Source organism: Triticum urartu, chromosome 6 (genome assembly GCF_003073215.2).
Source record: "Triticum urartu cultivar G1812 chromosome 6, Tu2.1, whole genome shotgun sequence".
In the NCBI taxonomy this organism is placed as follows: domain Eukaryota; kingdom Viridiplantae; phylum Streptophyta; class Magnoliopsida; order Poales; family Poaceae; genus Triticum; species Triticum urartu.
The window spans coordinates 39,716,897-39,788,985 of record NC_053027.1 but is presented as its reverse complement, the minus strand read 5'-3'; the positions used below and the strand labels follow the sequence as shown (position 1 = coordinate 39,788,985).

Below are 72,089 nucleotides of genomic sequence, written 5' to 3'. Positions count from 1 at the left end.
GCACGGTCCTCAGCAACATTCTCAGCAGCAGCCTCCCCCTCACCAGCAGCCCTCCTAGCAGAAGAGGCCTCAGCACGGGTAGTGGTGTTGGCCCAGTTGGGCTTGACGTCGAGGCTGATGGACTCATGGCGAATCCAGTCTGGAGCAAGGAACTCATCACCCGGGTACATCTTCTCCCAAGTGGTGGAGAGCAGCAGAAACAGGTACGGTCCATAGAGAGGTACCTTGCGAGTGAACACCGCAAACCGAAGCTCACACCACATGATGTGTGAGACATCAAGTGGCTGAGTCTGAGAAGAACGTGCCTCTACACACAAGAGCAACATGTCCACTAGATATGCATGTACCTTGTCCTTGTCACCAATGCGTGGGAACAGAGTGTTGCGGAAGATGCGATGCATGATATCCAGAAAGGAGTTTAACACCCAAGATGACTTGCCATTGGGGAGTACCTACTCAACAAGGAAGGGCTGAAGCAGGTTCTTGTTGGCAGACTCAGAGTTGGCATGGGGGCGAACGCCAACGGGGGTGTGAAGCCCGTCATCAGGAATGTGCAGCAGATCCATGAACTCTTTCCATGTAGCAGACAGCTGACGGCCATTGGTCATCCAGGTCATCCTCCGCTCCTCCCCGGGATGAAAGTACACTGAGGCAAAGAACTAACAAATGAGCTCAGGGTCATAGTCAAGGTGAAAAGAGATCACCGGCTCAATAGCAAACTGCTCCACCAAGTCCAGAGCCTCTCCAAAATAGTCACGAAACTTGTCCTTCCGCATGTGATGCATGTCTATCCACTTGACCTCCACGAATGTATTCTGCTTGCTCTTGATTACATCCAGATAGATGAGAACCTGTTGCTTGTTCCAGAACATCTCAGTGCCTCTGAGCACAGCCCGAGTAGTCACATAGGGATTGACCTTCCGGCGTTCGACATACTCAGTGACAGAAATCTCGTCCATGCCCTTAGCAGGTTCCTTTTGCTTGCTGGCAGTGGTCTTGACATTGCGCTTGGGGGCATTGGAGCCCTCTGGGGCTTCATCTTGGGGGTTGCGCAGACGCTTGGAGCCAGTGTCACGACTGGGATTGGAACAGCGAGAGCCACCACCTGAGACACAGAACGCAAAAACACCCACAATAGCCAAGAGAGATTAATGCAAAGACCACAACAAAGCAAGTGAAACAAGCAGAAAGCACACATGATAAATGCCTAGAGAGAGATTTGATCCCTACGGTAGTACTGCCAAGTGCTGCAGAGCTAAGATAGTAGTACGGCTCTTAGACGCGGTAGTACCGTGCAAGATCACGGTAGTACCGGGTGTAGGAGCGGTAGTACGACCTTAGCGCCACGGCTGGCACGGTAGTACCGCGTCTGCAGAGCGGTAGTACCGCACCGTATGGTAGTACCGCACCTGACGGGCGGTAGTACCGCAAGAGCGGTAGTACCACACATTAGGCATGGTAGTACCGCACCGCGTCAGATCTGAACAGGTTCAAATCTGAAAAAGCCCACGAAACCACGGCGGTACTACGGTTGGACAAAGCTACCACAAGACAGTATACCAAGTATGTTTCCTACGCATCACGACTCTCCTGCATCCTACTCTTGAACAGATTTGGCCTAAAACCTCAAGAACGACAAGTTTCTCCCCAAAAACCTAGAAGCAAGAGAACAGCCAAGAAAAAGAGGGATTTGGGGAAAAACCTTGGTCCATGGCAAGAGGAAGTGGTGGGGAACGATCCCACTGGTCAGAATCCGAGGAGAGTGGCCGGAGACGGAGATCCGGCGAGGGCCTCCGGCGCCGTTCTTGAGAGAGAGAGACGTGGAGAGAGAGACAAAAGGATGGGTATGGGGAGTTGGAACTCCCCTGCCCGAGTCATTGAAGGAAATATGCCCTAGAGGCAATAATAAAGTTATTGTTTATTTCCTTATTTCATGATAAATGTTTATTATTCATGCTAGAATTGTATTAACCGGAAACATAATACATGTGTGAATACATAGACAAACAGAGTGTCACTAGTATGCCTCTACTTGACTAGCTCGTTAATCAAAGATGGTTATGTTTCCTAACCATGGATAAAGAGTTGTTATTTGATTAACGGGATCACATCATTAGATGAATGATCTGATTGACATGACCCATTCCATTAGCTTAGCACCCGATCGTTTAGTATGTTGCTATTGCTTTCTTCATGACTTATACATGTTCCTATGACTATGAGATTATGCAACTCCCGTTTGCCGGAGGAACACTTTGTGTGCTACCAAACGTCACAATGTAACTGGTGATTATAAAGGAGCTCTACAGGTGTCTCCAAAGGTACATGTTGGGTTGGCGTATTTCGAGATTAGGATTTGTCACTCCGAATGTCGGAGAGGTATCTCTGGGCCCTCTCAGTAATGCACATCACATAAGCCTTGCAAGCATTGCAACTAATGAGTTAGTTGCGGGATGATGTATTACGGAATGAGTAAAGAGACTTGCCGGTAACGAGATTGAACTAGGTATTGGATACCGACGATCGAATCTCGGGCAAGTAACATACCGATGACAAAGGGAACAACGTATGTTGTTATGCGGTCTGACCGATAAAGATCTTCGTAGAATATGTAGGAACCAATATGGGCATCCAGGTCCCGCTATTGGTTATTGACCGGAGATGTGTCTCAGTCATGTCTACATTATTCTCGAACCGTAGGGTCCGCACGCTTAACGTTACGATGACAGTTATTATGAGTTTATGCATTTTGATGTACCGAAGTTAGTTCGGAGTCCCGGATGTGATCACGGACATGACGAGGAGTCTCGAAATGGTCGAGACATAAAGATTGATATATTGGAAGCCTATATTTGGACATCGGAAGTGTTCCGGGTGAAATCGGGATTTTACCGGAGTACCGGGAGGTTACCGGAACCCCCCGGGAGCCATATGGGCCTTTATGGGCTTTAGTGGAAAGGAAAAAGGGACAGCCCAAGGTGGCCGTGCGCCTCCCCCCTCCCCTAGTCCTATTAGGACTAGGAGAGGTGGCCGGCCCCCCTCTCTCTCTTTCCCCCTCGGGGAATCCTAGTCCAACTAGGATTGGGGGGGGAGTCCTACTCCCGGTAGGAGTAGGACTCCTCCTGCGCGCTCCTCCTGGCCGGCGGCCCCCTCCCCCTTGGCTCCTTTATATACGGAGGCAGGGGGCACCTCTAGACACACAAGTTGATCCTTGAGATCGTTCCTTAGCCGTGTGCGGTGCCCCCTGCCACCATATTCCACCTCGATCATATTGTAGCGGTGCTTAGGCGAAGCCCTGCGACGGCAGAACATCAAGATCGTCACCACGCCGTCGTGCTGACGGAACTCCTCCCCGACGCTTTGCTGGATCGGAGCCCGGGGATTATCATCGAGTTGTACGTGTGCTAAGAACTCGGAGGTGCCGGAGTAACGGTGCTTGGATCGGTCGGATCGAGAAGACGTACGACTACTTCCTCTATGTTGTGTCAACGCTTCCGCAGTCAGTCAGCGTGAGTACGTAGACAACACTCTCCCCTCTCGTTGCTGTGCATCACCATGATCTTGCGTGTGCGTAGGAAATTTTTTGAAATTACTACGCTCCCCAACAGTCATAACCCCCACGCGCCCTCGACGGCGCGGTAGTACCGTGCCCAGACACGGTAGTACCGCCCGGCGTGGTACTTCAGAAGTATCGCACCAGAGAGAGCGGTAGTACCGTGCTGTGGCGCGGTAGTACCGTGCCTCCCAAAGCGGTAGTACCGCGGTCAGACGCGGTAGTACCGTGAGCTCAAGAAGATGCACGTTTAGAGCACACGAAAAACTGGATCTTTGCACAAAACACTCCGAGCCAACACGACACCACAAGATCACCCAACCCACAAAACCAGAAAGGCACACGACAAACGAACCAACCACTAGACACCACCTCTCCAAAAGAGAGGGCGGTGGCCGTAGCCACCTATGTTTGAGTCAATTGGTATGGCACCGCGAAGAATTATCCTTGGGTCCATGACCAAAACTCGTCTTTGAAGCACAAGTACCATCAAACATGGCTAATGTGAAAGACTTGATTGATTTATGCATAATGGGGGGAGGGAGAATTCATTGAGAGAACATCACTCCCCCTATGTCCATGCCTACATCTAAATAGGACAACACATTGAGTATGGTGGGGTGTGCAAGGGTTCAAGCAACGTTGCTCGAATCGATGATATTTAGCTCATGCCTTAACTCGTGAAATCTTGCTTCATCCAAGGGCTTCGTGAAGATATCTGCAAGGTTATCATGAGTGTTGACGTAGTTGAGCTCGATCTCTCCTCACCTAATGTGATCCCGGATGAAGTGATATCGAATCTCAATATGCTTCGTCTTGAAGTGTTGCACCGGGTTGAGAGAGATCTTGATGGCACTTTCATTGTCACACCAAAGAGGCACTTTGTCACAAGTGACACCGTAATCCTTTAAAGTTTGCCTCATCCATAGGAGTTGAGCACAACAACTACCGGTGGCAACATACTCCGCCTCAGTGGACGAGAGAGACACACGGCTTTGCTTTTTAGAAGACCAACTTACCAAAGAGCAACCAAGGAATTGGCACCCTCCGGAAGTGGACTTCCTATCCACTTTGTCTCCGCCCAATCGGAATCGAGTACCCTACAAGCTTGAAGTTGATCCTCTTGGGTACCATAAGCCAAAGTTTGGGGTATGAGCCAATATGAAAGCATTCGTTTGACCGCCACATAGTGACTTTCCTTAGGTGCGGCTTGAACCATACAAATTCCCACACTCACATGATGTCCGGTCTAGATGCACAAAGGTAAAGCAAGGATCCAATCATTGGGACTGATATACCTTTTGATCCACCGCTTTAACCATTGGGATCTATGTCAAGTTGGCACTTGGTGGGCATTGGAAGTGGAAGCCGTCTTGACGTCATTTAGCTTGAATCTCTTGAGCATGTCTTGAGTGTATTTGGATTGATTGATGAAGGTTCCTTCTCTTCTTTGCTTCACTTCGAACCCTAGAAAGAACTTCAACTCTCCCATGGAGGACATCTCGAACTTTGAGGTCATGAGAGCGGCAAATTCCTCATTGAAAGCTTTGTTAGGAGAACCAAAGATAATATCATCAACATATAATTGGCACACAAACAACTCCCCTTTGACCTTCTTAGTAAAAAGAGTGGGGTCGATTAGCCCAACTTCAAAACCACGGTCTTGTAACAACTCGGTAAGGTGGTCATACCACGCACGTGGGGCTTGTTTAAGGCCATAGAGTGCCTTATCGAGTTGATACACATGATCGGGAAAGTAGGGATCCTCGAACCCGGGGGGTTTCTTGACGTAAACCAATTCATTAATGGGACCATTAAGAAAAGCACTCTTCACATCCATTTGTTGTAACTTAAAGTTATGATGAGAAGCATATGCAATCAACCCGTAGTCGATACCCTCGACTTGGGAGTAGCCTTGTGCTACCAAACGAGCCTTGTTGCGAATGATAATCCCATGGGCATCTTGCTTATTCTTAAATATCCACTTGGTTCCTATGACATTGTGATTCCCAATCGGTCTTGGCACCAATCTCCACACTTTGTTGCGCTCGAAGTTATTGAGTTATTCATGCATGGCATTGAGCCAATCCGGATCTTCTAGCGCTTCATATACCTTGTGGGGTTCCACACAAGAGACAAACGCGTGATGCTCACAATAATTTGCTAATTGTCTACGAGTGCTTACCCCCTTTCTTAAGCTTCCAAGCACATTCGTCATGAGATGATCCTTGGTGGAGAGCTTGGAAGCAAACTTGGCGGCACGACGCTCTAATTCCTCCTCGGTGGTGAGTTGAGGAGCGGTCACTTGATCATCTTGAGCGTTATCTTGGGCTTGTTCTTGTTCTTGAACTTGCTCGGAGGAAAGAACTTGACCTTGGGCATCACTTGATGTGTCAACACCGTCTTGAGCGTGATCTTGACCTTGGTCATGTTCTTGAGGATGAGGGCCTTCATGTTGTTCTTCGGAAGCGTGTGAGCCTTGGGTTGGTGATGGCTCCACTTGAGTGGAGCTTTGTCCTTCTCCTTCGGCCATAAGGGATTCCTCAATGGGTAGGATAAAGCCAACACCCATTCTTCTTATGGCTTGGGGAGAAATTTCATCACCTACATCACAAGTGCCACTTTGCTCCACTTGGGAGCCGTTATTCTCATCAAACTCCACGTTACATGTCTCCTCAATAAGTCCCGTGGATTTATTGAGGACACGGTAAGCATGAGAGTTTGTAGCATAGCCAACAAATATGCCCTCATAAGCTCTAGCCTCAAATTTAGACAACCGAACACCTTTCTTGAGAATGAAACACTCACACCCGAATACCCGGAAGTACTTGAGATTGGGCTTGTTACCGGTGAGTATCTCATATGGAGTCTTGTTCAAGCCCTTGCGGAGGTAGAGCCGATTGGATGCATGACACGCGGTGTTGATGGCTTCGGCCCAAAAGTTGTACGGAGACTTGAACTCCGCCATCATGATCCTTGCCGCATCCATCAACGTCCGATTCTTCCTCTCCACAACACCGTTTTGTTGAGGGGTGTAGGGTGCGGAATATTGATTCTTGATTCCCTCATCGCTAAGAAATTCATCCAAGGTGTAGTTCTTGAACTCGGTGCCGTTGTCACTTCTTATTGTCAAGATTTTTGCATTGTGTTGACGTTGTGCTTCATTTGCAAAGTCAATGACGGTTTATTGGGTCTCGCTCTTCCTCTTGAAGAAATACACTCAGGTGTACCTTGAGTAGTCATCCACAATCACCAAGCAATACTTCCTACCTTCAAGACTATCGAAAGATGGAGGCCCAAAGAGATCCATGTGAAGGAGCTCCAAAGGCCTCTTCGAATAAATGATCGTCGTGGGAGGATGAGCCTTCTCATGTAGCTTTCCTTCGATACAGGCACTGTAAGCACAATGTTTAGCAAAACTAACATTCATTAGTCCATGGACATGGTCCCCCTTGAGGAGACTTTTCAAAGATCTCATATTGACACGGGCTAAACGGCGATGCCAAAGTCATCCCACATCAACTTTAGCCATTAGGCATGTCGCGGTCTTAGTGGGTCGCTCCGAAAAGTTAATCACATATAGACCGTTCTCGACATGCCCAACAAAGGCTACTTTAAGAGTCTTGCTCCACAAGAGGGCCACGGTATTGATATCAAAGAAAGTGGCAAAGCCCATGATTGCAAGTTGACGAACGGAAAGTAAATTGTATGCAAGGGACTCAACAAGCATGACCTTCTCAATCGTGAGATCATAAGAGATGACCACCTTGCCAAGTCCCAATACCTTAGAAGATGAGGCGTCACCCCACTCGACATTGGTGGGCATAGATGGAACCTTGTGCATGTCCACCACCAAGTCCTTGCTTCCGGTCATATGATTTGTAGCTCCGCTATCGAGCAACCATGATCCACCACAGAAAGCAAACACCTACAAAAAATCAATACTTGATTTTAGGTACCCATTTTGTAATGGGTCCTTTGATGTTAGTAACAAGGATCTTTGGAACCCAAGTAGACCATTCAATGTATTCATGAAGAGAACCAACAAATTTGGCATAAACATGCCCATCACTAGCACGACATAACACATAAGAAGGATTAAAGTCGCCGGCTTTGTTGGGAGGGGTGACATTGCCCTTCTTGACATTGTTCTTCTTCTCCTCGGAGGCACTCTCTCCCTCCTTCACAAAGGTTTGCATGAGAGGAGGAGGTCGTTTGGTCTTGTCATTCTTCTTCTTGTTCTTGGAGTCGGGCACGTACCCAACCCCTTCCTTGGCCACAACCCCCTTTTGGTTGATCAAGAGATCGTTGAGGTTCTTCTTGCCTTGTATGCAAGTCGTAAGACCTCTCTCAAGTTGTCCCTTTAGCTTAGCATTTTTCTCAACGAGATGCACATGCTCACAACACGGGTTAGTAGCATTTGCATTATCAATTAACATCATACGAGGGAAAGTGGCTTTTTCCTTGGTTAGCTTTACTTGAAGTTGATCATGAGACTCTTTGAGACTAGCATGAGCACCCTTCAAGACCTTGTGAGCCTTGTCAAGTAGATCAAACTCCTCCTTGAGTCTAGCAAGATCAACCTCAAGTTCGACCTTCTTGGAGTTTAGCACATGAGAAACTATGAGGACATGATCATAATCTTTCTTTAACTTAGCATGATCAACGTTGTGTGACTCCTCAAGAGCCAAACGAAGACCACGCTCTTCCTCAAGAGCATTGGAAAGATCCGAAATCTCATCGGCATAGTCACGACTATGCCCTTCCATCTTGGTGATGGTGTCTTCGTGAGCCTCGATCATGTCATTGGCTTCACCAAGTTGTTCCAAGAGAGCAACAAAGTGCTTCTTGGATTTTCCCTTGAGTTTGCCCATAAAGGCCTCAAACTCGTTAGCCTCCACATTAGCTCCCTCAAGTTCATTAAAGCTATCCGTCGGGGAAGGATGATTAATGATGGTAGTTTTGATGTTGGAGGTTACCTTGTTGGTGGCTTTAGCCATGAGGCACTTGGCGGTGATGCTCTCGTTGGGTGAGTCGAAGAGAGACACCCGTGACGTTGTTGCAATGGCAACGGAGGCCATGGCAACCGACTCACCATCTTCATCATCGTCATCATCCTCATTGTACTCTTCTTGCACAACCAAAGCCTTGGGAGGAGTCTTCTTGGTGAAGTTGTTCTTGTTGGGGAACGACTTGGCCTTGTCCTTTCGGATGAGCTTGCCACCATTGTCTTCCCTCTTCTCATACGGGCATTCCGCAACGAAATGACTCACGTTGCCGCAATTGTAGCAAGTCCTTACACGTTGCTTGCCCCTTGTGCCACTCGAGTTGCTTTTGCTAAAGTTTGGCCTCGAGTTTTTCTTGCTCCAAAATTGCCTTGAAGCAAGTGCCATGTGTTCATGATATGCATACTTCATATCTTCGGTGTTGCTCTCCTCTTCTTCCTCTTCTTCTTCTTCCACGATGAGCTTGGCCTTCAATGCAAGGTTAGGCTTCTTTGCCCGTTGAGAATGGAGCACCGCATTGTCGGCGGTCTTGTCCAAAATGTTCATGGCCACAAACTCATCCAACACTTTGCTTGAGGTCAAAGTGTGGAAGTCCGGTCTTTGACGAATGACGGAGGACATGGCCTTGTGATAGGGCATCATTTCCTTGAGGAATTTGCGCTTGATTCAATTGTCATCCATGTCCTTGCTCCCGTGATCTCATAGTGAGACCGCGAGTTTGGTTACTCTCCGATAAAGCTCACGAGGTTCTTCATCTTCTTTCATTGCAAACTCATCGGCCTCATCTTGTACCACTTCATAATTGGAGCGTTGAATGCTTGCGCTTCCCCGGTAGAGAGAGACAACACAATGCCATGCATCTTTGGCCAAGGCGAAGGGACGAAGATGAGGTAGGTCTTCGGGTGGAATTGCATCTTGAATGATGAAGAGAGCATTCTCATTGAATTGATTATCCGCGGCTTCTCGAGGAGTGAAGTTGCTTGGATCATGCGGATAAAAACCTTCTTCAATGATTCTCCAAAGGTTAGTGTTCAAATGATTTAAATGACGTTTAAAGCGGTAAACCCAAGAATCAAAGTCCTCATTTTTCACAATCTTAGGAGGAGGACCGGCATGATTCAAATGAGTGGAAGGAATCGGTCCACCATAAACAAGTGGTGGTTCCACATGGGCAAAGATGTCGGTGCCATTCTTACCACTAGAAGAAGGAGCCTTTTCACTGCTAGCTTCCCCCTTGTCGGGGATAGCATCCGTCACCTTGTTGGCGGGATCACCCACTTTCAACGGTGCGGTGGATAGTTTAAGCCCCTCAAGAAATTTAGTAAACATGCTCTCAACTTCGGTCGTCATGGAGGTCTTCAATGTCTCCAAGGCCACATTGAACTCCTCACGAGAGACCGAGGTTCCCCCATCGCACATAGACGAGATAGGATTCACACCGGAGTGTTCCTCCACACCGTCTACGGTATCAACCATACTCTTTGGATGGTAAAGTCCTTAATAAAGAGATGAGGCTATGATACCAATTGAAAGGATCGATATGGTTGACTAGAGGGGGGTGAATAGGCAACTAACATTTTTTAGCTTTTCTTTAGCAATTTAAACTTTGCATCAAAGTAGGTTGTCTAGATATGCAACTAGGTGAGCAACCTATATGATGCAACACGGATAGGAACACAAGCAAGCAAGATATATGAAACAAATAAGCTTCCACATGTAAAGGCATGAGATAACCAAGAGTGGAGACGGTGGAGACAAGGGTGTGTTGCCGAAGTTCCTTCCCTTTGAGAGGAAGTACGTCTCCGTTGGAGCGGTGTGGAAGCACAATGCTCCCCAAGAAGCCACTAGGGCCACCGTAATCTCCTCACGCCCTCACACAATGCGAGATGCCGTCATTCCACTATTGGTGCCCTTGGAGGCGGCGACCGAACCTTTACAAACAAGGTTGGGGCAATCTCCACAACTCAATTGGAGGCTCCCAACGACACCACGAAGCTTCACCACAATGGACTATGGCTTCGCGGTGACCTCTACCGTCTAGGATGCTCAAACACCCAAGAGTAACAAGATCCGCAAGGGATTAGTGGGGGAATCAAATATCTCTTGGTGGAAGTGTAGATCAGGGCCTTCTCAACCACTCCCGAGCAAATCAACAAGTTTGGTTGGCTAGGGAGTGAGATCGGGCGAAAAATGGAGCTTGGAGAAATAATGGAGCTTAGTGGTGGAAGAGGTGAGTCAACGGGGAAGAAGGGGACCCCTTATATAGTGTGTGGAAAAGATCCAACCGTTACCCACCAACCAGCCCGCGGCCAGCGGTACTACCGCGCCTGGCCAGCGGTACTACCGCAAGGCCGCGCGGTACTACTTCTTGCAACCAAGCGGTACTACCGCACAGCTGTCCGGTACTACCGTACCGACCCACGGTACTTCCGCAACCCCAGCACAGAACCGATAAACAGACGCACAGGAGCTGGGGGCGGTACTTCCAGATGCGCGGTACTACCGCGCCCCCCCATGCGGTACTAATGCGAGGCAAAAATCCCAGCCAGGGGAGAAGGGAAACTTCCGTGCCTACTTCCGCAAAGAAACGGAAGTAGCAAAAACCCGACACAGTAGTACTGCCGAGGGGCGGTACTACTGCCTGACTGCATAGCGCGGTACTACCGCTCGGTGAAAACGGTACTACCGTGGTAGGTGCAGATGTAAAAAATTACATCCGCTCCTACTACCGCAAAGGGGCGGCACTAGCCTGGTGGGCAGCGGTAGTGCGGCTCTAGGGGAGCAGTACTACCATGGGCACCTGCGGTACTACCGCGCCATCGCACGGTACTACCGCGGATGCCTACGGTACTACCGTTGACCTGGGAGCAGTACTACCGCAACCAACAATGGCAGCCAGACAAGGGAGGCAAGAAAACGGAGGAAGCTCCAAGGAAGAGGGAGGGGAGAAGAAGGAGACGTGTACGTGATGATTCCACCCAAACCTTTCCAACGCGGACCCCCTCTTAATAGTACGGCTTTCCTACGACTCAAATCCACCAAAAAGAAACATAGAAAAGACGCCATCTTCGTCAGTCTTCGAGGGGCACCCAATCGTCTTGTGCCTAGCAAAGAAGTGCCTGGAATACTGATGGCACACGATTAGTCCGCAAATGCGTTGTCATCAATCACCAAAACACTTAGGGATAAATGTGTCCTTACACTATATAAATCATATATTTGAATTATATCATGCCATCATGTTTACATAGTACACACACATCATATATTCATAAATTATGGCATGGCAACCCATTTAATAAAGACATCATATAGCTATATCATCTCATCTTGTTTAGTGTTTATAGTCATCATATTTTGAATTATGCATTCTATCCGTGAATGTATGTGAATTATGGCATGCCAACGTATTTAATAAACACATTATATAGTTATGTCATGTCATCCTGTTTACATAGTCTCATATTTTGAACTATGTCTTTCCATCTTTTTTAGTTAGCCATCATAATGTGAAATTGTGTCATGCTATCCTATTTAGTTAGCCATCATATATGTGAAATTGTGTCATGCTATCCTCTTTGGTTAGACAACATAAATATGAATTATTTCATGCCCTCTTTTATTCCCCACTATCCATTGCACCTGTCTATCATACAATGTCTATACTTTCAATTACTTTTCTTGTTTATCAGCCATTTGAATTGGAGAGCGTGATGGCAGTATCTAAGGGAGTAACAACACGGTCTTCAGAAAAGATAGTGCTACCAGTTGATGCAGATAGAACCACAGTTGTACTTGCCCAAGGACTAGATCCACCACACATAACCCAGACTCTCGCAGATTGTACCCCTACCCAGTTGGACAGAGAACCAGCTACACCCCTTCTAACCCCAACCCCGGCAGATAGTAACCCAGTTCCAGTTGACACAGCATCGTCTCCACCACAGAGCACCCAAACACGAGCATTTAGTAAGGGAACTGCAGTGCCCAAAGCACGAGGACCACCACTCCGAATCCCAACTCAATGCTTAAAGGAGAAGAAGATTTGTTCTCAGGTCAGGTTCTGTAGCTATGGTTCATACTCCTTTGCTCTTGCATTACTGTATTTACTCATACCAACTATTTTCAAATTTGAAGGATGGAATTGAAACTCCAATGGCGCAACAGGTATGTTTTAAACCCGTTTCTTTAGCTGGTTTGCTGTTGTAACCTGCTCTATGTTGATTTTAGTTTCAATTGAATAAACAGTTATGTTCTCGTGTCATGCACATTACATGTGTTGTTATTGCTCTATAGTTACCCACACTTATATTCTGTCTATTCTGCTTTGTCTTGAACAAATATTATTTGAACTGTGTCTCTATCTTGATTTAGCAACAAAAACTAGAATGATATAGACCATAAAGTGACCATGGTACATAGATATATGTTTGTTTCATGCTGTTATCCTGTCCACTTTACTACTGAACTCATTTACCAAAATGAGTTTCATATACAACATGGTAAACATGTGATGTGTCTGCTTGTTTCTCTTTTAGAATGCGGATAAAATATTGGAGAATAGTACCGCGTTATCCAATGGTAAAGGAAGTAATGCAGATAAGGTTCAAGATAGTGAGACATCCCTGTTGGTCTCCAAGAAATCTGATAAAAACTATCTTGACGACAGTGAGGGAACCCAAAAGTCATGTCTTGATGTAGTGTTCGAGTTACTGGCCACTACTGCTGGCACAAGCTCTTCGAACGCGCTGCATGAATCAGTTCGTCTTCTTGAGTCTCAACTTCAAGTTGAAAGACATCGATCAGATGTGCTGCGACAGGAAGCTGAAGGACTGAGGAAGTCCCTGCAGAATTCAGATGCATATTTTCTGGTGCAACAGCAAGCGCTGGAGGATTTAAGCGCCAAACAAGAGAAAGTTAATAAGCTTGCTAAGCATCTTGCCAGCATTATGGGTACCCAGGATATTGTTTCTTGAGATCTTCTAAAGTGGTTTCAGTTCTGGATTTGTTTTGCTGCGGCGTTTATTTGCGCTGGTCGCCAACTTTGACAACCAGTGTATATGATATGCTGCTTTGTTCCCTATATTTGCACAGGTGGCAAACTTTGATGCCCAGTGGATGTAATATGTGTAATAGCCGTGATAGCCTAGTGTTAGTTGCTTTCTTATTTATTTCCTTGTTGTCTTGTTTATTTGTTTGCTTGTAGTCACTGCAGTTCTTTTTCCGCGGTTAGCTAGTGGCTGCAATAACCTATTTTTTAAAACTAGGCCACAATAACCATGGGCTAATATTTACTGTAGTGACACGGGGCCTCCTACTGGCCGTAGAAACAGTGGGCCTTCTACGGGCCGTAGAAACAATGGGCCTTCTACGGGTCGTAGAAACAATGGGCCTTTTGCGGGACGTATCATCAATGGGCCTTATACGGGCCGTATGATCAATTGGCCAAACATGGGCCAAACAGACCGCATTATGGCCGTAAACAGGCTAGAGTTGGAATCATCCATTCATGGGCCGACCATAACGGGCCATCGTTAATAGGCCGTATTTGATGACGCTATGAAAACGGCCCAACGTATTAACACACCACAAATGGGCCGACTGTAACCACGGGCTGAATTTGGCCCACAAGCAGAAAATGATAGTAATGGGTCATATGTAACGAATGCTGGAAATGAGCCCAAGAATAAATGGGCTCTCAAACGTCTGAAAGATAACATGGGCTGGAAATGGCCCAACGGAATAACGGGCCGTTAATGGGTATAAAGTGATACACTATTCATTACGGGCCAGTTTCACCACGGGCCGTTAATGGGTGTAAAGTGATACACTGTTCATTACGGGCCAGTTTCACCACGGGCCGTTGATAGACCAAGAGTTACATAGGGCCTCATATGGGCCGAAAGACGTCATAGGCCATACATGGGCCAGAAGTGAAAATGGGCTGGAATCATATAGGGTGGCCCAGATGATGCTACTGGGCCTAATTCGGATAGAGCGTAATGGGCCTTGGGTTAGCGGGTTGTAAATGGGCTATATGCGAACAGGTCGTTAACAAGCTTTACATGGGCTGGCCCGCCACCTTTTGACCAAGTCAAATGGGCCGACCTTTTCACAGGAATGGGCCTCTGTTGGGCCGTGCCACGTGTCGACATTTCATAGGCGCCTTCTGTCCAATGAGTGGATGACATCTGTCCCAACGATGAGCCGACACGTGTTTCCTCCAGCCAATGATGATTTTACACGTGGAAAATCCTCATTGGTCGGGGCTGTTTATGGGTTATCGGATACAAAACCAGACCCGATAGCTTAACGGCGTTCCGTTACGGTGGATGCCACGTTTCGGTCACCCTTGACGAAAGCACTTCTGTGAAGCGGGATTTATCGTCACGGAAGTGGACACTTCCGTGATGATAATTTTGGTAATGTCATGGAACACTTCTACGACAGCACAGGTATGACTATCTTGATTCTGTCATAAAATCGTCATGGATGTACATGCATGACAGAAAATGCGACCTACTGTGACAAACACGTATCATCACGGAAGTGTATTTTTTTGGTAGTGCAAGTAGGAGAAGAAGGGAAGGAGGAAAGGAAGAGAAGGAAGGAGGGGGGCGCCGCCCCCTCCCCTTGTCCAATGCGGACTGGGCAAGGGGGGCGCCACCTCTGGTCGGCCCTCTCTCTTCTCCACTAAGGCCCATGATGGCCCATTAACTTCCCGGAGGGGGGTGGGGGTTTCCGGTAATCCCCGGTACTCCGAAACTTATCCGAAACGACCCGAACCATTCCGGTGTCCGAATGTAGCCTTCCAATATAAGAATCTTTATGTCTCGTCCATTTTGAGACTCCCCATCATGTTCGTGATCTCATCCGGGACTCCGAACAAACTTTGGTTCATCAAAACACGAAACTCATAATACAAATTGTCATCGAACGTTAAGCGTGCGGACCCTACGGGTTCGAGAACTATGTAGACATGACCGAGACATATCTCCAGTCAATAACCAATAGCAGAACCTAGATGCTCATATTGGCTCCTACATATTCTACGAAGATCTTTATCGGTCAAACCGCATAACAACATACGTTGTTCCCTTTGTCATCCGTATGTTACTTGCCCGAGATTCGATCATCGGTATCATCATACCTAGTTCAATCTCGTCACCGGTAAGTCTCTTTACTCGTTCCGTAATGCATCATCTCGTGGCTAACTCATTAGAAACATTGCTTGCAAGGTTCATAGTGACGTGCATTACCGAGAGGGCCCAAAGATACCTCTCTGATACACGGAGTGACAAATCCTAATCTCAATCTATGCCAACTCAACAGACACCATCGGAGACACCTGTAGAGCATATTTATAATCACCCAGTTACGTTGTGACGTTTGATAGCACACAAGGTGTTCCTCCGGTATTCGGGAGTTGCATAATATCATAGTCTGAGGAATATGTATAAGTTATGAAGAAAGCAATAGCAGAAAAACTAAACGATCATTATGCTAAGCTAACAGATGGGTCTTGTCCATCACATCATTCTCTAATGATGTGATCCCGTTCATCAAATGACAACACATGTCTATGGCTAGGAAACTTAACCATCTTTGATTAACGAGCTAGTCAAGTAGAGGCATACTAGGGACACTCTATTTGTCTATGTATTCACACATGTACTAAGTTTCTGGTTAATACAATTCTTGCATGAATAATAAACATTTATCATGATATAAGGAAATGTAAATAACAACTTTATTATTGCCTCTAGGGCAGATTTCCTTCAGTCTCCCACTTGCACTAGAGTTAATAATCTAGATTACATAGTAATGATTCTAACACCCATGGAGTCTTGGTGATGATCATGTTTTGCTCGTGAGAGAGGCTTAGTCAACGGGTCTGCAACATTCAGATCCGTATGTATCTTGCAAATCTCTATGTCTTCCTCCTTGACTTGATCGCGGATGGAATTGAAGCGTCTCTTGATGTGCTTGGTTCTCTTGTGAAATCTGGATTCCTTTGCCAAGGCAATTGCACCAGTATTGTCACAAAAAAGATTCTCATAGGACCCTATGCACTAGGTATTACACCTAGATCAGATATGAACTCCTTCATTTGCTGCTTCCGAAGCAGCTATGTACTCCGCTTCACACGTAGATCCTGCCACGACGCTCTGCTTAGAACTGCACCAACTGATAGCTCCACCATTCAATAAAAATACATATCCCGTTTGTGACTTAGCGTCATCTGGATCAGTGTCAAAGCTTGCATCGACGTAACCGTTTACGACGAGCTCTTTGTCACCTCCATAAACAAGAAACATATCCTTAGTCCTTTTCAGGTGTTTCAGGATGTTCTTGACCACTGTCCAGTGATCCACTCTTGGATTACTTCGGTACCTCCATGCTAAACTAATAGCAAGGCACACATCAGGTCTGGTACACAGCATTGCATACATGATAGAACCTATGGCTGAGACATAAGGAATGACTTTCATTTTCTCTCTATCTTCTGTAGTGGCCGAGCATTGAGTCTGACTCAACTTCACACCTTGCAACACAGGCAAGAACCCTTTCTTTAACTGATCCATTTTGAACTTCTTCAAAACTTTATCAAGGTATGTGCTTTGTGAAAGTCCAATTAGGCATCTTGATCTGTCTCTCTAGATCTTGATGCCTAATATATAAGCAGCTCATCGAGGTCTTTCATTGAAAAATTCTTATTCAAGTATCCTTTTATGCTATTCAGAAATTCAATATCATTTCCGATCAACAATATGTCATCCACATATAATATCAGAAATGCTACAGAGCTCCCACTCACTTTATTGTAAATACATGCTTCTCCAAAATTCTATATAAAACCATATGCTTTGATCACACTATCAAAGCGTATATTCCAACTCCGAGAGGCTTGCACCAGTCCATAAATGGATCGCCAAAGCTTGCACTCTTTGTTAGCACCTTTTGGATTGACAAAATCTTATGGTTGCATCATATACAACTCTTTTTTAAGATATCCATTAAGGAATGCAGTTTTGACATCCATTTGCCAAATTTCATAAACATAAAATGCGGCAATTGCTAACATGATTCGGACAGACTTAAGCATCGCTACGGGTGAGAAGGTCTCATCGTAGTCAACTCCTTGAACTTGTCAAAAACCTTTCGCAACAAGTCGAGCTTTGTAGATAGTAACATTACCGTCAGCGTAAGTCTTCTTCTTGAAGATCCATTTACTCTCTATTGCTTGCCGATCATCGTACAAGTCAACCAAAGTCCACACTTTGTTCTCATACATGGATCCCATCTCAGATTTCATGGCTTCAAGCCATTTCACGGAATCTGGGCTCATCATCGCTTCCTCGTAGTTCATAGGTTCATTATGGTCAAGTAACATGACCTCCAGAACAGGATTACCGTACCACTCTGGTGCGGATCTTACTCTGGTTGACCTAAGAGGTTCTGTAGTAACTTGATCAGAAGTTTCATGATCATCATCATTAGCTACCTCACTAATTGGTGTAGGAATCACTGGAACTAATTTTTGTGATGAAATACTTTCCAATAAGGGAGAAGGTACAGTTACCTCTTCAAGTTCTACTTTCCTCCCACTCACTTCTTTCAAGAGAAACTCCTTCTCTAGAAAGGATCCATTCTTAGCAACGAATATCTTGCCTTCGGATCTGTGATAGAAGGTGTATCCAATAGTCTCCTTTGGGTATCCTATGAAGACACATTTCTCCGATTTGGGTTCGAACTTATCAGGTTGAAGATTTTTCACATAAGCATCGCAGCCCCAAACTTTAAGAAACGACAACTTGGGTTTCTTGCCAAACCACAGTTCATATGGTGTCGTCTCAATGGATTTCGATGGTGCCCTATTTAATGTGAATGCAGCCGTCTCTAAAGCATAACCCCAAAACGATAACGGTAAATCAGTAAGAGACATCATAGATCACACCATATCTAATAAAGTGCGGTTACAATGTTCAGACACACCATTACGCTATGGTGTTCCAGGTGGCGTGAGTTGCGAAACTAATTCCACATTATTTCAAATGAAGACCAAACTCATAACTCAAATATTCACCTCCACGATCAGATCGTAGAAATTTTATTTTTCTTGTTACGATGATTTTCCACTTCACTCTGAAATTCTTTGAACTTTTCAAATGTTTCAGACTTATGTTTCAATAAGTAGATATACCCATATCTGCTCAAATCATCTGTGAAGGTCAAAAAATAACGATACCTGCCGCGAGCATCAACACTCATCGGACCACATACATCAGTATGTATTATTTCCAATAAGTTTGTTGGCCGCTCCATTGTTCCGGAGAACGGAGTCTTAGTCATCTTGCCCATGAGGCATGGTTTGCAAGCATCAATTGATTCATAATCAAGTGATTCCAAAAGCCCATCAGCATGGAGTTTCTTCATGCGCTTTACACCAATATGACCTAAACGGAAGTGCCACAAATAAGTTGCACTATCATTATTAAACTTATATCTTTTGGCTTCAATACTATGAATATGTGTATCACTACTATCGAGATTCAATAAAAATAGACCACTCATCAAGGGTGCATGACCATAAAAGATATTACTCATATAAATAGAACAACCATTATTCTCCGATTTAAATGAATAACCGTCTCGCATCAAACAAGATCCAGATATAACATTCATGCTTAACGCTGGCACCAAATAACAATTATTCAGGTCTAATACTAATCCCAAAGGTAGATGTAGAGGTAGCGTGCCGACGGTGATCACATCGACTTTGGAACTATTTTCCATGCGCATCGTCACCTCGTCCTTAGTCAATCTTCGTTTAATCTGTAGCCCCTGTTTCGAGTTGCAAATATGAGCAACAGAACCAGTATCAAATACCCAGGAGCTACTACGAGCATTAGTAAGGTATACATCAATAACATGTATATCAAATATACCTTTCACTTTGCCATCCTTCTTATCCGCCAAATACTTGGGGCAGTTCCGCGCCTAGTGACCAGTCCCTTTGCAGTAGAAGCACTCAGTGTCAGGCTTAGGTCCAGACTTGGGCTTCTTCACTTGAGCAGCAACTTGCTTGCCGTTCTTCTTGAAGTTCCCCTTCTTCCCTTTGCCCTTCTTCTTGAAACTAGTGGTCTTGCTGACCATCAACACTTGATGCGCCTTCTTGATTTCTACCTCCGCAACATTTAGCATTGCGAAGAGCTCGGGAATTGCCTTATCCATCCCTTGCATATTATAGTTCATCACGAAGCTTTGTAGATTGGTGGCAGTGATTGAAGAACTCTATCAATGACACTATCATCAGGAAGATTAACTCCCAGTTGAGTCAAGTGGTTGTGGTACACAGACATTCTGAGTATATGTTCACTGACAGAACTATTCTCCTCCATCTTGCAACTATGGAACTTATTGGAGACTTCATATCTCTCAATTCAGGTATTTGCTTGAAATATTAACTTCAACTCCTGGAACATATCATATGCTCCATGACGTTCAAAACATCGTTGAAGTCCCGATTCTAAGCCGTAAAGCATGGCACACTGAACTATCGAGTAGTCATCAGCTTTGCTCTGCCAGACGTTCATAACATTTGGTGTTGCTCCTGCAACGGGCTTTGCACCTAGCGGCGCTTCCAGGACGTAATTCTTCTATGCAGCAATGATGATAATCCTCAAGTTATGGACCCAGTCTGTGTAGTTGCTACCATCATCTTTCACTTAGCTTTCTCTAGGAACGCATTAAAATTCAAAGGAACAGTAGCACAGGCCATTTATCTACAGCAACATAGACATGCAAAATACTATCAGGTACTAAGTTCATGATAAATTAAATTTCAATTAATCATATTACTTAAGAACTCCCACTTAGATAGACATCTCTCTAGTCATCTAAATGATCACGTGATCCATATCAACTAAACCATGTCCGATCATCACATGAGATGGAGTAGTTTTCAATGGTGAACATCACTATGTTGATCATATCTACTATATGATTCACGCTCTACCTTTCGGTCTCAGTGTTCCGAGGCCATATCTGCATATGCTAGGCTAGTCAAGTTTAACCTGGTTATTCTGCGTGTGCAAAACTACTTGCATATGTTGTATGTGAACATAGAGCTTATCTCACCCGATCATCACGTGGTGTCTCCGCACGATGAACTGTAGCAACGGTGCACACTCAGGGAGAACACTTATACCTTGAAATTTAGTGAGAGATCATCTTATAATGCTACCACCAAGCAAAATAAGATGCATAAAGGATAAACATCACATGCAATCAAAATAAGTGATATGATACGGCCATCATCATCTTGTGCCTTCAGTCTCCATCTCCAAAGCACCGTCATGATCACCATCGTCATCGGCTTGAGACCTTCATCTCTCCATCGCAGCATCGTTGTCGTCTCGCCAACTATTGCTTCTACGACTATCGCTACCGCTTAGTGGTAAAGTAAAGCAATTACATGGCGATTGCATTTCATACAATAAAGCGACAACCATATGTCTCCTGCCAGTTGCCGATAACTTTTACAAACATGATCATCTCATACAACAATTTATATATCGTCACGTCTTGACCATATCACATCACAACATGCCCTGCAAAAACAAGTTAGACGTCCTCTACTTTGTTGTTGCAAGTTTTACGTGGCTGCTACGGGCTTCTAGCAAGAACCGTTCTTACCTACGCATCAAAACCACAATGATTTTTCGTCAAGTGTGCTGTTTTAACCTTCAGCAAGGACCGGGCGTAGTCAAACTTGATTCAACTAAAGCTGGAGAAACAGACACCCACTAGCCACTTGTGTGTGAAGCACGTCGGTAGAACCAATCTCATGAATGCGGTCATGTAATGTCAGTCTGGGCCGCTTCATCCAACAATATCGCCGAATCAAAGTAAGACATTGCTGGTAAGAAGTATGACTATTATCGCCCACAACTCTTTGTGTTGTACTTGTGCATATAACATCTACGCATAGACCTGGCTCTGATGCCACTATTGGGGAACGCAGTATTTCAATTTTTTTTCCTATGATCACGCAAAATCTATCTAGAACATGCATAACAACGAGAGGGGAGAGTGTGTCTACGTACCCTCGTAGACCGAAAGTGGAAGCGTTTAATAACGCGGTTGAAGTAGTCGAACGTCTTCACGATCCAACCGATCCAAGCACTGAACGTACGGCACCTCCGCGTTCATCTCGGTGACGTCCCTCGAACTCTTGATCCAGTTGAGGCCGAGGGAGAGTTCCGTCAACACGACGGCATGGCGATGGTGATGATGAAGTTTACCAGCACAGGGCTTCGCCTAAGCACTACGACGATATGACCGAGGTGTGTAACTGTGGAGGGGGCACTGCACATGGCTAAGGGAAACTTTGGTGTGTCTTTGTGGTGCCCTCCTCCCACATATATAAAGGGGGGAGGAGAGGTGGCCGGCCCTAGAGGGGGGTGCGCCATGGGGGGAGTCCTACTTGGACTCCCGGTCCAAGTAGGATTCGGTCCCCCCTTTCCTAGTCCAAGTTGGAGAAGAAGGGAAGGAGGAAAGGAAGAGAAGGAAGGAGGGGGCGCCGCCCCTTCCCCTTGTCCGATTCAGACTGGGCAGGGGGCGCGCGCCACCTCTGGTCGGCCCTCTCTCTTCTCCACTAAAGCCCATGATGGCCCATTAACTTCCAGGAGGGGGGAGGGTCCGGTAACCCCCGGTACTCCGAAACTTATCTGAAACAAACCAAACCATTCCGGTGTCCGAATGTAGCCTTCCAATATATGAATCTTTATGTCTCGACCATTTTGAGACTCCTCGTCATGTCCGTGATCTCACCTAGGACTCCGAACAAACTTCGGTTCATCAAAACACGAAACTCATAATACAAATCATCATCGAACGTTAAACGTGCGGACCCTACAGGTTCGAGAACTATGTAGACATGACTGAGACATATCTCCGGTCAAGAACCAATAGCGAAACCTGGATGCTCATATTGGCTCCTACATATTCTATGAAGATCTTTATCGGTCAAACCGCATAACAACATACGTTGTTCCCTTTGTCATCGGTATGTTACTTGCCCGAGATTCGATCATCGGTATCATCATACCTAGTTCAATCTCGTCACCGGCAAGTCTCTTTACTCGTTTCGTAATGCATCATCCCGTGGCTAACTCATTAGACACATTGCTTGCAAGGCTCATAGTGATGTGCATTACCGAGAGGGCACAGAGATACCTCTTCGATACACGGAGTGACAAATTCTAATCTCGATCTATGCCAACTCAACAAACACCATCGGAGACACCTGTAGAGCATCTTTATAATCACCCAGTTACGTTGTGACGTTTGATAGCACACAAGGTGTTCCTCCGGTATTCGGAAGTTGCATAATCTCATAGTCTGAGGAACATGTATAAGTTATGAAGAAAGCAATAGTAGAAAAACTAAACGATCATTATGCTAAGCTAATGAATGGGTCTTGTCCATCACATCATTCTCTAATGGTGTGATCCCGTTCATCAAATGACAACATGTGTCTATGGCTAAGAAACTTAACCATTTTTGATTAACGAGCTAGTCAAGTAGAGGCATACTAGGGACACTTTGTTTGTCTATGTATTCACACATGTACTAAGTTTCTGGTTAATACAATTCTAGCATGAATAATAAACATTTATCATGATATAAGAAAATATAAATAACAACTTTATTATTGCCTCTAGCGCATATTTCCTTCATGGGGCTCACCAGAGGGCCACTTAGGGCCGGCTCGGGAAGCCTCGCTGCGAGGTTGGGCCGGCGGAAGGAGGTGGCCCGCGGCCACGGGCAGGCGGCTGACGGTCAATGAAGCGGAGCGGGAAGGGGAGGCGACATATCCTAGTTCTTCCGGCGCCCTCCGACTCGGGGACGCAGGCACTCTAGCGGAAGCTCCTCTGCCGAGTGCCTGGCGGCGGATGGGCTCGGGCGGGGGAGGCGTTGGGCGACGGCGTCGGCGCGATGTCATCTCTGCCTGTGTATGTTTGCGAAGGGCGGCTACGCGGGAGGGAGGATTTTCTACCATGCACGTGACCTCCCGTGCATGCATGCACATTATTTTATTCTTGTCTTGTCTCTGGTCACTACGTTTCATTCAAACAAATAGATGTCTGATAAAATTTTGAAATAAATTTTGTTTTTACTTTCTGTTTACACAAATTTGCTTTTTCTGGCCAGATCTTTAAAACAAAACCAATATTAAATTTACATTTTGAAATTAATTTTTTGATGACTAAATCACCAGGTTCCAAACTTGGTTCATCGAAATTCATTAATTGCATGCAAAAAGAAATCAATAATGTTCCTGGTGACGAGGCCTTTGAAACCAAAACATTCTTGAATATATGTAGACAAGATTTAGAAAACGAAATCTTCAAACATGGTGAAACATAAACTATAACCCACAAAAAGAAAAATTATGAAACTATAAAAAATGTTATGATGTGAAACATTATGCAACTATCTAACAACTTGTTTTATTGTGAGTGACTGTTTCATATGACCACATTGATGGAGTATGGCTGATGGATTGAGCAATACTAATAAAATATGCGTGCATGAATGTGAATCTCCAACAAAATCAAGGGCGAACACATGCATGGGAGATCCCGTGCATGGTATGATTTTCTCGGCTGCGCGGTTGCGATGGGTGCGGAACTTTTCATCCACAGGCGAGGCGTTCCACCTGGTTATATTTGCTATATTTTTTATTTTTTTTGCTATTTGCTAATTGCACACTGATGGTGGATTATACTATCCATCTTAGCGGTAGATTTTATTAAGTGAAGCTGATTATGTGATGCTGATTTGTCAGGTGGGCTTTTGTGGAAGTGATTGCGTGACGTATGGTAACATTAATTATTGTAATTTTGGTTACGCATACTTAATTTGATTGAATGACTTATGGTAAGGCTGATTAATTTAAATCTAGTCTTTAGAGATTAATTAGAGATTGACCGTCATTGATTATTTCGTCAGGACCATCTCCAGAAATTTGGGGCCCCGGTGTGAAATGCTAAATAAGGTCCTAAAAATTCTAAAACAGAGGTTTTCTTATAAAAAGAAATATGAATGAATCCAAACACTGCACAAATTATAGGCCTACCAAGATAAAGAAAACACTGAACCTTGGATTTTAAACGAGTAACTAGCATGGAAATCTTGGTGTTTGACAACTTGGTCAACTAGCCTAGTACTATATATCTTCTCCAAAAAAGGATTGGTAAACTGATGCGTATCCGCACAACATACTAGCTAATGTATTCATTCAACAGGACAAAATACTAAATTAAATAGGAAATCAGTTTGAGCACACCTTGTAGACAGATCAGGGATGCCGTCACCTAGGCCTCGGACACCGGCGCCGACATAATTGTGGAAGGAATTCTTCGTGCCGGCAGAGCAGCGGGTTGTTTCTCTGGGCAGGAAACAAGGCCACAACGACGCTAGTTTCCGTCTCCGTGCGCCGCGGCCGCACTTCTTCAGTTCATCTCCGTGAACCATTTTTTCTCTTCCGAGCAGACTGCGCGGGGCTAGTCTAGATCGATAGATCTCGATCGGCAGGCTGTGTCGATCCGGGGCAGGCACAGTTTGACGGCATTTCCTAAACGGCGTCCGTAGCGCCTGTTACAGACTTAACCGTACAGGGCGCACACCCCCTTTCACCGCGCTGGGCCGGCCCACGTTACTTTCTTTTTCCTGTTTATAAAGAAACAAAAACACAGCGAGTACGGTGTATCCGCATGGAAATCTTGGTGTTTGACAACTTGGTCAACTAGCCTAGTACTATATATCTTCTCCAAAAAAGGATTGGTAAACTGATGCGTATCCGCACAACATACTAGCTAATGTATTCATTCAACAGGACAAAATACTAAATTAAATAGGAAATCAGTTTGAGCACACCTTGTAGACAGATCAGGGATGCCGTCACCTAGGCCTCGGACACCGGCGCCGACATAATTGTGGAAGGAATTCTTCGTGCCGGCAGAGCAGCGGGTTGTTTCTCTGGGCAGGAAACAAGGCCACAACGACGCTAGTTTCCGTCTCCGTGCGCCGCGGCCGCACTTCTTCAGTTCATCTCCGTGAACCATTTTTTCTCTTCCGAGCAGACTGCGCGGGGCTAGTCTAGATCGATAGATCTCGATCGGCAGGCTGTGTCGATCCGGGGCAGGCACAGTTTGACGGCATTTCCTAAACGGCGTCCGTAGCGCCTGTTACAGACTTAACCGTACAGGGCGCACACCCCCTTTCACCGCGCTGGGCCGGCCCACGTTACTTTCTTTTTCCTGTTTATAAAGAAACAAAAACACAGCGAGTACGGTGTATCGAACACGCGATCTCTTGGCTCAAAGTTCGTTAACACAACCAACCACCCAACCGACTTCACGTGTCTACTTTTAGCGTTTCTCTTCTCATAATCTTTTTTGTTTTCTGGAATACTTTTGTTTGGTTTTTTGTTCTTTCTTTTTTTTGGAATGGTTTTTTTGCTAAACTTTTTTTAAATACATGAATTTCCTTCTCAAAATCGTGAATGTTTTTTGAATTCGATGAACTTTTTAAAAGTTTAATGAACTTTTTCAAATTTGATGAACTATTTTTCGAATTCGATGAACTTTTTACAACTTTGATGAAGTATTTTTCAAAACCGATGAACTTTTTTCAAATTCAATGAAATTTTTTCCAAAATCAGTGAACTTTTTTTAAAAATTGTGGAACTTTTTTTTAAAATCGATGATCTTTTTACAAAGTTAGTGAACTTTTTTTCAAAACCTATGAACTATTTTCAAATTTGTGAACCTTTTTGAAAATCGATGAACTCTTTTTCAAATTCGATAAACTTTTTACAACTTTGATGACATTTTTTTCAAAATCAGTGAACTTTTTTCCAAAATCAGTGAACTTTTTTTAAAAGTGAACTTTTTTTAAATCGATAAACATTTTACGAAGTCAGTGAACTTTTTTTCAAAATCTATGAACTATTTTCAAATTTGTGAACCTTTTTGAAAATTGATGAACTCTTTTTCATTTTTTATGAACTTTTTTGAATGCATGAACTTTTTTCTATTTCGTGATGTTTTCTGAAATCTGTGGACATTTATTAAAAAAATCAAAAGGAATCACATTTTTCTATATAGCGCGGATAGGGTTCAGTTCTTAAAAGTTTCGCGTTACAATCTTTCACGTGGGCATAGTTGGTCTAGTGGTTAGGCTAGCATGCACTACAACTAGTTGGCTCGGCTCGAATCCTCCCAAGAGTGAGTTTCGGGTTGAATTTTTTGCGCCGTAAATCTATTTTTGACAGTACGCTGCGTGTTCAGGGGCCGGCCCACTAATATGCTCCAGTGGGCGTCTGGATCCTCAACCGGCGCATAAAGCGCCCGTTAGGAGCTCCCATTTGAGACAGGCTTATTTTGGGAGATCGAGAGCAGGCGCAGTTTGAGACAGGCCAGGCCCACGTCTGTTGTGATAAAATGGTCCAAAACGAAAGTACACTACACATTGGCCCAAAATCAGGGCCCCGTGGAATTTGGGGGGGGGCTGTGCAGTGGCACAACCCGCACAATAAGTGGCGCTAGCTGCAATCTGTCGGGATATTTCAGGCGCATTCCAAGGGGCTTCGGCGGTCGTTTTTGCAAATATGGATGATCCAGAAGTGTTGGAAGCCCTAGCGATTCGAGAAGCTATGTCTCTTTCGGAAGATATATACGTGCAGAAGATAGCAATCACATCGGATTGCAAGAAGGTGATGGAAGCTATCAAGACAGGCACCTCGGCAACGTATGGGGCAATTGTTCATGAAATAAAAGAGTGTTTTGGTTATTTTTCTTCTTGTCAGATTAGTCATGAATTTAGGACCTCTAATGTAGAGGCTCACAAACTTGCAAAGCACGCGTTAACTTTGGGTATTGGCCGTCATGCTTGGTTAGGTCAACCCGGAAACCTTGTGTTCGTCCCTGTAAACATTGTGACGGATGAATAAAAAGCTTTGTGGGTTTGCCTAAAAAAAAGTAGCGGTTGTCGTAATAATAATTATTGCAGATGGTGCTTCGTAGATGTCCTAAAACAATAGGCGATTTTAGGTGATATTTGCCATATTGTTAATTGACTTATTCATAATTAGCTCGGAAATACCAAGATATTATATGCATTTGATACAATATTTATTATTATTTTCCTGCAGTGCTGAACTTTTCTACAAAATTTGAACGAGAAACTAAAACATTAAGTTTACCTCAAAGTGTTTGACTTTTATCTAAGATTTAACCAAATCAGTCAGTGGACTGTTCTTGATTTACTCGAATGCTTTTAATTTTTCTATCACGTTTGAATTTTGAACCAAAATTTGAACTTAAAATAAAATAGCAAGTATCTCTCATACTGTAAGTAAATTTAATCTTAAACTTTACCAAACTGGCCAATGAATTGAATGATTTGCTGGAATGTTTTTCAAAATTTCTAGCTTTGAGAGCATTCTAACAATATAATTTTCTAGGTTTTTGGAATTGTCACAATGATGAATGATCACATTGCATTGTAGTAATCCACAAGAATACAGAACCAGAACTTTGACATACTAAATCACAAATGCAACATAGTCAATAGCCAACGATTTGAAATAGCACAACTACCAATTGTGGATCATGTACACCTATAAAATCTTCCCGAGCCTTCCGTAGTTTTGTTTTTCTTCCTTTTCTATAGCACGGTTTGTTGCAAGCCGCAGCAATATTAGATGACACATTCACGGTAATACTTGAACACGCTTGAGACCCGCACACACATGCACATTCAAAGTATTTCTAGGGGCTCGGATATTGGTGCCCTTGATGCGGTAGGGCGTGAAGAGTCGGGGGTGGGGCACAATTACGAGGTTTCCACCATGACCCGTTGGAGGTGAGTGGAGACAAAGCCAATTGGTCCTCCCTCTTCTACACCACTCACGACATCACCGGTTGCGATTCTCAACCTCACTACCTCCTTGTTGCCACCTTCATGTCATCCGCCTTACCCCTCAACCCTAACGGAGGTGTACTCGACGACCTTGTTGCCCTAAAAAGCGGTGTTGTAGTTTTCTGCAAAAGTGCGAGGAGTGAAAATCATGCATTTCATACAAGGCACATGGTAATTTTGACTCGCATAATTGGGAAATAATGTTACTATGGTACTCCCTCTGGTCTTTTTTAGTTCGCATATAAGATTTGTCTAAAGTCAAGCCTCATAAAGTTTGACCAACTTAATAGAAAAAAAATATCAATATTCACAATGTAAAATTAATGTCAGTAGATGTGTCATGACTTAAATTTTCATATTGTATAACTTTAGCATGGCAGATGTTGATATTTTTTCATATAAATATGATCAAACTTGATAAAGTTTGACTTCAGATAATTTTTATATGCAGAGCAAAAAAGACCGGAGGAAGTACATACGTATCGTACGTACACATGGCTACCATGCATGGACGGGTTTCGATCGAGAGTCAGGGGACAATGACCGTACGCACGTACTGGTCTAGCAAAGGTACGCACGTACTGAATGAATTTGATGCGTGCATTCATGGTGTTCATAGGTGGTGACAAATTAGCACTGCAGCGGGCGTACCTTTCACTAGCACTGTGTACGCAGCATCCAATGCATTTCGCAGTTTACTAGTACTTCTTTCGGTCTTTTTTAATTCGTATACAAGATTTGTCTAAAGTCAAGCTTCATAAAGTTTGACCAATTTAATAAAAAAAAATATCAACATTCACAATGTAAAATTAATGTCAGTAGATGGGTCATGACTTAAACTTTCATATTGTATAACTTTAGCATGACAAATGTTGATATTTTTTTATATAAATATGGTCAAACTTGATGAAGTTTGACTTCAGACAATTCTTATATGCAGAGTAAAAAGGACCCAAGGGAGTACTACTTCTCGGCCGTCCACGTATGTGCAGTCGACAGTACAGTACATCCTCCGTCTCACAATGTAATGCGCTCACGCTTTTCAAGATCCAACTTTGCCCGTAAATTAACAAACAAGACCGACTGTGACGGGGACAAAAATTATATCACTAAATTCATATCAAAAATACGAATTCAGTGGTATAATTTTTGCTCCCGCCGCAGTCAGTCTCGGTAGTTAAATTTACAATCAAACTTGAATCTCGAGAAGCGCGGACGCACTATATTATGAAATGAAGAAAATACATATTTGAAAGCACTTCATCAGACCAGATCTATCTATATGCATGATGTCAGACACATACACGACTGGGGCCAGACATAGGCCACGTAGCCACGTATAGAACCAATCATGCATACATCACGCAAGAACCTGTCGCAACCAAGCAGTCTTGCTTCTCCCTTCATATCCACTAGATCGGAACCGCGCCTTGGCGTGAGGGTGCCGGTCCCAACATTTGGTCAAGTAGGTAATGCTAAGTCAGTAGGAATCCAAATTTAACATATACATTCATACATGCTAACAAGAAATGAAGAAGAAATATTCAAATGTGATAGAAGCAAGACATAGTGGTGCAGTGGTGCTCAAAATCGGCATGACACTATAAGGCAGAATCAATTTCAGTGCGTTCATAAGAACACAAAAGATAGCCGCTGGACATGAAGTTCGAAACCAAAAACGTAGCCACTCGACATGAAGTTCGATACGAAAGGCGCTATAATAGAAGAGGGAGTAATAAGAGCAGGAACATAATAAAGGAGAGACAACTACCAAGCCATAGCTACTAAGCATACTAATAGGTGTCTTCATTCAACTGCCTTGTTGATAAACTTCATAGGCGCCACTTCACACGATCCCGATGCAAACTGATCCAAGAAATCAATGCCCTGCCATGGCCTGCCTGCTTCCAAATCCATCTATCAGAAAATTAAGCTACTTGAACATGTAAAGAATCTATAACAAAAATACCGACTGTGAATTTCCAAGCAATGCAACTACACATGAATGTTACAAAATAAACAAAAGAAGATCACATCAATGTAGCCAGATGAGCATTTTCTTAATTTTATTTGAAGCATAAATTAGGTGAGAACCTTTCAGACATATAATGCAAGTATTAATTATGCATTTTAGAAATAATTGATCTAAGCTTTCAGCTAGAGCTACCACCATAACTCGGATTTGACCGAGCAAAAAAGCTCTCTATATGAATCGGTTTCTAAACACAAAGTAAATAACACATTAATGAGTTAACCAAGCCATGGCACCCCATGCAACATTTATCTTATTGTGCAAGGTGTGCTTCCAGAGTGGAACTAACAAAATTTAGAAATAATGGACATTGCATATTCATGGTGATAGTCAAACAGAACATTTCCTAGCTCCAATAGATCCTAGCCAGCATCAAGTCAAGTAACTATTCATTTAACAGAAATGGGAGATAAAGAGAGTATTTTCACCTCGGGTTGGACCATTAATGTGGTTATGGTGATGTCGTCCATATCGCTGCCATGGCAGGGTCACTGGTGCAGTTGCTGCTCCACGACTATGATCTAATGTCGCCCCGGGTGCTGTTGAAGATAGACCATGATGATGTTGATGTCGTCGTAGACATGGTGCCTTATCATCTTCAGGTCATGTACACTGATCTCTCTCTTCTTTGTGGCTCTCTTCAAGGCAGCCGACACTAATCGATTTTCTATACCCCGCACAAATTATTTCGCACAACCTCAGTGTCATTTCATATGTCCAATGGATCATTCATACAAGGTGGAACGATTCAATGTTGCTGATGTTAATCATAACCTGCCATTTCTTAGGTTTTTGAAGATGATTTGCACAGCAGCATCATCGCTGAGATGCTCCCAAAGACCATCTGAGGCAAATATCAGAAACAAATCTCTTGGTTTCAGCCAGATGAAAGCTGAGTGGTTTCCATTGACTAAAGTGTTTTGTAATAATATTTGGCAAGTCGTCCCAAGGCTTGATTCAGCAAAGTAGTTGATGCGATAAAGGGTACATCTAGTTGGTACATGCATAAGTGATCTACAACACGTAATGATAGTTTGCACTCGACGCAGAATTACAAAGTTGTTGTTAATCTTCTTAGACATGAGATGTTGATCCTCTAGCAGGGTTTGTTTCTGTGATGTAGTGCTAAAGAAATAAATAGTTTTTCTACTCTTATCCTTGGTGGTATGTTCCATGTCATCTCTGCTACACGTGGTCACCTGGGCTAGACATGCTGTTGATTTCTTACAGATTTCTTAGCTGATTTATCCAAGAAAATTAAGGTGACTGATCTCCGTGGATGAGTGCGAGAGTGCCCGATGAACGGATTGGTCTTAGGTATTCTCAAGGAGTTGCCTTCCTTGTGGCCTAGTTTGGGCATGGGCCCATCCGACAATAAAAGATAGTTTGAATTATCTTTTTTAAAATAAAATTGGCTATTTGCAACTTTCAATACGGTGCTTTACCCAATTGACACTGTTAAGATTGGCTTCGTAAAAATACCACCCAGTTCATGTGCACTTTTATACAATGCCATTTCTCCTTTTTCCATTGCTTTTCTTGTTCTTTTCCATTTTATTGCAACTGAAAAGACCAAAGTGCCCTTGATGCTATCTATCCTTATCTGATGCGTGTGGAGTGGTTGGATAGGATTGCTCAGGCTAGCTCATTCTTGTCGTCACTGGTGGCTCCTCGCCGTACCTCACTGCTGCCTGCGCAAGCCACCGCAGCGCTCCGCCGTAGCTTGCCCATGCTAGTGCGAGCAACCGTAGCTCCCGCGCCGGTGCTCACACACGCCCTGCTGATGCCCACCGCGGCTCGTCGCCCGTGCTTGTGCACTTCCGCATGCGTCGGCGCAGTTCGTCCTCGCCTCACGGATGCCTACTCGAGCTCACCGCGTGTTTTCCCCCACGCCTGCGCGCGACACCGCAGCTCTCTGCAGGTGCTTGCCCTCCCCTGCGCGTATTGGCGCAGCTCGCCCTCCCCTGTTGGAGAAGCGTTCTAGTGGCGAAGGTGGTGCTGAAGAGGGGATGGATGCCTTGTGCAGGTCCTGAGCAAGTGCCGTGATGGCAGAAGCGGCCGGAGGAGATGCATGCGTTTGAAGGTCGTGAAGATGTTGAATGCAAGCAACATGTAAGTCATGTTTGTTGTAATATTTTGATTGATTATGGATTATAATTTGGAAATTACATCAAGAATAGAATGTCACCTTTTGTTTCATAGCCTGGCTTCTATCTTCAATCTGTAATACCTTTTTAGTTGGTGCAAATTGATCCGAATTGTGATGCAAAGTTCTTAGTACAAGTTACCTATAATCCTCCAGTGCTGCTTATATAAGTTTTTGACAGAGAATAGATATAATACTTCTGTCTGGAAAAGAAGCAATAAAGAAAATTAATTTGCTAGATTTGAAAATCACAACCCAATTTTTTAGTGTTTAGTAAATTGATAGCATCATCACAAACACCATACAGACAGAGTTATTTTTGTCTAATTAGTTAATTAACATACATGAACAGATAGACTGGATGAAGTATGTGTGCATCACCCCCCTGTCTAATACTTATCGCAAGCACCAAAATAAATTATCTTGAGTCTAGTTTTGTACAGAAAACCCAACTGGTGGAGCTAGCATAACTTCCATAAGTCAGTCTTGGTAGGAACTCCCGTACTAACCTGAAAACAATAAAATGAAAACAGGTTACTAAAATTCAGAAGCAAACAAAGCAAAAGATAGGTTTTCTCCAACCAGATAATCTTTTTTTCTTTTTACCAACAGAGAATCAATTATGTCCTAGTTAAGCCCAACTGGTGAAGCCAGTATAACTTCCAAAAGCTAGTCTTGGATACTAACCTGAAAGAAAGCACATCTATATCCAAATTGCCAAAACGATGACAAGGTCCAGAATTAGTTTTGCAAAAAGGCATGAGCAATCCTCATCTTTCACCATAGACAATCAATCCCATTTATTTTAAATTTTAGATGAGAAGATGTCGTTATCAGCTCATATAACCTTCAACACAAAAATGGGGCACGTATCTATGAGTGAGATTTGCAAATAAACATTGGAAACTTCCCTGTGGAAGAAGCATAATGTGATGTGCCGTAGAAGATGCATTTTTCTCTGCTCTATGCTGACCTAGCAACATCCACTGTCTAGTTGCATCTAGTAAAATGTTAGGATTTCAACTTTATATAGTGTTTGAGTCTTTGAGATACTACTAAGCACTGCTAACTACTAAGAAACCATAGAAGAGAAACTAATAATTGAGCTATCATGAATAGCTTACTTACCCTCTAAAGCGACCTAATAAGGAAGAAAGCTCTCTTTGCTCAAGATAAAATTTCTTCGATACCTGTAGAAGAACACTTATGAACACAGGGATATGAATCATATAAGAAAGCTAACAGGATAAGATCACTGGAATACCTCAAACTGGATAAAAAGGGGAGATCATGTCAAAGTCGAAGTATCAAACACATTAGTGGGCATCACGTTTAGAAAGAACATGTCTTGCACACCAAGGATAAAGGGAAGAAGCATCCAGCAGGCAGCGGGCTGCAGAAGCTCAACCCACAACGCGGCGGAAGTGCCCAAGAGGTCCTCCACGTGGTGGATGGCCTCGGCGTCGGCGGTTACTTGTTCATACTGTACTTTGGCGTGCGAAGAACTGAAAGAACAGTCAAGTACTTGTCCGAAGAAGCTGGGTATCAACTTCTGCTGAAATTAGGCATCCAAATACACAAAAAAGACACTGAATTAATAGAATGTGATGTTCTTTGGGAGGCATGTCTTAGAAGCATGTCTCAATCGTTCAGACCCGATTATAAATATTTATTAAGATAAAGTTTGCAATATACAATGTCAAAGTTACACTTCCTTCCAGATCTAAATCATCAACTCCTAATATGCCAAGTGCATCAGATCATCACATAACAGCTAAAGTAGATGGCCATAGATCCATGGTGACGGGAAGTTTAAAATTTCCCCTGAAGAAAATAACTATCTATGTATACAAAAGCAAAAAACAAACATTAGTAGCACCTAAGCAAGTCAGTGGTTGCAAGGCATCAGCTAACCCACAAAAGCATATCTATAGCAATGGAAAATCTAATAGAATGATATATCTGTATACTGAACAACCAATAAGAAAATGCAGTATAGACCAAGTTATGATAAGATCAACTCGTTTGTTCGAATTAGTATAAAATAATTGCAGGATAATATGGAAATCATATAAGTTTTAGTCAAGCATATCTTGGAAGATACCTAGAAAACCAGCATACAATGGAAATGATGAAGAGAAAAATGCATCCAGTTAAACCATGTGAACAACAGGCAGCTGAAGATGACATACGGAAAGGCACATATATAGCTTCAGAGATTCAGCTGCATCAGTCAAAGAGGAAAATAATATGTTATCAACTTCGCCTTGTCATCAAGGTAATCCATCATCATCATGATAACAAAAGATGCAACAGTAAGGTCATGCCTAAAAGGCAACACAAGATTTCAGAGAACACTGGCCTTGATTGGCCCAAACTTGGAAAAGTTACAACTAAAACATAAATTGCTAACAAAGGATATTCACACAAATCGATGACGAAAGGCACATGCACATCTTTAGAAAATACATTTACCTGCAATGGATAGCTAAATATTTCTTGGGATATCCCTAGAGGCGTTGCAATCATTGACTATATATACGGTTTGATATTCCTGGAGGCATCGCAATCACTGACACTACATACTGGGGTGCACCAAATGAGAGTAGAGAGTTCTGCAACATAGAGAGAAATTACATAAGAATCAGGCCCCCAAAAAATATTTGCCCTCCTTGTCCAGATTGCACACATTAGCATAGGTTCTAGATTCCATGTAATAGTAATAAACTGACATTTCTGCCAAACCATAATATTTTACTCCTTGAACCATAGTTGCCATGTTTCCGGTACGGTGGGAACAAGGAACGGGAACGGGGGACGAGAGTCGGGGGCTGGAAAAAATAGGGTACAGTGAGGGTATACATCTCTAGAATGATTTTTCTAAAGCGGAAACACGATCCAATCAATTCCGGTACGATGAATCCGGTACGGTACCATGGAACGAGGAACGTGAATCTTTACAGATGCGGGGAGCAACTGGCTGGGAGGGACCGAGGGAGTACTTATACATGGAACTGTCTGGGCTGGGAGCAACTGGCTGCATCGTCGATTCATGAAGACTAAAATACATCATCTCCTTCCCAATGGAAAATTTATTAGCAGCCTTGGAGTAATTGGAGAGCAGAACGAGGAGTTATTTAGGGGAGTGGAAAAGAACGGGACAGAGAGTAAAACGAGGAGTTCGTGATTGATATGGCTGACCTTTTGCTTACTCGATCGATTCAAGAACCAAGACTGTCGAGTCGCCGAACCTGAATCGACGATCCGGCTGCGGAAACGCCGAATCCGCATCAAATCTTACCGAATCGACCCTCATTCCCGAATCTGATTCCAGGTCGATGAATCCGGATCGAGGGACGGCCCACCGTTCCCTGTTTCCGGCTACTATGCCTTGAACCCAATGATGTTCATACATCAGCTGCTCCTTCGCTAGTAACTTACTCCTTGGTAGTGACCTCCTAACAGAACAAAATCACCAATATAAAGACCAAAAAATTGATACGGCCTACACCTCTAATCACAGATGCAGCATACTGTAGTACCTGAATTATAGATCCTCAAATCACAGATGCAACAACTAATAATAAGCACAACCTTATGCCCTTAAACTCAAATCACGTCATGCAAAATAATAAGCACAAATTGGAAGGAGCGGCATTCAATCAAATAAAGGACCACACTGAGTATCCAGGCACAAAGATTGTTCTGGTTAGTCACAATTCATTTTACATCTGTAGCATATTGTTTTTTAAGCCTGGAACAAGCAACAATTCATTTTAACTCGATTCATTGTTCCATCAAGGTTCTGAATCCAAGTGACACCAAACATTAATACATGCACAGTATCAAATCAACGTAAAGGAAATAAGGGGGTAAATCAGCTAGCTGATGCAATAGCCAAACCCCTGTCATAACATGAGGCCCAAAAATCATATGGAAGATGTAGGATTTATGTGCAAACCCCAAAACAAACCGGCTGGCTAATCTAGCTCTTTCACTTAATAAACCCAAGAAAGTATGAGGCCTACATCAAAAATTTCTTTGATAAACATACAAAGATCATCCCTATATAGCAGTTTCTTGTATTAAATCCCTATCTATCAAGCGCCTTCTCTCATAAATAAATGTGGCAGGTGTTACGGCATATCTCTCTTAAGGTAGTTTTGGTGATTGATGACAACATGTTTGCGGACTAATCTTATGCTTTGAATAATTCACAGATTCTCCCCTGGCGCGAGACGATTTCTTCCCCTCGGAGTGTATTTCAAGACGGTGTGGCTCTTTTATTTCTTTCTCGATGGACTAGTTGCGTAGAGAGGGCACGGTACTATCAAGAGGGGGTCCGCTGGGGTATTGTATGGGTGAAATCATCACGTACACATCAGCTTCTCACCCTCCGAGCTTTTCCATTCCATTAAAGAGATCTCTCCTCTCTTCCTTGTCTTGTCTGGGTCCAAGCGGTAGTACCGCGCAACCCAGCGGTAGTACCGCTGAGGAGCCAAGCGGCAGTACCGCTCCACAGCGGTAGTACCGCCCGTGGCTCCACAGCAGTAGTACCGCTGGGGTGCCTGGCACCTCCGCCTTGTCCTCAGCATCTTTGAGAGATTCTCTCTCTCTTATGCGCCCCAGCGGTAGTACCGCACTGCCAGCGGTAGTACGGCCGAAGGGTCACAAGTGGCAGTACCGCTCCAGAGCGGTAGTACCGCCCGTGACCCCGCTGCCGTAGTACTGCTGGGCAGTCTGGCTCCTACCGCCTCGATTCGAGAGGCCTTTTTCTCGTGTCGGATTTTGTGGCACTAGTTGCGGTTATAGAGGTGGTAGTACCGTTTCAGGAGCGGTAGTACCGCCCCTACCACCTCGGTAGTACCGTGTTTGGGTCCTTTTCCTACTAGTCTCCTTAGCGCGGCAGTACCGCTGTCCTGTCGGTAGTACCGCCCCCTCTCAGCGATAGTACCACCCTGTGCGGGGCTGGGTTGGTGGGGGGCAACGGTTGGATTGTTGCCCCCACTATAAAAGGGAGTCCCCTTCTTTTTTTTGACCTACCTGTTCCTCCCCCAAGCTTCATTTATTGCTCAAGCTCCATTTTCGCCCGATCTATCTCTCTAGCCAATCAAACTTGTTGATTTGTTTGGGAGTGGTTGAGAAGGCCCCGATCTACACTTTCACTGAGGGATTTTCGATTCCCTCACTCATCCCTAGCGGATCTTGTTACTCTTGGGTGTTTGAGCATCCTAGACGGTTGAGGTCACCACAGAGCCATAGTCCATTGTGGTGAAGCTTCGTGGTCTTGTTGGGAGCCTCCGATTAAGTTGTGGAGATTGCCCAACCTTGTTTGTAAAGGTTCGGTCGCCGCCTTCAAGGGCACAAATAGTGGAATCACGACATCTCGCATTGTGTGAGGGCGTGAGGAGAATACGGTGGCCCTAGTGGCTTCTTGGGGAGCATTGTGCCTCCACACCGCTCTAACGGAGACGTACTTCCCCTCAAAAGGAAGAAACTTCGGTAACACATCCTCGTCTTCACCGGATCCACTCTTGGTTATCTCTTACCTTTACTTGTGCAAGCTCTTTAGTGTTTCTTCCCTTGCTTGCTTGTATTCTTGTTGTTAGTGCATCATATAGGTTGCTCACCTAGTTGCACATCTAGACAACCTACTTTGATGCAAAGTTTAATTCGGTAAAGAAAAGTAAAAATTGGTAGTTGCCTATTCCCCCCCCCTCTAGTCAACCATATCGATCCTTTCAATTGCTATCAAAGCCTTGTCTCTTTATTAAGGACTTTACCATCCAAAGAGTATGGTTGATACCGTAGACGGTGTGGAGGAACACTCCGGTGTGAATCTGATCTCGTCTACGGGAGATGGGGAAACCTCGGTCTCTCGTGAGGAGTTCAATGTGGCCTTGGAGACATTGAAAACCTCCATGACAACCGAAGTTGAAAGCATGTTACTAAATTTCTTGAGGGGCTTAAACTATCCACCGCACCGTTGAAAGTGGGTGACCCTGCCAACAAGGTGACAGATGCTATCCCCGACAAGGGGGAAGCTAGTAGTGAAAATGCTCCTTCTTCTAGTGGTAAGAATGGCACCGGCATCTTTGCCCATGTAGAACCACCACTTGTTTATGGTGGACCGGTTTCTTCCACTCATTTGAATCATGCCGGTCCTTTCCCTAAGATTGTGAAAAATGAGGATTTTTATTCTTGGGTTTACCGCTTTAAACGTCATTTAAATCATGTGAACACTAACCTTTGGAGAATCATTGAAGAAGGTTTCTATCCACATGATCCAAGCAACTTCACTCCTCGAGAAGCCGCGGACAATCAATTCAATAAGAATGCTCTCTTCATCATTCAAGATGCAATTCCACCCGAAGACCTATCTCATCTTCGTCCCTTCGCCTTGGCCAAAGATGTTTGGCATTGTGTGGTCTCTCTCTACCGGGGAAGCGCAAGCATTCAATGCTCCAACTATGAAGTGGTACAAGATGAGGCCGATGAGTTTGCAATGAAAGAAGATGAAGAACCTCGTGAGCTTTATCGGAGACTAACCAAACTCGCGGTCTCACTACGAGATCACGGGAGCAAGGACACGGATGACAATTGGATCAAGCGCAAATTCCTCAAGGCAATGATGCCCTATCACAAGGCCACGTCCTCCGTCATTCGTCAAAGACCGGACTTCCACACTTTGACCTCAAGCGAAGTGTTGGATGAGTTTGTGGCCATGAACATTTTGGACAAGACCGCCGACAATGCGGTGCTCCGTTCTCAACGGGCAAAGAAGCCTAACCTTGCTTCGAAGGCCAAGCTCACTGTTGAAGAAGAAGAAGAGGAAGAAGAGGAGAGCAACCCCGAAGATACGAAGTATGCATATCATGAACACATGACACTTGCTTCAAGGCAATTTTGGAGCAAGAAAAACTCGAGGCCAAACTTTAGCAAAAACAACTCGAGTGGCACGAGGGGCAAGCAACGTGTAAGGACTTGCTACAATTGCGGCAACGTGAGTCATTTTGTTGCGGAATGCTCGTATGAGAAGAGGGAAGACAATGGTGGCAAGCTCATCCGAAAAGACAAGGCCAAGTCGTTCCCCAACAAGAACAACTTCACCAAGAAGACTCCTCCCAAGGCCTCCGTTGCCATTGCGACGACTTCACGGGTGTCTCTCTTCGACTCACCCAATGAGAGTATCACCGCCAAGTGCCTCATGGCTAAAGCCACCAACAAGGTAACCCCTAATATCAAAACTACCATCATTAATCATCCTTCTCCGACGGATAGCATTAATGAACTTGAGGGAGCTAATGTGGAGACTAACGAGTTTGAGGCCTTTATGGGCAAACTCAAGGGAAAATCCAATAAGCACTTTGTTGCTCTCTTGGAACAACTTGGTGAAGCCAATGACATGATCGAGGCTCACGAAGACACCATCACCAAGATGGAAGGGCATAGTCGTGACTATGCCGATGAGATTTCGGATCTTTCCAATGCTCTTGAGGAAGAGCGTGGTCTTCGTTTGGCTCTTGAGGAGTCACACAACGTTGATCATGCTAAGTTAAAGAAAGATTATGATCATGTCCTCATAGTTTCTCATGTGCTAAACTCCAAGAAGGTCGAACTTGAGGTTGATCTTGCTAGACTCAAGGAGGAGTTTGATCTACTTGACAAGGCTCACAAGGTCTTGAAGGGTGCTCATGCTAGTCTCAAAGAGTCTCATGATCAACTTCAAGTAAAGCTAACCAAGGAAAAAGCCACTTTCCCTCGTATGATGTTAATTGATAATGCAAATGCTACTAACCCGTGTTGTGAGCATGTGCATCTCGTTGAGAAAAATGCTAAGCTAAAGGGACAACTTGAGAGAGGTCTTACGACTTGCATACAAGGCAAGAAGAACCTCAACGATCTCTTGATCAACCAAAAGGGGGTTGTGGCCAAGGAAGGGGTTGGGTACGTGCCCGACTCCAAGAACAAGAAGAAGAATGACAAGACCAAACGACCTCCTCCTCTCATGCAAACCTTTGTGAAGGAGGGAGAGAGTGCCTCCGAGGAGAAGAAGAACAATGTCAAGAAGGGCAATGTCACCCCTCCCAACAAAGCCGGCGACTTTAATCCTTCTTATGTGTTATGTCGTGCTAGTGATGGGCATGTTTATGCCAAATTTGTTGGTTCTCTTCATGAATACATTGAATGGTCTACTTGGGTTCCAAAGATCCTTGTTACTAACATCAAAGGACCCATTACAAAATGGGTACCTAAAATCAAGTATTGATTTTTTGTAGGTGTTTGCTTTCTGTGGTGGATCATGGTTGCTCGATAGCGGAGCTACAAATCATATGACCGGAAGCAAGGACTTGGTGGTGGACATGCACAAGGTTCCATCTATGCCCACCAATGTCGAGTGGGGTGACGCCTCATCTTCTAAGGTATTGGGACTTGGCAAGGTGGTCATCTCTTATGATCTCACGATTGAGAAGGTCATGCTTGTTGAGTCCCTTGCATACAATTTACTTTCCGTTCGTCAACTTGCAATCATGGGCTTTGCCACTTTCTTTGATATCAATACCGTGGCCCTCTTGTGGAGCAAGACTCTTAAAGTAGCCTTTGTTGGGCATGTCGAGAACGGTCTATATGTGATTAACTTTTCGGAGCGACCCACTAAGACCGCGACATGCCTAATGGCTAAAGTTGATGTGGGATGACTTTGGCATCGCCGTTTAGCCCGTGTCAATATGAGATCTTTGAAAAGTCTCCTCAAGGGGGACCATGTCCATGGACTAATGAATGTTAGTTTTGCTAAACATTGTGCTTACAGTGCCTGTATCGAAGGAAAGCTACATGAGAAGGCTCATCCTCCCACGACGATCATTTATTCGAAGAGGCCTTTGGAGCTCCTTCACATGGATCTCTTTGGGCCTCCATCTTTCGATAGTCTTGAAGGTAGGAAGTATTGCTTGGTGATTGTGGATGACTACTCAAGGTACACCTGAGTGTATTTCTTCAAGAGGAAGAGCGAGACCCAATAAACCGTCATTGACTTTGCAAATGAAGCACAACGTCAACACAATGCAAAAATCTTGACAATAAGAAGTGACAACGGCACCGAGTTCAAGAACTACACCTTGGATGAATTTCTTAGCGATGAGGGAATCAAGAATCAATATTCCGCACCCTACACCCCTCAACAAAACGGTGTTGTGGAGAGGAAGAATCGGACGTTGATGGATGCGGCAAGGATCATGATGGCGGAGTTCAAGTCTCCGTACAACTTTTGGGCCGAAGCCATCAACACCGCGTGTCATGCATCCAATCGGCTCTACCTCCGCAAGGGCTTGAACAAGACTCCATATGAGATACTCACCGGTAACAAGCCCAATCTCAAGTACTTCCGGGTATTCGGGTGTGAGTGTTTCATTCTCAAGAAAGGTGTTCGGTTGTCTAAATTTGAGGCTAGAGCTTATGAGGGCATATTTGTTGGCTATGCTACAAACTCTCATGCTTACCGTGTCCTCAATAAATCCACGGGACTTATTGAGGAGACATGTAACGTGGAGTTTGATGAGAATAACGGCTCCCAAGTGGAGCAAAGTGGCACTTGTGATGTAGGTGATGAAATTTCTCCCCAAGCCATAAGAAGAATGGGTGTTGGCTTTATCCTACCCATTGAGGAATCCCTTATGGCCGAAGGAGAAGGACAAAGCTCCACTCAAGTGGAGCCATCACCAACCCAAGGCTCACACGCTTCCGAAGAACAACATGAAGGCCCTCATCCTCAAGAACATGACCAAGGTCAAGATCACGCTCAAGACGGTGTTGACACATCAAGTGATGCCCAAGGTCAAGTTCTTTCCTCCGAGCAAGTTCAAGAACAAGAACAAGCCCAAGATAACGCTCAAGATGATCAAGTGACCACTCCTCGTCTCACCCCCGAGGAGAAATTAGAGCGTCGTGCCGCCAAGGTTGCTTCCAAGCTCTCCACCAAGGATCATCTCATGACGAATGTGCTTGGAAACTTAAGAAAGGGGGTAAGCACTCGTAGACAATTAGCAAATTATTGTGAGCATCACGCGTTTGTCTCTTGTGTGGAACCCCACAAGGTATATGAAGCGCTAGAAGATCCGGATTGGCTCAATGCCATGCATGAATAACTCAATAACTTCGAGCGCAACAAAGTGTGGAGATTGGTGCCAAGACCGATTGGGAATCACAATGTCATAGGAACCAAGTGGATATTTAAGAATAAGCAAGATGCCCATGGGATTATCATTCGCAACAAGGCTCGTTTGGTAGCACAAGGCTACTCCCAAGTCGAGGGTATCGACTACGGTGAAACCTTTGCTCCCGTTGCTCGTCTTGAATCCATTCGCATGTTGATTGCATATGCTTCTCATCATAACTTTAAGTACAACAAATGGATGTGAAGAGTGCTTTTCTTAATGGTCCTATTAATGAATTGGTTTACGTCAAGCAACCCCCCGGGTTCGAGGATCCCTACTTTCCCGATCATGTGTATCAACTCGATAAGGCACTCTATGGCCTTAAACAAGCCCCACGTGCGTGGTATGACCACCTTACCGAGTTGTTACAAGACCGTGGTTTTGAAGTTGGGCTAATCGACCCCATTCTTTTTACTAAGAAGGTCAAAGGGGAGTTGTTTGTGTGCCAATTATATGTTGATGATATTATCTTTGGTTCTCCTAACAAAGCTTTCAATGAGGAATTTTCCGCTCTCATGACCTCAAAGTTCGAGATGTCCTCCATGGGAGAGTTGAAGTTCTTTCTAAGGTTCGAAGTGAAGCAAAGAAGAGAAGGAACCTTCATCAATCAATCCAAATACACTCAAGACATGCTCAAGAGATTCAAGCTAAGTGACGTCAAGCCGGCCTCCACTCCAATGCCCACCAAGTGTCAACTTGACTTAGATCCCAATGGTAAAGTGGTGGATCAAAAGGTATATCGTTCCATGATTGGATCCTTGCTTTACCTTTGTGCATCTAGACCGGACATCATGTTGAGTGTGGAAATTTGTGCACGGTTTCAAGCTGCACCTAAGGAAAGTCACTATGTGGCGGTCAAACGAATCTTTCGATATTTGGCTCATACCTCAAACTTTGGCTTATGGTACCCAAGAGGATCAAACTTCAAGCTTGTAGGGTACTCGGATTCCGATTGGGCGGGAGACAAAGTGGATAGGAAGTCCACTTCCGGAGGGTGCCAATTCCTTGGTTGCTCTTTGGTAAGTTGGTCTTCCAAAAAGCAAAGTTGTGTGTCTCTCTCGTCCACTGAGGCGGAGTATGTTGCCGCCGGTAGTTGTTGTGCACAACTCCTATGGATGAGGCAAACTTTAAAGGATTACGGTGTCACTTGTGACAAAGTGCCTCTTTGGTGTGACAATGAAAGTGCTATCAAGATTTCTCTCAACCCGGTGCAACACTTCAAGACGAAGCATATTGAGATTCGATATCACTTCATCCGGGATCACATTAGGTGAGGAGAGATCGAGCTCAACTATGTCAACACTCATGACAACCTTGCAGATATTTTCACGAAGCCCTTGGATGAAGCAAGATTTCGCGAGTTAAGGCATGAGCTAAAAATCATTGATTCGAGCAATGTGGCTTGAACCCTTGCACACCCTACCACACTTAATTTGTTGTCTAGTTTAGGTGTAGACATAGATATAGTGGGAATGTTGTTCTCTCAATGAACTCTCACTCCCCCCATTATGCATAAATTGATCAAGTCTTTCACTTTAGCCATTGTTGATGGTATTTGTGCTTCAAAGACGAGTTTTGGTCATGGGTCCAAGGTTAAAATCTTCGCGGCGCCATACCTTTTGACTCAAACATAGGTGGCCTCGGCCACCGTCCTCGTTTGAAGAGGTGTGTCTTGTTCTTTTTGCTGGCTCTTTTTTATTTCTCTTGTCGTTTTTGTCGTTCCTTCGAGCAAAAGCCTTGTTGGTTTGGTTGCCATGGCGTGCTGGGCGGTACTACCGCTGGTGGTGCGCGGTACTACCGCTCATGAGCGGTACTACCGCCCTCCAGCACGGTACTACCGCTCATGAGCGGTACTACCGCCCTCCAGCACGGTACTACCGCTGAGGGACGGGACCAGGGGATTAAGTCGGGGCAGGGAGAGGTTTCTTCTCCCCCATACCCATTCACTTTGCCCCCTCTTTCCTCTTCCTCTCTCCAGCCTCCACTCGCCGCGGGCGGCGGATCTCCGTCTCCGGGGCGTTCCTCTTCATTTCCTTTGGTGGAGTCAATCGCCACCCTGTTCTCTTGCCATGGATGCCGGTATTGCCCCCGTTCCTTCTTTCCTTTTGTCTCGTTTTCAGATCTTGTTTCTTAGGGGCAATGGTGGTTGCATCTCTAGATTTTTGGCCAAATCTAGGCTTGAGTTGGTTGGAGAAGGCAACTAGACTATCTCGATTAGAGTTTGGTAGGAATATTTTTGAATTTGGTAGGTCGGTAGTGCCGGATCTGATCATGGTAGTAGGAAACCGCTGTTTCACCGCCTCGTGCTGTAGGAAATTGTTGTTTCTCCGCCTTGAGCAGTACTACCGCTCTCATCGGAGTGGTACTATCGCTTGACCTTGAGTGGTACTACCGCTCTCTTTGGGGCGGTACTACCGCGGGCATGTCACGGTACTACCGCTGCATGCCAAATTCCATCATTTTCCTGCCTTACCTTGATCATTTTTGTTGAGTTTGTTGGCTTATGCTCGTTCTTTCTGGTTGTTTTGCGTGTTCTTGTGTTTGGCTCCAGGTGATGACCATTCTGAGCAGCAAGGTTGTCGTATCAACTCCGGGCGTGCTACATCAAAACGCTACCGCACCTCAGAGCCAGCCGGTGGTTCCTCGAGCACCCAACCGTCTCCAGCAAGTGCATCTGCAAGCGTTCCTCCACCTCCTCAGCAATCGAAGCGATCCGCCAACAAGCCAAAGGGGAAGACTGTGACTGAGATGACCAACAAGGAGTTTTGGGAGAAGCGTCGCCGCAACCCCTATGCGGTGGACCAAGAACCCACTTTGGTCAACTGCCCGTTCTGGAACCGTTTTCGGTTTGCCATCTACTTTGATGTGATCAAGGCCAAGAAGAATCTTTTTGTTGATGTTCGCTCCATTGACACTGATGCTATGGAGAAGGATCCGGAGTACTTTGACGAAGCCCTTCAGATGTGCACTCAGCTGAACATTCTCAGGATCATGCAATTCAACAAGGATTTCGATGCGGATTTGGTGGCTCAATTCTATGCCACCGTCCATCTTGGACCGATGTCGACAAGACTCTAACATGGATGACCAATGGCAAGCTACTTTCTGTCAAGTGGAAGGCTTTCATGGAGTTACTTGATGTGGTGGATCACGGGCTTGAGACTCCTGTCAGTTTCCGCCCTCACCGCAATGCTACGTCCACCCACAAGCAAGCCTTTTGGCCCTACTGCACTGTGAAAGTTCACCCTGTAACTAAGAAAAAGACCTATGAGCTGTCTCCATATCTGGACATTCTTCATCGCATCTTCCGTGAGACTCTCTTCCCTCGGATCGGGAATCTGGATATGGTCCACTCTTACCTCGTGGACATGCTCCTTTTCTGTTAGCATGAGAAGGAAGCAAGCACTGGAGAGAGCTTGGATATTTCTCATGTCATGTGGTCTGAATTTCTCTCTGCCGTGTCTGAGCGCAAGTGCCCTATATATGGTCCGTTCATCATGAGGCTCATTGAGAGGGCCTGGGCACAGACTTATCCCAGAGTGTTGCTAGAAACTGGAGACTTGGTTTCTCATGAGATCAAGCGTCTGAGGAAGAAGGACAATTGGACAGCGTCTTATACAGGGGTCCATCTGCTACTGCTACCATGGGGGGTCCGTCTGCTGCTGCTGCCATGGGGGATCCGTCTGCTGCTGCTGCTGCCATGGGGACCGAGGGTGGGGCTGCTACTGATGATCATGAGGAGGACTTTGGCCCCTCTAGTACAGAACCGTCGTGGGCACAGAAGCTTAAGCGCAAGATGAAGAAGCTTTTCTACATGGAGTCTCATGGTCAGTACATGACTCATGTGGCGGAGAAGCATGCCAGGACGCGCCACAAGGAGCTCATGCGTCAGATGGGAGCAATAGTTGCCAGTGGGTCTGAGGGTCAGATCACTAAAGAGGAGGAATGGATTCATCAGCATTGCCCTTGGACCGACTCCGATGCCGAGCAGTTTTCGACCCACGATGAAGATGCAGAGATGTGATGTTCGAGATCTTCATCTTCCCATCACCTGAAGTCGTAGCGTCACTCTTTGCCCTTTTTGGTGTCTCGCTGCCAAAGGGGGAGAGAGTGTAGAGATTTGTGTTTGTTTGTCGTGCTTTGAGTCGTCTTGTGGGTTCTTGTGTGCTCTCTCGGTGTCTTTATTTGGTTTGGTTTGGTGTGAGACCTAAGTTCTAGACATATGGTGTGAGACATATGCTCCCTATCGCTACCTTATTACTTATGTCTATTCAGAGTACTGTAGTTCATTATGAGATGCATGCTTATCCTGTTTATTCCCTTCTCTCATATATGTTGTGCTTAGTATTGTTGGACTATAAAATATAGGGGGAGTGTTGATCCGAATGTGTGTGTCTTGCCATATCTAGGTGCACACATTCTGGGGGGAGCCCGTCTATATTTTTTAGTTCTTAGTTTTCTTTATTTTATTTTTTTTCTTTGCGCAAATCACTAGTTGTCATCAATCCATCAAAAAGGGGGAGATTGTTACGGCATATCTCTCTCAAGGTAGTTTTGGTGATTGATGACAACATGTTTGAGGACTAATCTTGTGCTTTGAATAATTCACAGATTCTCCCCTGGCGCGAGACGCTTTCTTCCCCTTAGAGTGTATTTCAAGACGGTGTAGCTCTTTCGTTTCTTTCTCGGTGGACTAGTTGCGTAGAGGGCACCGTACTATCAAGAGGGGGTCCGCTGGGGTATTGTATGGGTGGAATCATCACGTACACATCAGCTTCTCACCCTCCGAGCTTCTCCATTCCATTGAAGAGATCTCTCCTCTCTTCCTTGTCCTGTCTGGGTCCAAGCGGTAGTACCGCACAACCCAGCGGTAGTACCGCTGAGGAGCCAAGCGACAGTACCGCTCCACAGCGGTAGTACCGCCCGTGGCTCCACAGCAGTAGTACCGCTGGGGTGCCTGGCACCTCCGCCTTGTCCTCAGCATCTTTGAGAGATTCTCTCTCTCTCTCTTATGCGCCCCAGCGGTAGTACAGCACTGCCAGCGGTAGTACGGCCGAAGGGTTACAAGTAGCAGTACCGCTCCAGAGCGGTAGTACCACCCGTGACCCCGCTGCCGTAGTACCGCTGGACAGTCTGGCTCCTACCGCCTCGATTCGAGAGGCCTTTTTCTCATGTCGGATTTTGTGGCACTAGTTGCGGTTGTAGATGCGGTAGTACCCTTTCAGGAGTGGTAGTACCGCCCCTACCACCACGGTAGTACCGTGTTTGGGTCCTTTTCCTACTAGTCTCCTCAGCGCGGCAGTACCGCTGTCCTGGCGGTAGTACCGCCCCCTCTCAGCGGTAGTACCGCCCTGTGCGGGGCTGGTTGGTGGGGGGCAACGGTTGAATTGTTGCCCCCACTATAAAAGGGAGTCCCCTTCTTTTTTTTGACCTACCTGTTCCTCCCCCAAGCTTCATTTATTGCTCAAGCTCCATTAAATGCTCCAAGCTCCATTTTTGCCCGATCTATCTCTCTAGCCAATCAAACTTGTTGATTTGCTCGGGAGTGGTTGAGAAGGCCCCGATCTACACTTCCACCAAGGGATTTTTGATTCCCCCACTCATCCCTAGCGGATCTTGTTACTCTTGGGTGTTTGAGCACCCTAGACGGTTGAGGTCACCACAGAGCCATAGTCCATTGTGGTGAAGCTTCGTGGTCTTGTTGGGAGCCTCCGATTAAGTTGTGGAGATTGCCCCAACCTTGTTTGTAAAGGTTCGGTCGCCGCCTTCAAGGGCACCAATAGTGGAATCACGTCATCTCGCATTGTGTGAGGGCGTGAGGAGAATACGGTGGCCCTAGTGGCTTCTTGGGGAGCATTGTGCCTCCACACCGCTCTAACGGAGACGTACTTCCCCTCAAAAGGAAGGAACTTCGGTAACACATCCTCGTCTTCATCGGATCCACTCTTGGTTATCTCTTACCTTTACTTGTACAAGCTCTTTAGTGTTTCTTCCCTTGCTTGCTTGTATGCTTGTTGTTAGTGCATCATATAGGTTGCTCACCTAATTGCACATCTAGACAACCTACTTTGATGCAAAGTTTAATTCGGTAAAGAAAAGTAAAAATTGGTAGTTGCCTATTCACCCCCCCTCTAGTCAACCATATCGATCCTTTCAGCAGGGCTGTCTATTCAATCAAGCAACTGGAAGAACATGATGCACCAAAGAGAACTGCTTATTAGAGAGCCATACACACATCAAACCTAGTAAGTAAAATAATTTAGGGGGTATGTCAGCTACCTGAACACCCAAGATGTGCTCCGCGCACACGTGAGGCAGCAATCCACGACAAGCATAGTACCTGCAAAACAAATTAGGCAGCACATAAACAATACAATGTCATCAGGTGAAGAGGAAGCACATAAAAATGAAAACAAGAGAAGAAAATGAACACCCAGCAAGCAGCCAAAATAGCCCAAGAAACATTCAAAGGAACAGAAGAGGCAAGAAGAAGAAACCAAAGGAGGAACAGGAGATGCAAAAGGATCCAAATGCAAAACGATTCGGGGGAGATCAAATCCATTGGTACGGGAGGAACACGAGGTACCTTCTATAGCTCACCAATCCGCAGCAACCGGACCATGCTGAGGATAAAATTAGCAAACCTAACCAAATCCCTATGAATCACGATAAATAGACCTAGATAAGCAGCGGGAAAGAGGAACCAGTGTCTCCCTCCTCACCTGCTCTGTTCCGTCGCGTCATGGATGACCTTACGGGCGGCTCCTCAGCGATCTGGACGCGCCGCCTGACCTGCTCGGCCACGGTGGCCCTCCTTGTCCTGGCTTGTGATGAGGGGAGGAGGAAAGGAGAGGGTGGGGGTGCTCCTCTTGCCGTGTGCCCGCAAGGACGATGGTGACGACGCCGGGGAAGGAGATGGACGGCGGCGGTCTGTCGGTCTGGGCGAAGGAGATGGCGGCGGCGTCGGGAGCTGCTAGGGTTAGGGATTGGGTGGAGGAGGCGTAGAGGAGGAGGGACGAGAGAGTGCGGGAGGAGGCGGCGGCCAGGTCTCCACCACAGGAGCGGCCCGATTTTATACCACCTTACACGAAATGACTAAAATGCCTTTGGCGGGGTAGTCTAATTACGCGCGGTGGCACGCCGGGAGTGAAACTGCGCGGGGAGGCAGTAACTATTCATTGCTACAGGTACACCGGGTCGATCCGACGGCTGGTGTCATCCTGAGGCGAGATCCGACGGCCGAAATCAAATCAAGCAAAAGATCCAACGGCCAGGAATGCCAAATCGCTAAGGAAGCTGGAGGTTCACTGTCATTCTTATTTCTCGATGTCATGCGCTACTTAATCCAGGAATAAAATTAAGCGTAGACTCAAAGCTTAAAGCGCTGAGCTAAATCAAGTAAAAGATATCGAGTATAGCATCTCCGAATTCAAATTTAAGTGCAACAAGTTTAATAAAAAGAAGAAACACACATCCCCCAAATGCACGAACCGATCCATAATAAAGCCATCGGACATCTACATACTACATAAATTAGCAATGCTAGTGACAATAGTATCATAGAAATAAACACTAGCAACTTAGCATAATTGTTAAACACGATGATATTGTGGCATGTACAGGAAGGAGAATCATCAAGCGTTGGAGGAGTAGTTAATTAGCCAGGATACTTTGCAATCTTTATCTCCTCTTATCTCTAGCTTTCTTCCTTTCCAAGATGTATCTCTCAACAAACATGTACGCGTATCTGGGTTCACACTCCATCTATTTAACACGCAACACGACGGCCAGGATAGGCAAGACGTTTACCGCAAGTCGCACAATAATATCGTCTGGAATAAATAAAAACACAATAGCAAGGCTGAGACACTAAGATGCTGTTCGGCACCGCTCCGCTCCACAACTCCGGGAGCGGAGTTGGCGGAGCTGCAGTTCAAAACGGCGGAGTTGCAATTTCTCCGCTCCGCAGATTCCGGGAGCGGGTGATTATCGAACAGAGCCTAAGTCTAGTCTCGTCATTTGGCAAATGTCCTTTGCGTTGCTTCATAGCTTGGGAGCATTTCATTCTGTCACCATCGGTAGTCACGTACTAGCATCAATTCATATCAGGCTAACAAGTGATCCAACCATCCATGCACCTAACTAGCTAACCTGCATCTAGCCAGATTAATTAATGTAATAACATGCATACGCCGGCTGTTTTTTATTTTTTTGACAAAAAGGATTGCTTCCCGACTTCATTAACTAAACCAAGTAGAAATCTAATACTCCCTCCGTCACAGTTTAGAAGGCACAGTTAAATTTACATGCGTTTCCATAATAGACAAGGTTTAGGGCGTATTACATTTATTTCTAGTAACTAATTAGTACTCCTATATACTATTTCTATATGCATGCGTAGTGTGAATGCTATTTTTTAGCTCATCTCACAACCAATAAATAACCATCTAGGTTTCAGAGAATTTCCAAGCGCGCCTTCTAAACCGTGACGGAGGGAGTACATACTCCCTACGTCCGGAAATACTTGTCCTTCAAATGGTTGTATCTGGACTTATTTTAGTTATAGATATATCCATTTTATCTATTTCGAGAACAAGTATTTCCGGACGGAGGGAGTAGTAGCCAAAGACTAGAGGGGATGGGAACAAAGAACTAGCTCAGCAGACCTAGACATCCCTATGTACATCCCAAGCAGTGTCATCTCCCACATAAAGATGGAAGGGATCAACATAAGCCCATTACAACACATAGCAAAAACAGAAGGCACGTCACATACATCAGATTGCAGCGATGCATCGTCTTAGTTCATGTTTTCCAGATGGACCAGAACACCACTGCCAAACTAACCATTGTTATTCTCCTTCGTTTAGGGGGAAAGCTTTCAAGCATCACATACGCAAGCCGCTTCCATCTAAAATTATAGCATCTCAGTTGATCATGTTGGAATCCATCTTGAATTATGACTTGTGCTAGGATTTTTGCTTGATAGTGATAGCTTCGTGCCGTCTAGACTCATGACATCAGGCCATGCATACATAAATACATCATGATTCATGAACATAGACTAATCGTTTCATTTGTCGGTATGAAAGCAAAAACATTATCCTTGTCCTACTTGAATTTCTAGGCAACTAGATCTCCTCAAGTCTAAATTGATCGCAACCCACATACAGTAATTTCATCGTGATCGGGATCAGCATATCACATGTGTGGACCTTGGTCGGGGCTGCCATGTAACATGGATCCTCTCTTTGTCGACATATCAATACTTTCTTCTCGACGCAAACAATAAAAGTGCATTTAATACTTTGTCTACTGGGATAATCATGGCTTGTGTTTCAATGTCGTACCTTCTGGTGTGTACACAGCAACCTGCATCTTGCTCACGGAATCGTAAGTATTTTCCATCGCCAAGGTATGTGGGCTGACATAGTATAAGCAAGTTCTTTTTCTTTGTACGAAGAATAGCCAAATTCAACACCAGAGATACTGGTGTTTTTTCTTCCCAAAAAGGGTCCGGATCTGTTATAAAAGTTCTCGAGAAGTACGAAGCACCCCCAACATAATAAAGAATGGGGCACGCTACGCATCGGCCGGTGGATCTTTTTTTAAAGACCCCCCCACCTTGGCAGCTGTTAGATCTGGTGCCAACCAATGGCACAACCTTGTCCTTACAAATGCAACAACGGTTGTGTTGCAGAACCTTTTGCAACAGAGGTCCTGTTGTGGGTTTCTTTTTACAATAGAGGTCCTGTTGTGCGGATTTTTTCAAACCTTTTCTTTTGCAGAATCTTTTTACAATATAGGTTCTGTTGCAGAACCTCATTGCAACACAACACTTGTTACAAAGCACCTCCGGTGAGTCCCTCCATGACAGTTCATGGCACCAAACACACGCGTGGCAAGTGAAGCAGGCCGTGGATGTGGCCGAGCGATCCGCCGGCTGATTGTTAGCGTATCCCATAAAGAATAGATTTGGTTAAAATTTTGAAAGAGGATTATCTTACAAAAATAAAATAGGCAATTTTGTCAACAACCATGGGCGAGCCACCAATGGCGAGTCATGTTCACCCAAGAGACGAGACTGACAACACGGGAAGCTAGCCAAAGAGGCATACATCGTAGGTCCGTGCGTGCATGCATGAAGTGTTCAAAGTTTTACAGATTATTCATCTGCAGTTGCGCTCGGCCACCTATAGGTCATAGCCGCAGTGCATGTAGTTGTTCATATCCATCCATGCAGTTAGCATCGTACACTACCGTCGAACCCAGCTAGCTAACCCCACCTTTTTATCCTTTATTTGTACGTTCACGCAACCATGTCAATCTGACTAAGGGCATTTCTGTCAAATTATTGTTGTTTTAGTCGGCAGTGCATGTGCTTACGGGTTTTATTTGTACTAGTATTTGTAGAGGAAGAATCCAATGAAAATCCATCTTCACTGGGAACAAGGAAAGTAAGGCCCCGTTCGGAAGCAGTCCACGAGCTGGCTTCTGAAAATCCGTCCGAGAAGCGGCACCGAACGGCTCCGCTTCGAGAAGCTGGCTCTGCGGATACAAGAATCGGCAGTGCAAATATGCGCGGAGACGAGAAGCTACGCTGGCCCAGCTTCGCAAATAACAGAAGCGGGAGTTGCTCAAAATTACTACCATCTCACAAAACACACACATGATTATATACTAATGTACGCTGATTGTTGGTACATGTTCATGATGCTACTGATTTTGGTATCTATTTTTGAGATGGTACTGAATGTGTGGCATATATTTTGAGGTAATGTGTATCCGTAAAGTAATATCATTTTTGTATAAAAATGTCGTCAAGTGGGTCTGCTGAATGGACCAATGAGAATACTCGGATTATCGTGGAGTTGTTTGTGAAACAAGTGAAGGCTGGAAACATGCCAAGCACTCATTTGACACCCAGTGCATATGATGAGGTGGGAAAGGAATTCTTGATGAGAACTGGACTTGAGTACACACCAAAGCAAGTGAGGAACAAATGGACCAAGCTAAAACGTGAGTACAACACATTCAAGAAGCTCAAGTTGCGCGAGACTGGAGGGGGTTGGGACTTTGAGAAAAACACTGTGAAACAAGATAATGAGTGGTGGAAAAAGGCAAAAGTTGTAAGTTCTCATGCTTATGTTTCTCACAAAATAAAATGTAAACTTGTCATGCTTTATGTACTAATGTCTCTCTTTCATACAATAGGACCTCCCAGGTTGTGGCAAGTTCAAGAAGCATGGACTTCGTAATGAAGAAGGTTTGCGCATCTTGTTTGAGGATATCAGTGTTGATGGCACTGACCATTGGAACCCTGCATCTGGTCTGCCTCCCCCCTCTAGTTCGGCATTGAAAACCACCTTGAATGTTGATGAAATCACCGATCTTGATTTGGAGGATGATACCGAAGAGCAACCTTCTCCGACAGTAGCTAGTTCATCTAAAGTGAGGCTTGGGGTCACGATTCCGGAGAAGAACAAGAAACCAAAGAATGCACAAGTGATGCAAGAGGAGATTAGAAAGATTAGTTCTATTGCCCAGGCTTCACTACACATCGTTTCAGTCTTTCCTAAAGAAAGATGAGACCGTTTCTGTTGCCTCTACCATGGATTTAGTTCGTGATTGTGGCGTAATAGACGGCACTGATGAGCATTTCATTGCAATTGAGCTCTTTCTGAAGAGAGAGCAAAGAGAGATGTTCTTGCACATGACATCCGACTCTCGAAAGGGTTGTCAATTTAGGCAAGTATTACCTTGTAGATGCCGGGTATCCTAATAAAGATGGATATCTAGCACCATACAAAGGAGAACGGTATCATGTCCCCGACTTTCAAAGAGGTGCACCTCCAAATACTCCTAAGGAGAAGTTCAACAAGATTCACTCCTCCAAACGCAATTGCATAGAGAGAATCTTTGGAGTGTGGAAAATGAAATGGCAAATTCTCCTCAAGATGCCAAACTACTCGTTCCAAACACAGATGAAGATAGTTGCAACTACTATGACATTGCACAACTATGTTCGCCTCCATGAAAAAGATGATATCCACTTTGTTCGATGTGAAAGGGATCCGGATTATGTTCCAACAATCCCGGATAGTAATAAGAAGTGTGTTATTCCTTCAAGTGCATCAGATGCTTCAACTTCGGAGGCAAGTGCTCCTGACATGGATAGATTTAGGAATGAACTAGGTACCGCCATTGCTCTTGGTTGGTGAAGTCATGGTCATGTTCTATAAATATTTGTATCCGTTTTGATTTGCGAACAGATGCAAATTTGAGAAAGCTTTTGTCGTTGGACATATCTCAAATCTTGTGGTTCTTTATCTAAACTTGGTGAAATTCAAAAATCTGCATGTTCATTACATTATTTGCACTTGTACTACCCAAAACTGCTCTCTGACTACCCAAAACTGCTCTCTGTACAGCCAAAATCGCAGAAACATACACAGAAAAAAAATACAAGCAGCTTTGTAATCTGGCCTGCAGTACTCTTTTCAGCCCAGCCTACCTTCCTCACAAAATCGGGCCATGAAGCAGCTCCCCCGAATGGGCTTCAGGCTCCCTTCCTGGGCTGCCAGCCCATACAGCAGAACTGGAGCGCCCTGAGCAGCTGAACGAATCTGGCTCCGGTGGGAAGCTGGCTAGCGCTGGCTCCCCCGAGAAGCTGGCTTTGCGGGGCCAGGCGACGTTCCGAACGGGGCCTAAGTCATGGACGACGGACCATAGATAGGAAACCGGGAGGCCGACGTCGTTTGGGTCTCAGGAAGACTAACATCGAGGGGAAGTGGAACACGGGAGGCCGTCATCGTTTGGGTCCCAGAAAGGTCGCCGCTGGCGCGTCGCCGGCTTGTACAGCTGGTGACATGTCCGGTTCTTTATCTCAGACCATTGGCAACCCCCTGTCTGGGCTCCACGAAAGCGGAGGAGCCCCCTTCCTCTCCGGCTGAAGTACCCTCTTTGTCACTTTGATGAGCGGCGTAATTTGTCATAGGAAAGATACGGGGGAAGAATATACCTCCGGGGATCCCGACAGTCTGATGAGCGGGTTGACGGACATGGGGAAGACAAAGGGATCCGCTAGGGCCGGTTGTAGACTAGTGTAGTGTATCCGTGTTATGGAAGTGAAGCTCTGTGCGGCTGTACATGCACATAGTTTTACCTTTTTAGATAAAATATATCCAAAGTGTAAATATTTTCGTTCGGTTTGTATAAATCCGTCCGTGTTTGCACGAATTTTGTCCAGCTGGTTCATAAAGTGTTTGAAATGTGTGCGGATAGCGTTGGACGGCGGTCTCCCGCATCCGTGTCCGCGGACTGATCCCCTCATTCATGAACTAATGCATTTACTTTTTTGGTTTAAGCTAAGAAAAGGTCTATATACTTTGAACTGGATATCTATTTTGGGGTCTGTATTGACTACTGTATTTATCTTGATGTATAAATACATCACATTATGTGCACCTATTAACTCATGCAAACAATGTCGCGGTGTATAAAATTTTATCCCGAAATATAAACACATGCACGCATCTCTGCTTGTGAAAAACAAATCATCGTTGTTATGCGTAAAATTACCTTCCAGCCTCTCCGATTATCTTTTTCTTCCCCTCACCTAGGCGGGCGGCTAGGGTAATGTTTTCGGCTACCAGTTTAATTAGGATGGGGTTTTCTACTCCTTGTTGGATCAGAGTTCGAGCGGATGGTGGTGCTTCGTCTTTGTGTTGGTCTATCAGGCTTTGATCCTCCTCGAATCCGTTTGCTAGGACGGAGTTGACAGAGCTCCAATGTATATTTTTGCCATTTTCTTAGGACTTTCTCGTTCTACATGCGCGACATCGAGATTTGTGTCAGTCACTTCAAATGGACTCAAGGGTTCAACGACGACAACTACAGTTCTAGGGCACAGATCCTTAGGGGCACGTGCACGAAGACTTCTTAGTTGTGGTGAGGCCGGCTCCTGTAAGGGAGCGGCGTATCGGCGGCTCATTCTTGGTGACAGTGCTTGTTCAGTGCTCCATGGACATTGGTGTAATTTCTATTATGGTTTTGGTCCTTTGAACCTCCGATGAACTCTAATAGATTTTTCTTTTCAGAGAAAAGTCTAGGACTGATTGAGCATGTCAGATGAATTAAAGCTTGGCAGATGTCGAGGTAAATGCTTAACAAATCCCTCTGCTGGGCGGCTGGCAGGCAAGCTATTGCCTTTATACGGGTTTATTTATAAGTCGGGTATATGTTTTCGGTCTTCAATTTGGTTAGCTATAAACATGTGTCTATACCCCAAATGATATATATGTCTCTAGGTTGGTGGCCGAATAGAGTTTTCAAACACATGTTTTTAGTTACATACTTCATCTGTTTCAAATTACTTGTCTTACATATGTACCCGGAGGTAATTTGTATTGTTAGTCAAAAAAAAATTGACAGGGTAATAAGTATCTTATTTATATTATAAGGATCATAGTACAAGCCATGTACACATCGACCTGACAAAATTTAAAAGATAGCAAAGCGCTAGCTTTGCACAAAGGAACACGAGTCAATAAAGAAACTTACAATCAAGACCGAAGAATTCTCTGAGCTTGACACCTACATCCGTCACCTGCCTCCAAAACACACCAAGAAAAATAGCAGATCACCTCTTCGTCCGAGCTCGACGTGGCTCCATCGCTAATATGCAGCTCTGCGAACCTTCAAGGTGGGCCGCACGAGGCGAAGGCATTGCCGTCGAACGAATCAAACCGGGGCAACACTCCGGACACGTCATTAAACTACAGATCTGTCACCTCCACACGATTAAGACGTAAGAGGAGGAAACCATGCCTGCAAGCCGCAAACCACGAACCCAGCACACGATCCACCATCTTTCAGATACCGGCAATGCAGACCACAATCTGCTTCCGCTCTTGGACTATCTCTCAAGCTCCGCGTCGGTGCTGGAGCGAACGTCATCGCAACGGCATAGCTTGAATGTCGTCACCACGACATCTTGCTTGGACAGTCTAGTTTTCAAATCCGTCCCCGACAATAAGACCAATTGCCTCATTCGGGAAGAATCCGAAGCTTCCTTATTCAATGTCTTCATCACCGCCGCCGAAGCCAAAACAATGAAGGAGCGAAAAACTAAGCTACTAAGGCCTAAAACCTAAAGCCACATGTAGTCAAATTGAGGACATAAAATTTCACGCCCGACACACAAACCCGTATGAGTATTGGTGCAGGCTACCCAAAACAGATGGGTCTACATACGGAGCCCCTAATTGAGCTCGTAGCTCAAGTCTATTCCCTACCAGTACCCGTCAATCTGCCGGAAAGTCTATTCCTTAGTCTATCCATCCATGCTGTTAGCATCGTTCAGTACCCGTCTAACCCAGCTAGCTAAGCCAACAATTTTTGTCCTTTATTTGTACGTTCACGCAACCTTCTCAATCTGACTAAGGGCATTTCTGTCAAATTAATGTTGTTTTAGTCGGCAGTGCATGTGCTTTACGGGTTTGGTCCTTCCCATGTACGCTCATGCGATGTCGAGGTCCCAATGAAAATGCTTCTTCACTGGAAACATGGACCATATGTAGGATCTGAACAAGATTGGCTTAGATCATCACACTTTTTTTTCTCATGCATTTGAAGCCCGCTCTTTTGTTAAAATCAACCTGAATCTACCTCTGTCCCAGGTGTCCCTCCCATTCATCAATCGATGCATTTACCTCTGTTTGAGCTAAAAAAAAAGTTATATATACTTTGAACCAGATAACCGATTTGGGTTCTTACCTTGATGTACAAATCATGTCACATTACATGCACCTATTTACTCACACAAACAATGTCACACAGTATAAAATTTGACCTAGAAATATAAACACATGCACGCCGACTCAGCTTGTAGAAAAACAAATTGTGGTTATGCATACAATTGTTTTATACTCCCACTGTAAAGAAATATAAGAGCGTTTAGTTCACTACTTAAGTGATCTAAACACTCATATATTTCTTTACGGAGGGAGTACATATAAAGTATAGGATTGATTGAGCAGGTCGCGTGAATTAAAGCATGGCAAATGTCGAGGTAAATGCTTCACAAATATCTCTCCTGGGTGGGTGGCATGCAAGCCATTACCATATATACGGGTTTATAAGTCGAGCATGGGTTTTTTCATTTTGGCTAGCTAAACATATATATGTTATATAGCTTAAAAGATATATCTCTAGCTCTGTTGCCAAGTAAAGTTTCTAAACATATATCTGTATGGAATATTACATATGTGTTGTTAGTCAAGTTGAAGACATACAAATTCGGGTCCAACTTACAAACCGGATGGAAGAGTATATATCGATCTAGGCTACCCACAACAAATGGGTCTACATACGGAGACCCTAGTCGATCTCATAGCTCAAGTCTATTCCCTATGGGTTGTTCTTTCCGCCTCCTTCCCAAACTAGGCGATAGGCGATGGCGGCTAATCTACCCTACTCAACAGAGACTCTGAGGGCCTCCTCCCCCCCCCCCTCCGTTTGTTGCTCTATGACAGGAGGGGGTGGGGGCCCTAGGGCTTCGACACGATGGTGGTAGGGTTAGGAATAAATTTAGGGTTTGTCTTTGTTGAGCAGTCATTGCCGTGGAGTAAGGTCTCCCCGCCTCGTCCTCGTTTCGATGATGCTTCTTTGTATCAACGAGAGGTGTGTGGAACATAGTGTGTCCCTAGATCAAGTCTTTTGGGTTGTCTATCATTTTCTTTTGCTTGCTTCGGTCGCGTTGTACTGCGAAGTGAACAATGTGGTTATCCGTCTTGGTTCTCTAGCCCAGTATTGAATGATGAAGGTTAGCAAGCCTTGGCCTTGTCGGGGAGCATGTGAGTTTTTTGTTTCCTAACTCCATCTAGCTAGAACTGGGGTGTTCTACATGGCCTCTGGCGTTTTCTTGGTCAGGAAGACGATTTGCTATGCGGATCGCGGTTATCGATGTCTACGTTGAGACTTCCAGGCCGCTGCTACGAGCTCATGTGTTTAAACAAGCGGCAATAAGTGAAGACTTCGGCACCCCAGAGATTTAAATGTATTTTTCTGTTCGTTTAAGGGTATTTTTGTAAAGGTTTATGCTGCTTTTTTTTGGACGGGAAATCCTTCTGGCGCATTTTATTGAGTACTGAATAAGCTTACACCATTCAAAATCTCATAAAAAATAAGGCTGGGAGGACTAACATCCCAAGAAATAACAGAATTAGAATCAAACGAAGACCGTTATTTTTTTTCTTTTTACAGAACAATACGTATAGATGGAAAACAGCGTGTGATGGGTCACATGGGTTTCTGGGGGAACAATTATGGGCCGTAGACGTACGTACGCGGCAGCAGTGGTTCAGCGTGTGACCGTTGTGGATATGAACAAATCAAGCTGGCTCGATCGCTGCATAATTGAATTTTGGAATTGGAATTGATGGTGTCAGACCACCATGTGTATCGACTGCGACGAAACACTACGTTCCAGAGATGTATCGTTTTCAGGATGTGCGGTCTCTGTCTCTCTCTGCGACCACAATTGTGGATCTCTCCTAATTCTGTGGTCGATCGGCCAGGACCATGCACATGCATATAATAGAAAGCATACACGTACACAGGCATTGCTTTCTTACAGTTACAGTTTACTACTACCAGCTACGAGCTACGTCGACCATTGACGGAATACCACGGCCATTTGCTAGACTAGCAGCCCCTATATATTTGGTTGCCTTTGCATCTCATGCTTACGTGTAGGTCAACATGTGCACATCTCTACCTATACATCTGATCTCTTATTTTTCTCGATAAAACCTATTCCCTCCTTCTGGGATTGAAATGAGTGTATCTAATACACACGTCCAGATACACTCATTTCAGCGACAGTTAATACCGAACGGAGGTTGAACATCTGATCTAATCAGACTGGATCTATGCATATGATCTCAGACAGATAGATGCCAGAGACCAGGCCATGCAGCAGCAAACATACAAAAGAAACCATGCCTCCATCGGTCGACCTTAAGTTGTTGAGTACGCGCGCGTGCTAGCACACGGGCGCGGCTCCTGTCCCCATCTCCGTTTCCATGGCGTGTCATCTTCTCCTGACTACCATCCTCGGCCTCGAGCGATTCGATTCCCCGTCTCTGGCTGCTGCTGGATCCCAGGTCCCGACTCGCACGTTAACGTTGTCATCGATCCATGGACGATCGGCTTGCTCGTCGGCACCCACATCTGAGGCCTCAAACAACGTGACTAAGCAGCAACACGGCAGAGAAGAACAAACATGTCGTGAGTGCATGAAAAGGACGTCGTCGGAAGCTAGCCACGTAATAAGTAGAGGAGAAAGAACAAGCGAGAGTTGGCAAAAAATGCCAACCGTACGTTAGATATGAATATAATCAAGCAATCTAAATGTTAGTTTGGGGCGTCATATTCAGCTCGATTCGATCTCCAGACAGGAAGAAACAATAGTACGTACCTTTATTACTGGGTGATTCATTCTTCATCGTTGGTGCTCCTGACGGTTTCTCCTCGAGAAATAAATAGGAATTGATAATAAGCCTCAAAACAGGAATTGATCAAGGACGAAATGATAGAGGGGCACGTGGTGTACGCGTCCACGCAACCTGCAGCAGCTCTGTATGAGGGCATTCTCGTCAGCTCAGCGCCGTTTCAGTCGGCAGTGCCAGTGCAGTGTACGCAGCTGGTCCTCCCCACAGCTACGCCAGACGGTTTTACTTACGTGTTGGTCAAAATTCAATGTATTCTCCGTTTCGAAAAAAAAATCAATGTATTCTAACTTGAGTAAAATAAATATTTACGACTTACATATATCTTTGAAATCGTGTTTACGATTTTGGACGGCAGAAGTGTCGATGTATATTACTGTACACAATTTTTTTTACAAAGGTACTGTGTACATTTTTTTAACCGCAAATTACTGTACACATTCAATTCTACTCATGTTGTGACTTTTAATTATTCAAAATAAATTTGTGTTAAGAGACTAGGAATCATTCATAGTATGATTAACTTGGTGGTTCGTGCGTGACACCTACGGAATGAATCAAGGTGCCTAAATATGCGACATAGAGAATTTTGTTGCCACACTCGTGAGACTATTGTGTACCCCACGGCCAGGTATTGTGATCGATGATAGAGCTGGAATCCTAGTGACCCTTTAGTGGATCCTTGTATTACTCGATTGCAGTGACGATTCTACCTGTAAATTGTGGGGTCAATGATCACATCACAATTTTGATCGTACACAAATAATTCTGTCATTTATACTTGTCCAAAGTTAATTTTGATTTTTATACATTTATTAAATATGAGCACACCGTTTTTTAGCGTCCGCATGACAACTCATTGATTGCTACTATGACCCAACCATGAACTAAAAAGTCTAGTTAATTACGTACTACTAGTACAAACTTGCGATGCCATAATTAACACCACATCACAGATGAGAATATATACGAGGTCTTTCCAGATGCCTTAGGAAAATGTCTCCCATTCCAAAAGCGTTTTTGTAGAACATATATACCCCCCCCCCCCCCCCCCCCGCGGTCCTCTTTACTCTGTCTATAAGATTCATATGAAGTCAAACTTCATAAAGTTTGACCAACTTTATAGAAAAAATATCAACATTCATAATACAAAATTAATATCATTAGATGCATAATAAATTTAGTTTTTATATTGTATTACTTTAGTATTATAGATGTTGGCATTTTTTAATACAAATAAGGCCAAACTTTACGAAGTTTGACTTCAGACAAAATCTTATATGCAAAGAAAAAAGGAGTACCAGCTAGGCACACAATCGAGACCACCGAATGATTGATATTGTTGTAGCTATCAAAGACTAACCGATGACTAAGGTAGAATTCGTAACAAAGCTAGATATGCAAAATTATACCTTGTATTACCACGGTAAGAATGCAGGGCAACTAAGAACTATGCAGAGTTGACTCAATACTTTCGATATTAATATATATTATAATTTTGACCACTATCATGGATATTGTGGTATGCGTTTAAGTAAGAAAGAAATACTTTTAGTCCCTCAACACATATGATTTCCAAGTTTTCACTTTAAATATTTGAATACCCCCTCCTTCTCAAAACATAAATCATATAAATTTTGTCCTAGTCAACAAATTCATAAACTTTGATCATGCTTATACACAAAAAAAAATCAACATCTACAGCAATACCAAATCAGTATGAATATATCTATCATTTGGTGTGGTGTATGTTGATAGTTTTTCTTTGCAAACTTGGCCAAATTTTAAAAATTAGTTATGCAAGAAATTTGAGCACTATTTTGGGTATTGTACTATATATGTAAATAACGTGAGGAACTATTGATAATGTTCTAACAGACTTTTAGTCACTCAACACATATGATTTCCATGTTTCGAATCCAAATATTTAAAATAATGCAACCTCCTTCTCAAAACATAGTCGTATAAATTTTGTGTTCAGTCAAATTCTCTAAAGATTGATCAGGCTTATATAGAGAAGATATCAACATCTACAATAATATCAAATCTGTACTAATATATATCTATCATTTGGTATCGTAGATGTCGATATTTTTTCCCTATAAATTTGGTCAAATTAAAAAAAATGACTAATGTGTTACTTTTTAAAATTAAGGATTATTGGCCGTCAAAGGTTAAGTGTTCTATGTACTGCCTTGATTGATGAATAGGTTGGAAATTTCTCTTGCAAAAAAAAGGCTCTCTTTTTTCATTGCACTAGCTACCGGTTTGCTTGATAATTACTACCAGACATAGGATGCCCTTTGGGTGTCTTTTCAAGAAAAAGAAAAAAGAGAGCCTTTGGCTTGTGAGTAAATGGTGCTTGTGGTTTGTAAATGGTGTCTGCTAGGGCATAAGTGGCCTTCCTCTCTTTGGATTCTTTTGAAGATAGCTTACCACGTCTGCCTTGTGGTTCCTCTCTATATATAGAAGCATCTTTGCCAGCAGGTTATGGACACAATACTTAGCCGATTCTTAATTATTTCCATCCATCGATCTCTTCTTTTCTTCCCGAATTAATCAGCTGAGCTAGAGGTCGATCGACATCGACATGGCCGGCGCTGCACAGGGCAAGCAGAGTAGAGAGGCCCATGGTAACAACGATATCGGCGTCGCCAAGGACTACCTCGACCCTCCGGCGGTGCGGCTGTTCGACGCCAGCGAGCTTGGCCAGTGGTCCCTGTACCGCGCCATCATCGCCGAGTTCATGGCCAGTCTGCTCTTCGTCTACGTCTCCGTCGCCACCGTGATCGGCCACAAGCGGCAGACGGACGCGGAAGCGTGCAGCGGCGCCGGCGTGCTGGGCATCGCGTGGGCCTTCGGCGGCATGATCGCCGTCCTCGTCTACTGCACCGCCGGCATCTCCGGTGGCCACGTCAACCCCGCCGTGACGTTCGGGCTGCTGCTGGCGAGGAAGCTGTCGCTCCCCCGCGCCTTCCTCTACACGTCGGCGCAGTGCCTCGGCGCCATCTGCGGCGCGGCGATGGTCAGGGCCGTGCACGGCGCGCGGTACTACGAGCTCTACGGCGGCGGCGCCAACGAGGTCGCGCCGGGGTACTCCAAGGCGGGGGGGCTGCTGGCCGAGGCGGCCGGCACCTTCGTCCTCGTGTACACCGTGTTCTCGGCCACCGACCCGAAGCGCATGGCGCGGGACACCCACGTGCCGGTGCTGGCGCCGCTGCTCATCGGGTTCGCGGTGGTGGTGGCGCACCTGGCCACCATCCCCGTCACCGGCACCGGGATCAACCCGGCGAGGAGCCTGGGTGCCGCCGTGGTGTACAACAACAGCAAGGCGTGGAGCGAGCAGTGGATCTTCTGGGTCGGGCCGTTCTCCGGCGCCGCCGTGGCCATGGCGTACCACCAGTACATCCTCAGGGGCGGTGCCGCCGCCAAGCCACACTTCAACTTCGACAATGGATTCCGACGCCTCGGCTGTTGATGGAGCCACACACACCAAGAGGTGATGGTAATCAATCTGAGAGAGCTCTGGCGATGTAAGAAACGACACCAGTACTGCTTTTCTGGTTGATAATGTCTTTTTTGACACGCTGTAAAATGTAAATTTAATAAATATTATCACGAGGATCATAACTCAATCTGAGAGGGCTCTGACGATGTAAGAAACGACACCAGAGACTAGGGATCCTGTCCTTGGAAATGTAGGCATTCATGCAAATTCAGATGGTACTCCATGTGACCATGTCACGAGGATCATAACTCCATGAAAAAAGGCATAGACAAGTGGTTCTTCTTATTTGCCAAATTGTCCTAAATATTATTGGTAATGCTACTCAGTGAACCTTCGCTTTTATGTGTCAAGAGTGGCAATTCCTTCGAGCGAGCTCGACAATTTTCACAGCAAATCCTTTGTTTGCCAAGAATTTGCCATGTGTTTCTGAGAAATTGTCATCTGTGCTCTGAAGAACTTGCCCTTAAAAAGGTTCGCAATTGCCATGCTTCCTACCGAATGTTCGCTGCCTAAGAGGTCTAATACTATTGGTAGGCTGAAAATCAGGACAATGAAATGACCAGCAAATGCGAGCAAACTGACAAGTGAAGAAAAGATGATCGCTGCTCCTCTCTCACTACTAGAATCTGGTTTTGTCCCGAGTTCCAGAACTTCGCCTAGTTCATTTTATCGGGAACTCGGCAAACTTCCGTCCGCCGAGTTTGATCCAAAACTTGACTCGGCAATTATAAGCAACTTGGTACAGCTCTGGCACACATGACACATGCATGTGATTGCAGTTAGAAAGAACTGCTTTCTCCGGGCATAAGATTATCGAAGCCAGGATAGGATTATAGTGCCGTGTATTCCCCACAATAAGTTTGTGTGCTTCGGATGTACAAAAGCTAGAGGCAATGAAAATATCCGCAAACTCAGGTCCCCTGAAAAAACTCAAAGGGGACGCTAATTTGCTTCCGTGAGAATATAAAGTTGGGGCTCCTCTATCTTTCCCTCAAAGGATTGGTGTATTTTGACGAAGGGATGTAGAGGTATTAGAGCTTTTGAAGTTTGGAATAATGGAGTAGAAGAGCGAAGACTACTCATCTTGAGTGAGGAAAAAGATAACGGCAACTCCAATGCGGTTCACCAAAATGGATAGATCAAACATACATGCACACGTCTGAACGTGTCCACAGACTGTGGTAGGAGGTAGGGGATCTGGCCATCCAACCCTAGTGCAACAAATGTCCACCAGGGTCCTATATGGATGATGCTCATCAGCACCTGCTCCTAATCCGCCACCGCACCTGGTTGAGACATTACAGCAAATAGAGACCGGGTACTGATGCGTCTCCGTTATATCTATATTTTTTGATTGTTCCATGCCAATATTCTACAACTTTTACATATTTTTGGCAACTTTTTATACTATTTTTGGGACTAACATATTGATCCAGTGCCCAGTGCCAGTTCCTGTTTGTTGCATATTTTTTGTTTTGCGGAAAATTCATATCAAACGGAGTCCAAACGGGATAAAAACTTACGGAGATTTTTTATAAATATATGTGAATTTTGGGAAGTGGAATCAACGCGAGAAGATGCCCGAGGGGGCCACGAGGACGAGGGGCGCGCCCCAGGGGGTAGGGCACGCCCTGGGCCCTCGTGGCCACTCCGTAAGGCGGTTGGTGCTCTTCTTTCGCCGCAAGAAAGCCCATATCCGGATAAAAATCGTGTCAAAATTTCAGCCCAATCAGAGTTACCAATCTTCAGGAATTTAAGAAACGGTGAAAGGGCATAATCAGGGAGCGTAGAAATAGAAGGAAACAGAGAGAGAGAGAGAGAGAGAGAGAGAGAGAGAGAGAGAGATCCAATCTCGGAGGGGCTCTCGCCCCTCCGCCGTCATGGAGGCCATGGACCAGAGGGGAAACCCTTCTTCCATCTAGGGGGAAGGTCAAGGAAGAAGAAGAAGAAGAAGAAGAAGAAGAAGGGGGGCTCTCTCTCCCTCTCTCCCGGTGGCGCCGGAACGCCGCCAGGGCCATCATCGCGACAACGATCTACACCAACAACTTCACCGCCGTCATCACCAACTCTTCCCCCCTCTATGTAGCGGTGTAACCCCTCTTTTACCCGCTGTAATCTCTACTTAAACATGGTGCTCAACGCTATATATTATTTCCCAATGATGTATGGCTATCCTATGATGTTTGAGTAGATCCGTTTTGTCCTATGGGTTAATTGATGATCGTGATTGGTTTGAGTTGCATGTTTTATTATTGGTGATATCCTATGGTGCTCTCCGTGTCGCGCAAGCGTGAGGGATCCCCGCTGTAGGGTTTGAAATATGTTCATGATTTGCTTATGATGGGTGGCGTGAGTGACAGAAGCACAGACCCGAGTAAGTAGGTTATTTGCGTATGGGAGTAAAAGAGGACTTGATGCCTTATAATGCTATGGTTGGGTTTTACCTTAATGTTCTTTAGTAGTTGCGGATGCTTGCTGGAGTTTCAATCATAAGTGCATATGATCCAAGAAGAGAAAGTATGTTAGCTTATGCCTCTCCCTCAAATAATATTGCAATAATAATTACCGGTCTAGTTATCAATGGTCTAGGGACAAATAACTTTCTCGTGACAAAAAGCTCTCTACTGAAACTAATTTAGTTGTGTCTTTATCTAAACAGCCCCTAGGTTTAATTTACATGCCCTTTATTATCTTGCAAACCTATCCAACAACACCTACAAAGTACTTCTAGTTTTATACTTGTTCTAGGTAAAGCGAACGTTAAGCGTGTGTAGAGTTGTATCGGTGGTCGATAGAACTTGAGGGAATATTTGTTCTACCTTTAGCTCCTCGTTGGGTTCGACACTCCTACTTATCAAAAGAGGCTACAATTGACCTCCTATACTTGTGGGTTATCAAGACCTTTTTCTGGCGCCGTTGCCGAGGGGCAATAGCGTGGGGTGAATATTCTCGTGTGTGCTTGTTTGCTTTATCACTAAGTGGATTTTATTTGCTATTCTAAGTTGTTCTCTATCTTTAGTTATGGATATAGAACACGAAATACAAAAAAATAGGTTTACTTGGTACTCATGGAGATGGGGAACCTCCTAAAACCCTCGATTCTCATTATGTGAAAGATATTATGCACTATTTTAATAATCCTGAGAAAAACCTATTCAATTATATAATGGGAGACACGTTGGATCAACGTGAATTTAATACTTTAGGGATTATCGCTTGACTCAAAAAGAAAAACTTTTATGGGATCAAATTTATATGTTGCATTGGTATGCTCGGGAACTATGCTTGAGATATGATTATACTTGTTGCTCTAGGGTGAAGGCTCCACAACTTCCCTTTTCATACAAATTTAATGATAATGAAACCTTAGCTTCTTATGCTAATGGTATATATGTTACTATGATGTGGAACGAATAGAAGAATTTGTTGCTTTTAAGGGTGCTTGTGAAATTGAATCTTTGTTTAAAGAGTTTGAAGATTTTGATGATTCAGTTTATAGACCTGGAAATTTAGCTATCCTTAAATATTGCTATGAGAATTATAAATACAATTATGATATTGATGAATTTGTTGAGAAAGTCTCCGTTGTTCGAGAAGAGACTAATATTTTGCAGGAGTCTATGGAAGAAGAAATTGATGAAACTATGAGCTCGTTGGATGAAAAGGATGATGAGGAGAGCGAAGAACAAAAGGAGCAAGATCGAATTAGCTACCCGAGCCCACCTTCTAATGAGAGTAACTCTCCAACTCATACATTATTTAATGTCCCTTAGTTCTTATCGAAGGATGAATGCCATGATAATTGCTATGATCCCGTTGATTCATTTGAAATATCCCTTTTTGATGAACTTGATGCTTGCTATTCTTGTGGCCAAGATGCCAATATGAATTATGCTTATGGAGATGAACTTGCTATTGTTCCTTATGTTAAACATGAAACTGTTGCTATTGCTCCCACACATGATAGTCCTATTATATTTTTGAATTCTCCAAACTACACTATATAAGAGAAGTTTGCACTTATTAAGGATTATATTGATGGGTGGCCTTTTACCGTTGCACATGATAATTTTGATGAATATAATATGCATGTGCTTGCTGCTCCTACTTGCAATTATTATGAGAGAGGAACTACATCTCCGCCTCTCTATGTTTCCAACACGATAAAATTGCAAGAAACTTCTTATGCTATGCATTGGCCTTTACTTGATGTGCATGAATTGTTCTTGTATGACATGCCGATGCATAGGAAGAGAGTTAGACTTCGTCATTGCTTGATATATGTTGCCTTGTGCTCACTACTAAATGCCGAATCATTGCTAATTCAAATTGGCTTTGATATACCTTGGGATCCGGGTGGATTCATTACTTGAGCACCTTATGCCTAGCTTAATGGCTTTAAAGAAAGCGCTGCCAGGGAGACAACCCAGAAGTTGTAGAGAGTCATTTATTTCTGTTGAGTGCTTGTATAGAGTTTTAAAACAAAAAAAATAAAGAGGGGAACCCAAAACTTTTCAAAAAGGAAAGTGAAAGTGAGAGAGACAGACATTGTTGAAGTGAGGGAGCGCCTTGAACTTTGTTCATGCTCACGAAAACTTTGTGAATCTTGATTACAGAAACTTTTCAACAAAAATAATTATCCCCTTGTACAATTCCATTGTATTATAAAAATAATGTGCCAAGATTTGCCTTTAGGATGTTTACATTGCATGTTGGTTTGTTCGGTGCAAAACCAAAACTTTGGCTGTAGTGTGCAATTTTACATTTTTTTACTGGAACGTCAAAAGGTTCTGAAACTTTTTTCAATGTCTTTATATAAATTTTTTTTATTTTTCCTAATTGTTTCAGAATTTTTGGAGTACCAGAAGTATGATGAATGTTCAGATTACTACAGACTGTCCTGTTTAAGACATATTCTGTTTTTTTATGCATTGTTTGCTTGTTTTGATGAAACTATCGATTTCTATCAGTGGATTAATCCATGGAAAAGTTATATTACATTAGCTACAATGGAAAAAAATGAATTGGTTTGCAATGGTACTTAGAGTAGTGATTTCCTTTATTATACTAACGGATCTTACCGAACTTTCTGTTGAGTTTTGTGTGGATGAAGTGATCAAGGATCGAGGAGTGATGACCCACAAGTATAGGGGATCTATCGTATTCCTTTCGATAAGTAAGAGTGTCGAACCCAACGAGGAGCAGAAGGAAATGATAAGTGGTTTTCAGCAAGGTATTCTCTGCAAGCACTGAAATAATAGGTAACAGATAGTTTTGTGATAGGATAATTTGTAACGAGTAACAAGTAACAAACGTAAATAAAGTGCAGCAAGGTGACCCAATCCTTTTTGTAGCAAAGGAAAAGCCTGGACAAACTCTTATATGATGTAAAGCGCTCCCGAGGACACATGGGAATATCGTCAAGCTAGTTTTCATCACGTTCATATGATTCGTGTTCGGTACTTTGATAATTTGGTATGTGGGTGGACCGGTGCTTGGGTGCTGCCCTTACTTGGACAAGCATCCCACTTATGATTAACCTCTATTGCAAGCATCTGCAACTACCACAAAAGTATTAAGGTAAACCTAACCATAGCATGAAACATATGGACCCAAATCAACCCCTTACGAAGCAATGCATAAACTAGGGTTTAAGCTTCTGTCACTCTAGCAACCCATCATCTACTTATTACTTCCCAATGCCTTCCTCTAGGCCCAAATAATAGTGAAGTATCATGTAGTCGACGTTCACATAACACCACTAGAGGAGAGACAACATACATCTCATCAAAAATATCGAACGAATACCAAATTCACATGACTACTAATAGCAAGACTTCTCCTATGTCCCCAGGAACAAACGTAACTACTCACAAAGCATATTCATGTTCATAATCAGAGGGGTATTAATATGCATATAGGATCTGAACATATGATCTTCCACCAAATAAACCAACTAGCATCAACTACAAGGAGTAATTAACACTACTAGCAACCCACAGGTACCAATCCCGGGCTTAGAGACAAGAATTGGATACAAGAGATGAACTAGGGTTTTGAGAGGAGATGGTGCTGGTGAAGATGTTGATGGAGATTGCCCTCTCCCGATGAGAGGAGCGTTGGTGATGACGATGGCGATGATTTCCCCCTCGCGGAGGGAAGTTTCCCCGGCATAACAGCTCCGCCAGAGCCCTAGATTGGTTCCGCCAAGGTTCTGCCTCGTGGCGGCGGAGTCTCGTCCGAAAAGATGGCTTATGATTTTTTCCTCATCGAAAGACTCCATATAGCAGAAGATGGCCATCGGAGGGCCACCAGGGGGCCCACGAGGTAGGGGGGCGCGCCCAGGGGGGTAGGGCGCGCCCCCACCTTCGTGGGCAGGGTGTGGCCCCCCTGGTGAACTTCTTGCGCTCAGTATTTTTTATATATTCTGAAAATGTCTTTCGTGAATTTTCAAGACTTTTGGAGCTGTGCAGAATAGGTCTCTAATATTTGCTCCTTTTCCAGCCCAGAATCCCAGCTGTCGGCATTCTCCCTCTTTATGTAAACCTTGTAAAATAAGAGAGAATAGGCATAAGTATTGTGACATAATGTGTAATAACAGCCCACAATGCAATAAATATCGATATAAAAGCATGATGCAAAATGGACGTATCAACTCCCCCAAGCTTAGACCTCGCTTGTACTCAAGCGAAAGCCGAAATCAAAAAATATGTCCACATCTTTAGAGATAGAGGTGTCGATAAAAATAAAATACGGACATGAGGGCATCATGACCATTCTTAGAACATCAACTTATATAATTCTTGTCATATGATCTCTTATGCTAGAGTAACAATTCAATCACAATTTCAAGTATGAATCATAACTTCATTGAAAGCTAACAAACTATAATTTCAGTCATTGAAGCAATTGAAATTTATCATAACATAGGAAAGAGTCAATATAAGAGCTTTTCAGCAAGTCCACATACTCAACTATCATATAGTCTTTCACCATTGCTAACACTCACACAATACTTATGGGTATGGAGTTTTAGTCGGACACAGAGAAAGATAGGGGTTTATAGTTTTGCCTCCCAACGTTTTTGTTGGAAATATGCCCTAGAGGCAATAATAAAATGGTT

At 44.4% G+C, this 72,089-nt stretch overlaps 2 protein-coding genes across 4 annotated transcripts; both read left to right on the top strand.

Moving 5' to 3' along the window:
* Positions 1-32,206: 32,206 nt before the first annotated feature.
* On the top strand, positions 32,207-54,762 carry LOC125517593 (L10-interacting MYB domain-containing protein-like). 3 transcript variants are annotated; one of them, XM_048682800.1, is made up of 4 exons: positions 32,207-32,507; positions 32,613-32,698; positions 53,351-54,075; positions 54,161-54,762. In XM_048682800.1, the coding sequence occupies exons 3-4, from the start codon at positions 53,761-53,763 to the stop codon at positions 54,533-54,535; spliced, it is 690 nt and encodes a 229-aa protein (XP_048538757.1). In that variant the 5' UTR covers positions 32,207-32,507; positions 32,613-32,698; positions 53,351-53,760; the 3' UTR covers positions 54,536-54,762. The 3 variants fall into 3 exon arrangements, with proteins under 3 accessions (XP_048538757.1, XP_048538758.1, XP_048538756.1); XM_048682801.1 differs by lacking the exons at positions 53,351-54,075; positions 54,161-54,762 and adding exons at positions 36,953-37,004; positions 45,498-45,700; XM_048682799.1 differs by having other exon boundaries at positions 32,207-32,698.
* Positions 54,763-63,898: 9,136 nt separating this feature from the next.
* LOC125515999 (aquaporin PIP2-5-like) lies at positions 63,899-65,251 on the top strand. The gene has a single exon (XM_048681481.1). It carries the CDS (start codon positions 64,049-64,051, stop codon positions 64,934-64,936), a length of 888 nt encoding a protein of 295 aa, XP_048537438.1. The 5' UTR covers positions 63,899-64,048; the 3' UTR covers positions 64,937-65,251.
* The last annotated feature ends 6,838 nt before the right edge of the window (positions 65,252-72,089 follow it).

What these genes read in the sequence shown, in the direction of transcription:
- LOC125517593 (XM_048682800.1), top strand. Translation starts at nt 53,761, where the DNA reads ATGTCGTCAAGTGGGTCTGCTGAATGGACCAATGAGAATACTCGGATT. An exon ending in GGTGGAAAAAGGCAAAAGTT is followed by an intron (nt 54,076 to 54,160) that starts GTAAGTTCTCAT and finishes TTCATACAATAG; the next exon opens with GACCTCCCAGGTTGTGGCAA.
- LOC125515999 (XM_048681481.1), top strand. Translation starts at nt 64,049, where the DNA reads ATGGCCGGCGCTGCACAGGGCAAGCAGAGTAGAGAGGCCCATGGTAAC.